The sequence below is a fragment of the Curcuma longa genome, unplaced genomic scaffold (genome assembly GCF_044706935.1).
Source record: "Curcuma longa cultivar G26 ecotype Majalengka, Jawa Barat unplaced genomic scaffold, ITB_CL_G26_1.1 contig_20270, whole genome shotgun sequence".
In the NCBI taxonomy this organism is placed as follows: domain Eukaryota; kingdom Viridiplantae; phylum Streptophyta; class Magnoliopsida; order Zingiberales; family Zingiberaceae; genus Curcuma; species Curcuma longa.
In genome coordinates, this window is record NW_027431326.1 from 1 (window position 1) to 67766 (window position 67766).

The 67766-nt window shown below is 35.4% G+C and overlaps 2 protein-coding genes and 4 pseudogenes across 2 annotated transcripts; 2 read left to right on the plus strand and 4 right to left on the minus strand.

Moving 5' to 3' along the window:
* Nucleotides 1-1307: 1307 nt before the first annotated feature.
* LOC141817384 (5S ribosomal RNA) lies at nt 1308-1425 on the minus strand (annotated as a pseudogene).
* A 288-nt stretch (nt 1426-1713) lies between these two features.
* LOC141817382 (5S ribosomal RNA) lies at nt 1714-1831 on the minus strand (annotated as a pseudogene).
* Nucleotides 1832-2105: 274 nt separating this feature from the next.
* Nucleotides 2106-2224, minus strand: LOC141817383 (5S ribosomal RNA; annotated as a pseudogene).
* Nucleotides 2225-4210: 1986 nt separating this feature from the next.
* LOC141817379 (uncharacterized) lies at nt 4211-4915 on the plus strand (annotated as a pseudogene).
* A 5848-nt stretch (nt 4916-10763) lies between these two features.
* On the plus strand, nt 10764-30475 carry LOC141817380 (ankyrin repeat domain-containing protein 2A-like). The gene is made up of 8 exons (XM_074705043.1): nt 10764-10874; nt 11610-11770; nt 12505-12714; nt 12787-12935; nt 13001-13172; nt 19877-19969; nt 29946-30085; nt 30150-30475. Exons 1-8 carry the CDS (start codon nt 10856-10858, stop codon nt 30247-30249), a joined length of 1044 nt encoding a protein of 347 aa, XP_074561144.1. The 5' UTR covers nt 10764-10855; the 3' UTR covers nt 30250-30475.
* A 19410-nt stretch (nt 30476-49885) lies between these two features.
* Nucleotides 49886-59998, minus strand: LOC141817381 (putative E3 ubiquitin-protein ligase LIN-1; the record flags this gene model as incomplete). The annotated part of the gene is given in 11 exon segments (XM_074705045.1): nt 49886-50164; nt 50236-50352; nt 50437-50550; nt 50611-50757; nt 50838-50948; nt 51032-51154; nt 51244-51375; nt 57996-58115; nt 58465-58586; nt 58983-59277; nt 59753-59998. Coding segments are annotated over 11 exon segments (1545 nt in total), but the record flags the coding sequence as incomplete, so codon positions are not given.
* Nucleotides 59999-67766: the final 7768 nt, after the last annotated feature.

The following is a 67766-nucleotide window of genomic DNA, read 5'->3' on the forward strand; positions in this document are numbered from 1 at the left end:
TGTGCAATACTTTATTAACAATAATACAAACAATCATAATACAACTAACCAATACAATTATTAAAAATGTAACCAATATAGTATACAACTTACACAAGACTGTTGTAACCATAGCTCTTTGCTGTATCATTTAAAATGTATAAAAAAATATTTAACCAATATAGTTATACAAGTCATATAAATACACAAATTTAGGTTTACAATCCCTATTCAAGTATTTTTTACATTTACAGTAAGATGGATAATTAAATTGACAATTAGAGAATCTGCCTGAGACATCTATTCTAAAGTTGATCATGTCAATTTGTTTGAAGTTGATCTTCATATCATATAGTAGACATCTAACATATTGTATCACAAAGAAACCACACTTATTAATGTAAATAACATGAACAGTTTAATATTTCGAATTTGACAAAATTGCACATTCATAATGTTTTTCTTTTACTTATCTAGCTTCTTGTTAGGGACAATCAACTATAATAGAGACTCAATTATCAATGGGGTGGTAATCTTCTAAATAAGGATGACTAAGTTTTTCATGACAATATTTTTTTAATTCAGATACCTATAAACATAAAATTGAAAAACTAACAGAAATATTAATTTATATTTACAAATAATGCATTATTAATATTTCAAAATATTGTATACTCATCACTGTTTCAAAATTGAATATTGGTTTACCATCATATACAAAAGAGTGGTAATGATTGAAAGTCATTGTTTGTGTTAATCGACAACTAGTGAAAATGCATTTTATCACTAGTAATAGATATAAAAATATATCTAACCCCCCTTTTTCCAGATCCGTTTGCAGTCTTCTATAAACATTTCGATGCTAACTGCAATTGTGCAAAAAGAGACATAATTAACAAATTAATATAATATATTTAATCATCATATGAGATAATTTTAATTCCTAACAATAAACTCAAATGAGCAATATATAGACTTGTTCTATGACCTATCCGACGAGGAGGTCCCCTAAAAAGAATCAAATAATACATATTAATTAACTCCCTAATTGTAAAAAACAATACCAATTATATTGGAGAAGTACGCCAAAGGTAAAGAAAAAGGCCCTTCCTCCCAAACAAAACTTGTAATAGGCTTGCCAAACGACGACGAAATAATTGGAGGAAAAGAGAATTGAAAATATGCACTCGTACCTAAAAAAGAATTCCAAGAAAATACACACATGCACTCACGGACCTCTCTCAGAATTGCTCGTTGCGACGTGAACACGAGGTTGGAGATGAGAAGGAAGGCAGTCGCCCACCAAAAAAATAAAATAAAATAAAAAATAAATGAACACAAGGACTTCCCAAGGGGTCATCCATTCTTGTACTTCTCTTGCCCAATCTCGTTTAAATTCGGAGTTCTGATGGGATTCGGTGCATTAGTGTTAGTATGACCACACCCATTCTTTCAACCACGCGCTTCCTATTTATCTCACAAATGGCCCTCGAAAATCAACCTTCATCGTGTTGTGTGAATCTTAAATCCCTCCGCGGTTTCCCAACCAAATGTTGACAAAATAATTGGAGGAAAAGAGACAATCGGAAATATGCATTCGTTCCTAAAAAAAAATTCCAAGAAAATACACAAGTACGCATGAACCTCTCTCGGAATTGCTTGTTGCGACGCGAACACGTGGTTAGAGACGAGAAGGAAGGCAACCGTCTGCCAAGAAACTAAAACAAAATAAAATAGGTGCAACACGAGAACTTCCCAAGGGGGCATCCATTTTAGTATTGCTCTCACCCAAGCACGCTTAACTTTGGAGTTCAGATGGATCTGGTGCATTAATGCTAATATGATCACATCCTTTTTTCAACCACGTACTCCCTATTTATCCTGCAAATGGTCCTCGAAAATCAACCTTTGCCACGCCATGTAGTACCCTAAAATCTCTCTGCGATTTCTCAACCAAACAACGATGAAATAATTGGAGAAAAGAGACAATTGAAAAATATGCACGTGTAACTCAAAAAAATTCCAAGAAAATACACGTATTCACGGATCTCTCTTGGAATTGCACGTCAGGCTAGAGACGAGAAGGAAGGTAGCCGCCCGCCAAAAATATAAAAGAAAATAAAAAATAGATACAACACAAGGATTTCCCAAGGGGTCACTCATCTTAGTACTTTTCTCGTTTAAGCACGCTTAACTTCGGAGTTCTGATGGGATCTGATGCATTAGTGTTGGTATAATGGCACTCATTCTTTCAACCACGCGTTCCATATTTATCCATCAAATGGTCCTTGAAAATCAACCTTCGCACCTTTGGAGATGATCAAGAGGTTGAACCATATTCTTGCACTCTTCTACAATGGGAGTCCAGTTTACAAGACTAGATTAACGATCTTTGAAATTAAGTGAGCTGCAAAAGGAGAGGAGGGAGATTAGCCAGCGTCGGGACACAGGATGAGAAGGCCAAACTTGATGAGCGATTATTAGAGTTTCGGCATAAACCCTAAACTCGAATAGGAGAGGGAAAGATGATGAACTGGGGAGTTTCAGCGAAAACCCTAAAACCAAATGACAGAGAGAAATAAGATGACTTGTGTGTAGGATTTTGGCTTTTCGAGGATTTCACTTCCCGCAAGCTGAGAGAGTGAAGATATGTTGAGGTTACGTGCATCCAAATCAAAAAAATACCTTGTTTTCAAAATGTGGCTCGGATGCTTAGGAAAGTGTAAAGCTATTGGCAGGAATTCAATGCGCTCTTTGATAAAAAGTAAACTATGGTGTGCCCTTTGGAATTTCAGAACCTTGAGTGCGCCCTTTGATAAAAAACTGAATTTTCTTCACCATGAAAACTAGCTTTTCTTATAATTTTCATAGATTACCCTTTGTAAAGCTTGCAACATGCTGTAGGATATACCTCCATGCTTGATGATTTTGTTGGAAAACTCCTTTATCAAGCATGCTTAAGCTTAATAGTGATGTGGTTTAGGTCCTTTTAGTGTAGTTGGATCGGGAGGCATCTCTAGTGATCACAATCACAATGATACCTTTATTGATGGATTTATGATGTGTACTAGCACAACAATCATTCTTGATGTTGATTTCTTGTCCATTATAGTTGGCCTTGATAAGGATTGGCAGATGGTCATTAGGCACTCAGTTGTTGAAAGAGAATCACAGTGGGTTTCTAGTATATCATTAATCACATAGTGATGCCCATTTTTTTTTAATAAAGAATGTATGCTAGATATAGGAGATTGGTAATTGTGAAGTTTGACATTACGAATCTTTAATGCCCCCTGAGCGCAATTATTATGCTGTTTGGATGACAAAAGAACATTCTTTGTTCTTGAATACCTGATCATCAATGTTGATTGCAAGCTGAGGGTTGTACAGGTGCATTCTTTTATAATGCTAATTAGCTTCATGAATAAAAGTTTTGGTTCAATTTGAGATCATTGTTGACAAAAAAGGGATAAATAAATATATAAAACTAAGAAAATCCTTTGGAAACTTGTTGATTTAGTCATTTGTCTCATGTTGTGCCTGCTAGTAAGTTTTGTGTTAAATTTAAAATATATTTAGTAAATGTGTTAGCTGATCCCAAATACTCACCTGTTAATGATGCTCAGTATTATCTATCTAATGTGTTTTTTTTATTATTGAGTATCAACTCAGCTATGCTTCACGTAAAACTTGTGATCTTACAACTGTTTATCTTCTGCAGGAATTTTCAATGTTTCCATCCATCTTACTTGCTTTTAAGATTTATCTAATGTGTTGAAGAATTGATTTATGAAGATAATAAGTACTCTTTATTCTACAAATTCAACAAGAAAATCTTGATTTGGCCTGTAAACTTCTGTTTGATATACAATTTTCTTGCACTTTACCTTTATTAGTTGCTATTAACTTTATGAAAAGAAAAGACCTGCAAACTATAGAACTGTGTACAAACTTCCAACCAATGTATCAGAAAGGACTTATTTAGAGGTACTATTTGTATAACTCTATTAGAACTCAGTCATAATGAACCAAGAGACATGGTTGTCTTATATCATTGGTAACTGAATTCCAAAAAACTTGTTAGAATTAGAAAGTGGCTTTTTTTCAAGATGTTTTCATAACTTTTGCACCTTGAATATCATTACTGATGTTTCTGTCCTATGCTGCATAGACATACTGCCTTAGATTAATCCTTTGATTAATGTTTTCATAATCTTACCTGCTTGTTTAGTGTTTGATGCAACACCACAAAACTGCAATTGAGTATTTCAATAAGAGATGAGTTTTTGCAATATTTCTTTTCAGAAGAAACCTACTACACCGTTTAGTTTCAATACTTGCAAATACCCATGATAGGAATGTGAAACAACTAAATGGGACTCATAAACCTCATGTGCTTTCTGAGGATGAGGTATCCTGTTATTGTTTTTTTGTCCTACTTGAGAAATGTGTGCACCATAAAACCCTGAGATCACCAACTCAGATAATCATATCGACCCTTATTACTTTCATAATATGCAGGCTGATATACTTGCAAAATATAAGCCCACAATAAATGAAACATCATTGATTGCTGAACTACAGCGGGCGGATAAATTGGGTACTGATTCTTTGGACTATTTCAAGAGCTCCCATCACGTTCTCGTATACTATGAGGATCTTGTCAACAACAGGACTGTAAGTTCTCTATTACCTTACCTTGTAAAAACACCATTTATTATGGTGCGAACTAGCTTGGCTTTAACCGTCATTGGTTATGCAGAAGCTGATGGATGTTTTAGATTTCTTAAAGTTACCTAAGCAGAAGCTTCTCCGCCGCCATGTGAAAATCCACAAGAAGCCATTATCTGATCAGATTGAGAACTAGGGTTGTGTTTACACTGCACTGAAGGGAACACAGTAGGAGGTTTTCCTAAAGACTGACTACCAATTGTAGTAAGGGATTATTACCAAATTTGTATATAAGTTTTCTTGTTATTTTTCTTTCATTTTAACACAAGCAGTGTTCACATCCAGCAATCTGTCGGCAACTTTTGATCCTCCGATTCTAACAGATTCCTAGAGTTATGTGATTCATTCATCTGGATATGGTTCTAACTTATGCACAAATTTGCTACATCTGATCAATGATTTCATTCCAGAAGGCTACCAAGACATCCATCGAGTTTGGGTGCAATGTACTTCCGGAGCATAGTTGAGTTGGTCACGACGAAGTAGAATTGCTGAAGTGGGCAAGGGTCGAATCTCGACGTAAGCTGAGACAATGTTTTCTTCCGTCGTGGTAAATTGTAGATTTATCTCTTTACAGATGATCGTAGGTCGATTGTGTGAATCGTTGGGATGACGGATTTTACTTTTTGTTGAAGAATTTAGGTGCAATGTGTTTGTAGACAGGGGAAAAAAATGAAAAGGGTACTTTTTATCAAATCATCAAAAGTGAAGACGCCTCACTCCCCTTTTCTATCCAAATGTATCCCTCTAAATTCAGTTAAATTATTGCAACCTCATTTTCTTGCTCCATAGTACTAGATCAAAAAGCTCAACTCTAAGATCGTCTACCGTACTCATTATTGTCCATTCTTGACAATCACTTTCACTCATTGCTTAGTTCTAGTTTGCTAGTTATATTTCTTTGATATTTGTTGTTGACCTGTTGTAGTGTCGCTCGATGAGATTCTCTCATAATCTTGAGAAAACTAAGTTGCAAGCAATACGGTGAGTAGTCCTTCAGAAGTTAGTGGCAAATTTGATGTTTTTATTTTTTAGAGTTTTAGTATTTTATGTTGTTTTGAGTTCTATGTTTTATCTATCCTCAGCTCTATTAAGTTTTATTGTTCTATGTTATTTGAAATTCATGTTGTTTTATTGTTCTATCTTTTACTATTATTGTATGCTATTTTGGCAAATGGATAAACAATCTAAACCCCAAATCTGAATCTATTGTTGTGATCCTTGGTTCCTTTGGTCTCGGCTAATGCATATTTTTTTCTTCTAAAATGCATATAGAAAATGAATAGCGATGTAAAAGAATAATATCGTGTGTGCATATTAGAAAGAGACATGATAATTATAACAATCAATTCATGAAATATAAACATGTATATAGTAGAAAATAAATCATGTGAAATTATTGTGGATTTTTAAATAATATATCAAATATACAATTTGATATATTTTATTTGATTTTTTTGAATGTGTCGATCTAATTTTAACACACTTTTATTCTTAATTTGTGATAGTTTTTGAATAAAATTTTATGATATTTTTTGAATAAAATTTTATGTGTTTGTTTCATAGTAGAATGATATTTGATTATATATTGGCATAAGTATTTCGGGTTTATTTTCGTATCTTTATCAAACTTAGATTTATAACTCAAATCTAAATTTTGTATTTTAAATTAATTTATAAAATTTTTAATGATCATTCTTAAATTAAAAAATTTTTGTTTAAAAAAATTATTTTCTTTTTTTAACTTTTTAATTTTAAAAATTTTTATATTTTGAATTTCTAAAATTTTAAAATTATTTTTTTATTTTTGAAATTTAAAGCTGAATTTATAGAATTTAAAAAATGTTTTTTGAATTTAAAAACTAATTTTTCAGACTTTTGAAATTTAATTTTAAATTTCTAAAATTTAAAAATTGATTATTAGATTTTTTTTAGATTTCTAAAATTATTTTTCTATTTTTTGAATTTTTAAAATTATATTATATTTTTTGGATTTTAAATAATTTTGATTATTTAAATTAATTAAATTGTGATTATTTTGATTAATCAATCTGATTATTCTAACGTTTAATCTAATTATTCTGATTAATCTTTTTTTTAATTTCTGATTATTTTTGAATTATTATGATTAATTTATTTAATCTAATTTTGATGAATTAAATTTCAATTATTTGAATTTAATTGTGAATTTTTAAGATTTAACTTATCATCCACGTCTATGAGATCTAAATTTCTATATTAGCTTGAAATTAAACTAGGAAAGTCATAATTAACTAAATTATCATAAATATTAATATGCATTTCATCAAATTCAAAAATAAAATTTTCACAAATAATAAAATTATTTACCTTGGAAACTCCAATATTAATATTACATTGATTTTTATAGTGATATATCACTCTTTCTCATTTTTAAATTTTGAATAATGACATCTCCTTCTTCACGGGGTTGTATAATAATATTTTTAAAAATAGGATATTTATTCTTATAGTACTTTCAAAATAAATTGTATGATATTTAAATTTAAATTATTATCATGGAGGTAAATAAGAAACTGTAGTTAGTCACGACATTTTGAAGAAGGATGTATTGCTCGATTCTATTCTCTTTTGTAAGTTTATAAATTATATAATATTTAAACTAAATTTATGCCAATCGAAGATAACTTTTCCCCTCAAACTCTAGTCATGTGGATTCTTATTCAACTTGGTCTTAGGGTTATTTACCTTCAGTTTGTCTTATAGCCTCGAGGGATTTTCGTAGAGCTTGATTAATCACATCTAGAGGTCATACATGTTTTTGCACCAATCTATTTTGCACGTGATGTTATTAGACATAATACCAATTAATAAATTTATTATCTTTACATTTGCTTCTGATTTTCTAATTTGTCTTTGGTCCATTTGTCTTCGGAGCCTCAAACCCTTCCTTCAAGATGACACAATTGTTAAAATCATCCACTATGATGAAGTTCTTCATTATTGGTTTCCAAATACTCAAAATTCTTGATCTCGAATGGTGGTGGGTTGTTGATGTTACGATAGAGATTTTATTCGAAGTCCATTTACTTATTTTTTTTATAGCAAAAAGGAAGAAAATAATCTAAAATAAAATCAAAATTTTGAAACCAACCCTCCTTGCTCCGTACAGTGGTGGCTTGTCTAACTCTGATACTAATTATAAGATCGGATGCATTAGAGAGGATGAATAATGTTTATTTTTACAAATCATGTTTATCTATAGAGTTAGTTCGCATCATAATATGCCCAATAACAAGAGTAAAACATAAGAACAAAAACTAATGACACTTAGATTTACATGGTTCAACAACCATCTAAGGTTCCTACTCCACAGGTTATACCTCGATCATGAGCCACTAACTATTTCTCTTTTTTGGACACTTTTCGAAAGATAGAGATCACCTCTAGAAGTCTTGAATGCAGCTGCACCTGTTTTGATGCTTTCTGGATCAACTAAATCACAACACGAGCACTTTGAGAACTCTGAGCGTATGGAAGAGAATGTGTGTAGACGAATTGATATTCTGAACTTGAGCTCTTGGCATCCTTTTAGAGAAATCTATCAAGTTGCTGACGTGACATCTTTTTCATCACCTAAAATAACTCTAGTTGTTCAGACTCTGCTGACTCAGCTATTTCGGGTCACTTAGAACCTTTAATAACAATTCTTCTCTGATTGCCCAGTTGACTTAGGTTAGCTTCCTGTAACATAGAATGAGTCCAAATACAATATGCCTAGTATATGGTCTACTTGATCTATTAGGCTTCTGTTATTTAATCTTCCTAACTTATCGGGACTTCTCTCTTATTCCTTGAAGTTTATTCTGTTTCAAACTTTTTTGGAGTTTACTCTTTCAAGATTTTTTTGGAGTTTACTCTTTCAAGACTCTCCTTTACCTAGAATTCACTCTTCTCTAGGATCTTCCCTTTGTTTGAAGTTCACTCCTCCCAATTTTCTCTTCACCTAGAGTTCACTTTTCTAAAATTTTTCTCTATTTATAGTTCACTTTTATAGGGGTTTTTCCTTATTTGGAGTTTACTTCTCTAAGATTTCTCTCTATCTAAAGTTCACTCCTTTATGTGTTTTTTTCTCTTGCCAAGCATTTGATCCTACTTGGACTTTCCCCTTGTCAAATATCATATCATCCTTATCTTGTTTAAACTTCTACTTACTTAGAGTTTACTCTTCTAGGGTTTCCAACCTTGCCACGCATCCGGTGCTCTTTTGACATGCTTAGATTTTCACTTGTCTAACATCCGATCACTCTTAACCTGTTAGGACTTTTATCAACTTTCAAATATCAGTAATGATTACTGTTGACATGTTTGGACTTTATACTAACTTGGTTAACTTTGACTAGACTTACACAAGCTAATAATATTGATTGAACATATTAATTAAATTTCAAAATCTTAAAGTTAATTGCACTAATGCAGTGCACTCACTTTGGGAACTTCCTCATAGTAAATTACACATTTTGGGAACATTTCCGATCGAGAACATTTCCCGTAATAGTGCACTCACTTTGGGAACATCCTTGACCGAGGAACATTTTGATGGTAGATTACACATTTTGAGAATATCTCGATTGGAAACATCCTTGCAAAGTCATACTTCTTGGAAACATGAAAAAGCCATATCTTCAATCATCCCTAATAGCTGTGACCCTAACAGCTTCGACTGATAGCTAGACCATCAGAAATTGCCACTGAGCAAGTGACAGTAATGGGACTCATGGTGAAGTTCCAAATTGTGTCGAATGTACGACGCTAGAGCCTTCTTTGTTGGCACCCGACACAACCCTATCGGCTGAGGTAACATCCCACGTGGATAGTGATGGGTATAAAAATGGTAGGTGAAGGTGAAAAAAATAACTCTCTCGTATGCAAGGATTCACTTTTTTTTTTTTCCAATTTTCTTCTTAGACTGGTACAGACTTGACCATTAGAGGGTCACATCGATCATCATTAGTGCTACCGATGAGTGTTGCCATGTAGATATATGAAGCTAAACTGTTAAACTGGTCAATCCATGATGGGACAGACTAACCTATGATGGGCCTATTATATAGCAGGACGAGACGAGCCAACCCATCAACTTGACGGATTGGAAAATCTTCAATCCAACCCATCTCAAGGTGGATCGCGGGTTAGGTGGACCAACCTACGGATTTGTTAAAAAATAAAAAAATATTAAAAATTTTAAGTTTGAATTATAATTTAAATTGATTAAATTGAAAGTTTTAAATTTAAATTATAATTTTTAAATTTGAATTATAATTTAAATAGATCAAACCTACTCATTCATTAAGTTTTATATTTTCATTTTAAAATTTAAAATAAATAAATAAACTTTTTCAATCCGCGGGCCAACCCACACGGGTTACGGGTCAACCCACACGGGTCGCGGACCTAAGCAAACCAATCCATCTCAATCCATCTTAAAATGGGTTGATAAAATTTCAATTCATTCCGCCTAAATTCCTTGATAGGGCAGACCAACTCGATAGACTAATCCAATTTGACAGCTATAATAGGAGCAACTTAGATGGGGAAAGAGTAAAGACTTTACCCACGGGGAGGAGCTGCAACAACTCTAAAATATAATATTTATAATAAAAATTATATGTAAAATAATTAATATAGAGTGATCCATTTATAAGTCAGGTAAAATATTTACTAAATGTATTTATGCTAATGCAACATAATTAATTTACCACTGTTCCAGTAACTGGGGTTATTTGTTAACCTTGATGTTTCTAATCCTGAACTGGGCCCCAACAACAGCGCGGATTCTCAACCATCCAAAACAGCCACGCTGGCACAAAATCCACGGTCAAGCCTTGCCAGCCAATCCTCGCCTCTCGCCTCATCTTATCTTATCTGGTGGCTGGTACCGGGCACCATTGCCGCTGTCTGCTGGCTCTAGACTTCTTCGTTCCTCTTGTTACGCTGGGAGATCCAGCTGTTCCCTGTCTCTCACAACGCACCAAATCCTGGAAACGGTTTTTATTGGCTTCGCTATTTTTATTTTCCATCTTCACCGCCGGATAGACGACGAGGAGCCGAGGGTTTGGTCGAGTGTGTGCGCCGCAGGACCACTCCCCGATCTGTGTCGTCCGCCATGGCTTCCGGCAATCAAGGTAACTCTCTTTCTCTCTATTCGTCTCCTTGATTTTCTCCTTTTCCATGTCGGGTACCTCGACCAATTTCTCCGAGGCAGAATGGACTTGATTGGGGGTTTGTTATTTTCTGATACAAGATAACATATTTGTCATTGAATTTGGTTCTTTGAAATTGAAGTAGACATAGAGAAGTGACGTTGGATTTTTGGGGGAGGACTCTATGCTCCAGTCTGAAATTGAATGAGTTATGGAGTGGTTATACTTCTAATTTATTTATCTGAAACTTTCAATTTAGCTTCTGGGATACGGCACTTTCAACGTCTGAAATATTGAGCCTGGTTTGCTAGCTAGCTCTTCGGCTCAATCAGTTCCAGTGCTCTTGTTTGGCAACCTTTACTAGTGTACAGTGGAGAATTGTAAAGAAACTGTATAGGCATCTAGGCTTTGATGGGTGAATTATGATTAACGTGGGCTTACGTATTTTGGTTCTGGGGTTCACACCTATCAAACATGCGGGTTAGTTTTCTTATTGACCATGGCTGACGCTTCTTTCAGTTTATGGTTTAGAACGTTATGTAATGCAATCATGAGGAGCAAACATAATATATTTCAGTAGTTTTCCTAAGGAAGTATTTCACTTGTTAATCTGAAATATATGCATAAATTACCTCTTTGATTGGTAAAGCTATTGAAAAATTCAAATACTCTCCTATGAGGGATGACCTTTTGAACCTTTTTTTTCATTTGTTACAGACAACAAATCTAATTCAGTTGAAAACAAAAGCTCGACATCTGAAGCATTACATACTGACTCCACCCAACAACAAACCGGATACCGGAGGACCTCTTCAGCCCCAGCTACTGGGTTTCCGATGAACCCTTTTGATTTTTCTTCTATTCAAAACCTGCTTAATGTAATTGCTCCCCTTTTGCTTTTAACAAATGATTTCTGAAGCTTAACTGGCACCTAATGATTTAGCACTTTAAGTGGTATTTTGAAACTAGTTATTCTTGTTAATTAAGTTGTAATTACTAGCTGTGGTTAGTGTTATTATTTCAATCAAGCTAGTGCTACATTGGTTGGAGTTGCCTGATTAAATTTCACAAATATGGATGCTTATGTTGATTTGATGTTCTTGGGAACAATCTTCATAGGAGTACCAAGGGCATCTGAATGTTGTTGTCTATTGCTTTAGTTTCCTTTGTGCATGTTTTTTCTCTCTGCTAGTCTGCTTCACTTTAGTTTGTGGCTAAAAATAAATTGTCTACTTCTCTTTGTAAAGTCAAAATAATATCATTATTTTCTATGTTTTATGGTGGTTGGTTCAAAATAAAATTCTATCTAGATACAGGAAACATTATTTTGTAAATAATTTAGAGTCTTAAATTCAATGGAAAACATGGACCAAGGTTGCTGATAGCGATGATGGGTTGAACTAATGGCCAAGTAAAAACTGTATAGCCTTTGACATATTCACTTGAGGAACATTTAGACGATGTGTGTGACATGAAAAAACTGATCTTAGCACAAAAATCTTATTGTACCTATTTAAATTGGGTATTGATAGTACATGAACTAACATTTTTAAAATTTAGTATTTATGTTAAACTAACATATAAAGTCTTCCAAATGTACTTATGGGCACAGGATCCTACGATTAAAGACATGGCTGAGCAAATTGCCAAAGATCCTGTATTTAGTCAAATGGCTGAGCAACTTCAAAAGAGTGTCCATAGTACAGGACAAGATAGTGTTCCCCCATTGGATCCTCAGCAGTACATTTCAACCATGCAGCAAGTCATGGAAAATCCTCAGTTTATGAAAATGGCTGAACGCCTTGGAAATGCTATTATGCAGGTTGCCAATTTTTTAAGGTGATTTTTGTCCTTGATCAGTCATACTTATTTTTATTTTTTATTTGTTATTTAGGATCCTGGTATGTCTTCGGTGCTTGAAAATTTATCAAATCCTGCTCAGAAAGAGCAGATTGAGGAACGAATGGCCCGCATGAAGGAGGATCCGGCCTTGAAGGGAATTCTTGAAGAGATAGAAACAGGAGGTCCTTCTTCAATGATGAAGTAATATATTTCAATGATTTTCCATAAATATATCCATTTCCATGTTTAAACCCCTTTTTGTTTAGATACTGGAATGATTCTGATGTTCTCCAAAAGCTTGGTCAAGCTATGGGAGTTGGGCCTTCAGGTGATGGTGCTTCCACTACTGATCTTTCAGCAACTGAAGAAGCAGAAGAAGAAGGCGGATATGAGGATGAATCTATTGTTCATCAAACTGCTAGTATTGGTGATGTTGAGGTATTATACCAGTTTCCATTTTGTATATATATGGTTTGAAGTTATTTGACGTATGGTTTCAACTTTCAAGTTGTGAATTGGTATTTGTAGGCATTGCTGAATTGTGTCCATTTGGATTGCCAACCAATGCCAATACTATGTCTATACGGCTAAATATCACTTTGTGACCCATGCTAATACAATTTTGGTGGTACGATCCGAGACATAGCTCATCTCAAATATAAATTAGTCTCTGTCAGTATTGTTCAAAAAGAGACAGGAAGGTTCTCTACTCTTGTCTTATCCATCAATTTCATTTCGGCATGAATAGGGGCATGTGTAGGAGATGAAGCACTAAAAGGAAGGGGGAGAGGAAGAGCAGAAACATCAATGGACAAAACCTAGTGAAAGACGAAGATTCTTGTTCCATCATTCATCCGTTGATACATTAGCTAAAGCACAAACATTAGGAATCGGATTTGTATTATGCATTTTTATCCTGTTTTATCGTTGCTAACCAAGTCTTTTTTGGTGTTCATTTAATGTGTGTATTTGTCATAGTTTCACATTGTCTAACTAGAGTGTTTATTGATTGTCTAAGTATATATTAGTACCATCTTAAACGTATCTCCAAAAGTTTTCCCTCGATAGGTATAACCTCGATTTTCTCTTTAATGTTCTCATTTTTTATTCTGTCCATCCTCGTATGCCCGCTATCCACTTTAACATCTTCATCTCTATGACTTATCTTTTTCTCATATGCTCGAGTTATAGCCTAATATTTAGTTCATATAACATAGCAAATTTAACTGTTATTTTATAGAATTTCTCTTTAAATTTTAGAGATACTTTACGATCACAAAAACACCTGATGCTCTCTTCCATTTTAACCATTTTGCTTGTATTTTATTTAAGACATCTTTTTCAATCTTTGCATCCTATTGCAAAAATGGTCCTAAATATTTAAAACTCTCAGTTACAAATAACTTATCATCTCCTATTTTAATAATTATTTCATTGCGTCTAATATTGCTAAACTTAAATTATATATATTCTGTCTTTACTCTACTAAGTTTAAAACATTTCACTTTCAGTATTTTCTGTCAAAATTCGAGTATAACTTTTACTCCTTCACGTGTTTCATACATCATGGTAACATGTCTTAGACGTGTTTAGTGGGCTTATCCCATAATTAGTATAAAAAGATAGGGACTTAGAGTGAATCCTTAATGTAACTCTATTTTTATAGGAAATACTTCGGTTAATTCACTCTTGTTTTTACATCTTTATACATGTCCTTAATTAGTTCAATATACGCTATTCTAATACCTCTCCTTAGGACTCTATAATAAACTTTTTTAGGTCGACGAATACTATATGTAAGTCTTGCTTCGGTTCCCGATACTTTTTAATTAGTTGCATAGCTTCTATTATCGACTTACCAGACATAAATCCAAATTAATTTTCAGTCACCATAGTCTCTTTCCTTTTTTTTTTCTATTTCTTTCCTAAAGGTTGATGGTATTACTTATTAATTTAATATCCCTATAATTTATATAATTTTGTACATCTTCTTTGTTCTTATATAAGGGAAGTAGAGTACTTGTCCTCTATTAATTAGATATTTTTTTTCATTTTTAATATCAGATTGAATAATTTTGTAAGTCATTCAATACTTTACTTTTGTAGGCACTTTATACCTCTATCTAAAGCTTGAATAATTTTTGAAGTTTGAATTCTACGATAAAAATTTAAATTTATTTACTCCTCTGACCTACTTAAATTATCTAAATTAAGTTGGTCACCTAAACTTTTATTAAAAAGTTGATGAAAATATTTTTTTCATCCCTCTTTTATTTTATTATTATTCACTAGTCCCATATTGCATTCATCTTTAATATATCGTATTTGGATAAAAGATCTTTTGTCTTCCTTTCTCTCACTTTAGCTATTCTATAAATACCTCGTTTTCTCTTTTTTTATTTAGTTGTTGATACAAGTGTTCAAAAGTTTTATTCTTAACTTCACCTATCACTTTTCTTGGCTATTGTATACTTTTTAAAATTTTCTTCATTTTTACAAGCCAACTTAATAAGCTGTTTGTTTTTTCTTCACTTTCTCTCGTATTTTCTTATTCCATGACCAAGATTCTTTATTTGGTGGTGCACGCCCTTTAATGTCATTTTATCCTATGTCGTGTTTGAGTTGCCATATATTTCTCCTAATACTTGTACTCTACTTCTCCTTAAATGTGCTTTGTTTTCCATCCTTTAACTTCCACCACTTAACTCTAGAAGTCATGCATGTTTTCCTTCTATTGATATTATGTTCGAGGTGCATATCCAATACTACTAACTTATATTAGGTAGTTAAGTTTTCTCTAGGAATAACCTTGTAATCTTTATAAATTTTCTATCATTCTTCTTAACTATAAGAAAGTCAATTTGTGACTTATTATTTTCACTTTTGAAAGTAATCAAGTGTTCTTCTCTTTTTTTGAAAAATGTATTAGCTATTAAACGTTCATATGTTATTGCAAAATTCAATATATTTTTCCTTCTTCATTTCTTGTTCCAAAACCATGACTCCCATGCACCCTATCATATTCCTTAATGGTGTAGCAGTAAGACATTTGGTAGATTAACCAAGCACCCATGGTTCGATTTTCAGCTAGACTCATTGCAAGATATTTTCCTCTAATGGGATAAACAATCTAGGACGTTAGCTGCTGAGTGAGGAGCGACGTTTGCTTCCGGATTTACCCTAGTGGTTGGTGGGAGTTTTCCGTGGGGTTAGGCCGATCACCTGTATGACTCATTTCTTGCTCCTACATGCCCATTTAGATATTTTTCTATTAAAAATCATTTCGTTTGACGTAATTTTTTATATTACCTCATCTAGGTCTTTTCAAAACTTGTATTTGATGTCTTCATCTAATCTTATTTGAGGTGTATATATGTTAATTATATTAATAGTTTCTTTTGCCATTATTATCTTAAGAGTTATAATCCTATTTCTCTTTTTAGCTACTTCTATTTTATCCTTTAATAAATTATGTACAATAATACATATTTCATTTCTTATTGTATTCTTTCCTATGTATCATAATTTAAAATTCAAGTTCTTTGACATCTTTGTCTTCTGTCTATCTATTTTATCTCTTGTAAATATAAAATATTAGTTTTTCTCCTAATCATCATATCTACTACTTCCATTACTTTACCAAGTGAGCATTTTTATGTTTCATGCGTTGGGATACAATCAAAGTCCCACATTAGAAATACACGGAACAGTTTATGTGTTTATAAGATGGAAGATATCTCTATTGGTATGATGCTTTTAAAATAAAGTTCAAAAATAAAATAATGAGGGCTTAGGTTCAAAGTAAACAATATCGTACTATTGTGAAGATATGTTGATTCCATCGATCCTAACAATTGGTATCAGAGTCATGGTCTATGTGGAGCCATGTTGGGAATTTCAAGAAAAAACAAAGGAGGTAGGGGAGGCCTGGATCGTGGGGATAATGGTAGGGAGCTCCCGGTCAAGTCTATGTAAGCTCTTGAGGCAGGTGGTGCTCCAAGTAGTACACATAAGGCGTGCGACGTAGTGGAAATGAGTAGGTGGTGTTCCAGGTAGTACATGTAAGGCGTGCGACGCAGCGGAAAGGAGTGACCTTGATTGGAATATGGTGGTTCTTTGTTTGAGGGGAGGATCGTTGACATACAATTAAAGTCTCACATTAAAAATACATGGAATAGATTATGCGTTTATAAGATGGAAGATAACTCCATTGATTTGAGACCTTTTGGGTAAAGTTCAAAAATAAAATCCATGAGGGCTTAGGCCCAAAATAGACAATATCATATCATTATGGAGATATGTGGATTTCATCGGTTCTAACAATTGGTATCAGAGTCTCTCCAGAAAACAAAAGAGATAGAGGAGGTCCAAATCATGGGGATAATGGTAGGGGTCTCCTAGTGGTCCTTTTTTTAAAGGGAGGATTGTTAACATACAATCAAAGTCCCATATTGAAAATACATGAAAAAGATTATAGATTTATAAAGTGGAAGATATCTCCATTGGTATGAGGCATTTAGGGTAAAGTCCAAAAACAAAACCATGAGGGATTAGGTCCAAAATGGACAACATCATACCATTGTGAAAATATGTGGATTTCATCGGTTCTAATACCATGTTCCAAATCTAAGATAATCGGTATTCCTATAATGTTTATTCTTATCCAACTTATAGTGTGAGAACTCTTGCATATTTAATACTACACCTAAGTCCTCATGGAGATGTAGCGGTTTTTGTCGAGAAGTTACAGTTGGACCTTACAACGCGTTTCTTCCGGGGAATAATTTATCTTTAGCATAATAGTTGGATAGATCCATTCATAAAACATTTTGATGCTTGCTAACAGCCTAATGCAACCCTCCACCTTTTTCATCTGGGCGTGAGACCGATATCGACAATTTTATTAGATGCCCTAAAAACATTATGTAATATGAATTTTGAAAAACTATAAGATATTTCGGAATGATACTATAAAAAATGAATGTCTCATATGATGTACATCACAAATTTTGGTATTGGGATTTAATTGCCTTTATAATTGCTGTAAGCTTATATTTTGATAACGCTGTGAAATTAAATTATACAATTAAAATTCATTTGAAATAACCTTGCAATTATTTAAAGTGTGTCAAGTGTCACTACCATTTCGGCCGATGATTGGAACTTCAGAATCGAATGATAAAAGCTTGATTTGTTGCATCCTAATCATTGGCATTATTTCAAAACAATGAAATTTAAAATATATATAAAATAACTTGTTGGATACCACCATCTCAATTTAATTATTGGATGTTCTTTTGCAAAAGAAACCATCCAAATGGGAAATTTTAAAGCTTAATGAAATGGCTAAAATGCTTATTCCTTCATTATAAGTTTTATATTTTCTTGAAAAGGGAAGTAACAATAGTTTATCTATGTGGTCAAATATTGTGATTGTTCAACCTAATTTTAAGTTGCATTGTGGGTAAAAGAGTAATTGACAAATCTTTCAATATTGGATATTTTTTATTTTGTTGGAAGCACATTATTTTGTAAATTTTGAAGTTCAAAATTTTCACTATAAAATGTCATACGTGGCTGAATATGTTATGTGGACTTCAATGGACTGACTTTGTATTACTGATGCCAATTAAACTATTTCATGAATTGTATTTTAGTATGTTCTGACCTATATGTTTTAAGTTTGAACAAGATATTTGGTGTTTAAAATTTAAAACAACTATTAGTTGGATTTATTGTGTATCTCCGTTAGCATAAGTGTCTCAAAGAATTTATCTTGTCTAACTAATTATGTGACTGATAGTGCAATTGGGGCTAGACATAGGGACAGTGTTCTAAATGTTGCACTGACAATGTAGTTTGCTTTTGGCACTTTCTAGTTGATAAATGTAAGATGAGGAGAAGGATAGCATAAACAATACTAGTTATAATGTCCGACAATTGTTTTAATGCAAATACTATATCTAAAAGGTATCAACCTTAACTAAAGAAAACAACTATAATGTATAATTGATGATTTCATGTAAGAGGCTAAATTATAAAAATCATATTTTAAATACCTTTAGATAAGATGTTTATGCAGGCTTAGATTACATATCATCTGAACACAAGCATTTGAGCTCTAGTGAATGTTTGTTTCTCTAGATTTTGGCTGATTTTTGAGTGATTATTATTATTATATTTTTCTGCTAGTATATCGAGTTAATAGATGTCATACTCCAGTTGTAATTTTCTTGGTCCAATTTATTCTTGGAGTGTCTTGTGCTCTCAGACGAGGTCTCACTTTGCATCTAAAAATCCATGCACAAATGCTGCATTACCATTACTTCTTTTAGAAAGGAAGTATTGTAGGGCTGTGTTTCTCAAGGTTTTTCTGGATCTTTTGTTTTAAGAACCCTCTTGAATGAGTGGCCTATAGAAACAAATGCTTCCTTTCCTAACTAGTATTCAGTGTTTATCAAATATGCAGTACAGAAATTGTTAGCTATGTCACAGTGTGCTACTGGCTGCCTCTGTGGTATGTATGAATTTTGACGTGTTGGAAGGAGCTACATAACATGGTAGCAAGATCACTAGGGTCCTAAAGAAAAATGAGTTTTGATGGCCTGTGGATAAAGCTGTTTGTAAGTGAATGAAAAACTTGGACAAAGAAAAGTGAAGATCGTTTTCAGTAGTAACCAGTACTGTCAAACGGGGAAATTTAGCATCAGCATAACCTACTCTATGACTGGACATTTATGCTAGCTATCCAATTTTACTTGCCTTGTCATCATACTAGGGTACCAAGTTGCAGTGGTCAAGATTTAAAAATTTATGAGAATCTTACTTTAAGATTTCAAATGCTCTTAATGAAACCATATTGTACTCTCATATGTTTATGACATCTATGTATATACTCACATCAATAAAGAAAACAATGTGCCTGTTTAATAATATTTTGCTCTATCTGCTATATATATATTGATAATCTTGCAGTTTATTGAGATGCATTATGAGTGATGGTTAAATTGGATTGTGGGCCTTGGGTTTTTGCAATTCTTGTTTATGTATGTTTTGTTGCAATTATTTTGTTTTGAAATGGAGTTTTCTTTTTAATGTTATTTATTTTGTTTTTTGTACAATTTACTTTGATGATTATATAGGGTTTGAAGAAGGCTTTGGATTCTGGGGCCGACAAGGATGAAGAGGACTCGGAGGGAAGAAGAGCCTTGCATTTTGCCTGTGGTTATGGTGAGGTATGATTGAGTATACCTTTTTCTTGGTGCATCATGCATTATTTGTGGTATTAAGTTTGACTTTTCAAATGTTGTATTAAAATGAACAAGTAAATGGCACCTTCAACAATAGCTTTTCAGTGTCTGTTTTATAATTGAGAATCTGAGGTCATCGTAAGATCCTCTAGCCATATATTAGAATTTCATCACTTTGATCCCGTTGAGCTTGGTGATGTGAAGTGATTTAGATGCTTGAATAACTTGGAAAACAACCCTTTTAAGTCTATGACACATACCTTGGGTATATAAGCTTGTCTCCACTTAATTTGGAAGTTGAGGTTCTCTGTTAGGCTATGACTTTATCTGATATTATATTCTCTTCTGTGTTTTTTTTTGACAATATAGACAGTAAATCAGGTCAAATATGAAGTGCAGTAAATGCTGATTTCATTAATTTACTCAAGCAACAGTTGGCTGCTTTGGGACCTTGATTTTCATTTTGTTTATCAAGATGTTGGACTGATTCAGATGATTTTGCTGAACCTATTGGATGAGATGATCATATTATTCAAAGGAAATAAAGAACTATATTGCACCAATTTTTCTAGATTGTGTCGAGTTGGAAGATGGATTGAGTTTGATCCATGTAGTATGAACTCGAGTACATTCTTTGTTGGTTAACCTAGAAAGGTGATTTTAAAGGAGGATTGATGGCAATGATTGAAGAGGATGGTCTCTAAGACTTACATAATAATTTTTTGGGATATGACTGAAGAATTGAAGGTGATGATTGAGGAGGATGGTCTCTGATACTACAAAAAGATTTTTTTTTGGTATACGATTCTCTAAATGTCCAAGTTATATATGGTAAAATAGATAAGTTGACTCAAAAACAAGGCTAAGATTTCATTATTTAAGCATATTGTGCTTGTCACATAATATTTACAAACATCTTAAACTAAAACCAACATTTCACAACACCTACTGTGCATATATTCACATAGGTTATATAAATTGGTTTAATTTAGAAACAATATTTACGCTAAAATATATTAACATGATTGCTAATGTATGGGGTTACTAGAAAGTTAGACGACTTGAATCTATTAGTGGAAGATGCAAGGGTAGATACACTAAAGGAAATTTTAGTTACTGTAAAAGAACTTATTTAAGTGATATAACTTGCATAAAAGATTAGTGGAGATTGATTAATGGAGGGGTAGGTAACATGTATCTGATAAAAACAATTCAGATTCTTATTGTTCCAATTAGACTAAATTGGTTGTTTTTTCCTCATCTAATTAAGTTTGGTTGAATTAATAAATTAACTTGATGTAAGTAAATAGATTGAATATTAAGGCAATATGTGACTAGCGACTACATATGCGGTGTGGTGAAACATTGGATATGCCTAGCTGACGGATTCATAGAGAAACAAGTAAATACTAAATTCAATCAATTATAAAATAAAACTATAAAAAAAAATGGCAAGATGAATGTAAATTATAAATGGCCAAACCAAACATTGGAATATGGACAATGATAGGTAAAATATTAAATAAACAAAGAAATTATAAAATAAAATAATTAAAATAAAGAAATGACTTGAAATAAGTGTAAGTTTGTGTAGAAATGACTAGAAGAGCCATTAAAAATTGGTCTAAGGCACTAGGGAGCAGTTTGTCTAGGACCCTAAAACTTGAATAGGGAATATAGGCCCTCTCCTACTTAGCAGCTTCAACGGCCTTAAGATGAGGATAAGCGAGGAACAGAGTCCACTTGTTTGCTAGTCGAAGAGGGACAACTCAACCAAATATATGCCAGATTAGCAAATAGGAAAAGGGTCCAAGTGTTGGTGGTGTATAAACAGTAATGCAATACTCGACAATTCTTCTCGGAACTAGAGGGAATTCTCAGGAGAGATGATGCTGGGGGCAATTGGAGGCGCAGAACCTGTAAATGGAAATGTTGGATTTGAAATTTTCAGGGTAGAGGGCATCATGACTGCAATCAAAGTCAACACATAGGACTGTACATGCCAAGTTAGGTAGTTAGAGCAATGGTTGCCGAATCCTACACAAAAAAGGGATTCTGTGTGCTTCCAATAACACTTGAGCTGGGGCAACCATACAAAGCACACGCCCTAATAGTCATTGTCTGCCCCCGGGACATAGCTGAGTTGGTTACGACGAAGCAGACTTGCAGAAGAAGGCAAGGGTTCGAATCTCGGCGAAGCCGAGACAATACCCTCCTCTGTCGTGATCAACTGCAACTTCTCGATTTACCTCCTCACAGATGGTCGTGGGGCCGACCGTGTGGGGCCGCTAGGGTGACGGATTCCACCTAGTAGTCATTGTCTATAATGTTGGGCCATTGCCACCTAGATTTGCATAGCAATGGTGCAGGAGCAACCTAAAAGCCAAAAGAAGAAAAAGGATAAATTCTCAACATTACTGAGGACCACATTAGATTGTCCTTGAACCCTAGTGACCTAATGACCCACCCCAAGTCAAGAAGCACAATGTAAACAAACCAATCCAGCAATATAGATGGCTACATCAGCTGGATTAGAACTGCCTTAAGGACACCATGAGGCCGAACAAAATGCACAAGAGAATCACATCAAAAATGCTGGACAACTTGAATGACTGTAGGGCTCACTAGTGCTAAAAAAACTTGTTTGTTTAATAGTATAAAGTTTGCAGTACATATCTCTTTGGTCTTCATTTGGAGGGAGCATGTATTAGAAATTGGAGGGACTAAGTTCTTTGCAAGGTGGAAACTGTGCTGGAGAACCCTGGAACCAAATAGAGAAATATCATCCTCTGCGCTTCAACATCTTTACAGGTCCCAAAGGTAAGGAAGCCCTTAAATATGATTCATCTGGCTGCTATTCCTAGAGGAATGACTTGGCTGATTATATACTATATTAGTAATAGTAAAAGGGTACAAGTGACCAAGTGTAAATTTTTGAGACTGACAATGCAATTTACCTACACTCCATTAGCAATTCTTCATGGAACTGAAAGGGGTTCTCACGAGAAGCAAACAAGGGCAAGATCCGTAAGGCTGGAGGTATCATTATGAAAGGAAGGGTTTAAGGTCAGACAAAAGAGGGTACTCTAGATCGATGACTCTAGGGACTGTCCTGGCAATCAGGATTGTAGGACCTTGAAATGGAAATGTTGGATTTCAAATTTAGAGGGGAAGGGGACATTACAGATGTAATCATCATCGGCATGCCCATTTTGATTGGTCTCAGAGGGAAATGGGCTACTAGAAAAAGTTGATTTGGACAACCTTACCCAAACATTGCTAGAAGCTATTGTGAACTCCTAATATGACATCATAAGTGGAGGGTGCTCCGCATATTATTCTGGGATTATGTTTGGAGTCCAACAGATCATACTATAGCTCTTTAATCACTATTATAGCCACCATATGGTTCACAAAGTGTGCTTGCCCACAACTTGGAGGTTGATCTATTCTAGAATATCTTTGCAACTCAGAACATATACATTCAGATGTAGCTTTTGTAGTGCTCTAGCCTTTTGAAGTTTGTGTCAATGGTCATAGTGATGCTAATTGGGAGAATGTTACCCCCACTGTAGGTCTATTTGAAATGAGGGATGTCTCTAATGATAACATTTAGTATCGTGCTGGGTGGCATGAGCGGAATTTGCCATTTCGTCCGCCGACCGACATGTACTAGCATTGTTGCAACCCCCACACAGTCTTTGCGCAGCCGTGGAGGTAGCTGCGCTATCGTGGAGGTCGCCGTGCAGGTTGTGGCGACCTCCGAGGGGGCGGAGCACTTGCGATTGATTTTTTATTTTTATTTTTTAAATAGTATTTATTTTTCCTTATTAAATTTTTTCCTTTTTAATTTTTCCTCTTTCATTTATTTTTTTTCTCCATCAAAATAAACAATGAGAAATCTCTTAAGGTAAATTGAGGAAAAATAAAACCTCTTAACCTCTTTAAAGATAATTATCCTTTTCCCTTCTTAGATAAAAAATTAAATATAATATAATTTTTAACTTTATAAAATATATTATTATTAATAAACTAAATTATTTTATATATAAATTGGATTTAATTTTAAACTGATATAAATATATCTAAATTAAATATAGTTTAAACCTTCTTGATGGACTTCGGTTAATCTAAATTGACTTTTACTCAATAAGAATCATTTTACCAGATAATATTAAAATTTAAATTCAATATTCAATATCTCAAATATAACAAACAAACAACCAAGAGTTATTCCACTAGGTGAGGTCGGTTATATGAATCTTTCTATACCATTGGGCTCTATGACCAACTATATTTTATTTTATTGTTACTAATCAAGTTTTTTTTGTCTTCCTCTTCCTCGTTTGATGTGCACATTTGTCATAGTTTCTATCACTTAAATGGAGCATTTATTGGCCATCTATGTATATATCTGAATCATCTTAAACGTGTCTCTTGGAGTTTTCTCTTAATAAGTGTAATCTCGACTTTCTTTCTAATATTTTCTTTTCTTATCCTATCTATCTTTGTATGTCCGTAGATTTATCTTAGTATCCTCATTTTTGTAACTCTTATCTTTTGCTCATGTATTTGAATCAGAGCCCAACATTCAACTCTATATAATATAACATGTCTAACCGTTATTTTATAAATTTTTTTAAAGTTTTAGAGGTATTTTACGATCACAAGAACACCTGACACTCTTCTTCATTTTAATAATCTTGTTTGTATTCTATGTAATCTATGTAAGACATCTCTCAATCTCTCTATCCTTTTGTAAAAATGATCCTAAATATTTAAAAGTCTTAGTTATAGACAACTCATCATTTCCTATCTTAACAATTATCTTATTACGTCTAATATTACTAAACATAAATTTCATAGTTATCAAACATAAAATCTTTCACTTTTAGCGTTCCCGCTAAGATTCGAGTTTAGTATTTACTTTGTGTCTTGTCTATCAAAATAATATCTACAAATAACATGTACCACGGTATCGTATTTTGGATGTGTCCAGTAGTGAGTTCATCCATGATTAGTGTAAAAAGATAGAGATTTAAAGTTGATCTTTGATGTAATTCTATCCTTATGGGAAATACTTCAGTTAATTCGTTTGGATTCACTCTTGTCATTATATCCTCATACATATCCTTAATTAGTTTAATATACATTATGTTAACACATCTCTTTTCTAGTATTTCCCTTAGGATTCTATCATAAACTTTTTATAGGTCAACGAATACCATGTGTAAGTTTTGTTTTTGTTCCCGATACTTTTCAATTAATTGTCTCAGAAGATGTATAACTTCTATTGTCGACCTACCAGACATAAATTCAAATTGATTTTCGATCATTGTTGTCTCTTTCCTTAGTCTTTTTTCTATTACTCTTTCCTAAAGTTTTATGGTAGTACTCGTTTGTTCTTATATCACTGATGAGATATTTTTTATTTTTAATATAATTTTGTAAGCTATTCAATACCTTATTTTGGAATATTATCTAGTCCAGTCACTTTTCCATTTGAATTCCATATAAAATTTGTTCTATTTTTGAAGTTTGAATTCTATGATAAAAATTTAAATTTCTATTCTCGTTTGGCCTATTAAATTATCTAAGTTAAGTTAATCACTTAAACTTTTATTAAAAAGTTAATGAAAATACCTCTTTTATCGCTTTTTTATTTCTCATCATTTAATAATACACTATTGCATTCGTCTTTAATACATCTTTTTTTTGGATAAGATCTCATCTTCTTCTGTCTTATTTTAGTTATTCTGTAAATGCCTTTTTCTCCTTTTGTATCTAATTTTTGATATAAGTGTTCAAAAGTTTCATTCTTGGCTTCATCAATTAATTTTTTAGCTCTTTTTTGTTATATATTTTTTAAAATTTTTTTCTTACAAGTGTATAATATTTTATAAGTTGTTTGTTTTTTTTTTCATTTTCTCTTGTACTTTCTATTCCACCATCAAAATTCTTTACTTGGTAGTGCACGCCCCTTTGACTCGCCGAATACATTCTTGGTTACTATTTTAAATTTTGATACCATCTTATCCTATGTCGTATTCGAGTCGCCATGTATTTCTTCTAATATTTGAATTCCTACCCCTTTTAAAAATATATTTAGCTTTCTATCCTTTAACTTCCACTACTTAATTTTAGGAATTATGCACATTTTCTTTCTAATGATACAATGTTTGAGGCATTTATTCAACGCTAATAATCTGTATTGGCTAATTAAGTTTTCTTCAGAGATGACGTTGTATTTTTTACAAATCTTTCTATCCTATTTCCTAACCATAAAAAAGTTAATTTGTGACTTATTATTTCCACTTTCGAACGTAATTAACTATTTTTTCTTTTCTTGAAAAATATATTAGTTAGTATAAGATCATATGTTTTCGCAAAATCCAATATAATTTTTCCTTCTTTATTTTTTGTTCCAAACGCATAACCTGCACCCTATCATATTTCTTATTTTTCACTTCTATATACCCATTTAGATCTCTTCCTATTAAAATTATTTTCGTTGGTGGAATGTTTTGTAATACCTCATCTAGGTCGTCCAAAAATCTAAATTTGATGTGTTCATCTAATTCTATTTGAGGTGCATATATGTTTATTATATCAATAGTTTCTTTCGTCATTACTATCTTAAGGGTTATAGTCCTATCCTCTTTCTAAAACTTCTACTATTTCATCTTTTAGCGAACTATCTACAATAATACTTATTTCATTTCTTATTTTATTCCTTCTTGTGTACCATAACTTAAAACTTGAATTCTCTATCATGTTTGTCTTCTCTTAGACTCATTTTGTGTCTTGTACACATAAAATATTAATTTTTCTGCTAATTATCGTATTTCCCTACCTCCATTGCTTTACCAGTGAGTGTTCATAGGTTTCATGTTTTAAATCTTAGACAATTATTTTCCTATAATATTTGTTCTTATCCAACCTATGGTGTAAGAACTCTTGTATATTTAACACTATATCCAAGTTCTTATAGAGATGGTCCTTGTCGAAACGTTACAGTCGTGCCCTACAACGTGTTCCTTTAGGAGAACATTCTAGCATTAGCACAATAGTTTGATGGATCTATTCATTGAATATTTGCTTGAAAGTAATGCTGGCTAACAACCTAACTCACAATCCTCACCCTTTTCATCCAGGGTTGGGATCGACATTGATGAATTTTTAATATCTCAAATATAACTTAATAATAAATATCTATATCGATCAAATATTTTTAAAAATATTTTTAATTAATATATTTTATATTAAAAAAGTATCGAATTGTATCGGCACGGTACGATACGGTATCAAAATCATATTATTCGATCATATATCGAAACTCCGATATGGCTTGAAATTTTAAACCTTGAATGATAATACTTATAAACATCATGTGAGATTCCTCCACCATATGGAAATGATGCATCCTAGGATTGCAAATGTCTCACAAATTTCCCACGCACCAAGCATCACCAATGACTCTTCAGAGGCGAAACTCATTGACATGTCAGTTGGGGTTCCATTTTCCAGCAGCCCTCATGCATGCACATTAGTATAGGAAGAAAATAACTTTTGCGTGGGTCCAACTTCCATTGGAGAAACAGAGAATAGTTGACAGGTATAATTTATGATGCTTGACGAGAGAGAGAGAGAGAGAGAGAGGGATGAAGAGGAGGCCTTTGGTCCTTATGTGTTAGAGGAGACATGCAGAGGGTCGGTTGGTTAGTGGGGATGGGGCTGCTTGAGAGAGCTTTGTGTGTGTCGATCTCTGCATGGCCTTAAGTAGACTTTTTAGCTTCTCCTTAGTCAGATTGGCTCCCTACTAGTTGGATCATTGGAAGCCCGGGTGGTTTGCTACTCCACATCTCAAATGTGCCATTGAATGCAAAGTGAATTCAACCAATGACTAAAACTGTGGACATTCACGTTGAAAGATTCCATGACTGATTTTGGTGGACCACCACTAGAACAGTATTCATGGTGAATCAATCTCTTTGAAGATTTTGGTCAATGCAACCCATTTGATGCAATTAGTGCAACATGATTACTGGGTCCAAGATGTTCCAAGGATTGCTGAGCCGTATCGGCGATATGGGTGATATGTTGAAACGCCTCCGAAGGCGTGTGTAAAATTTGGTTGATCGTGCGGTCCCGATTTTTCTTTTTTTTTTGTTTTTAAAACTTAAGGTTTAATTTGTAGCTATAGTTCAAAATTGCAGGATAATTTAAATAGGTTTTATTAAAGCCTATAAAATTATCAAAAAATTTTATTTTTTATTTTAAATATTTAGATTAAATTTTTTATTTTAATTAATATATTTTATATTTTAAAAATATCGAAACTATACCGGGGTAATAGGGTTATTTCCGGAACCGAAACTCCGGCACGATTCGATATTTTAAACCTTGTTTGGCTCATCCTAGGGTGATATGTTGGTTGTGTGAAATTTGGTTGGTGGACCACAATGTCTCAATTGCAGAGGAAAAGTGCAAGGGTAATAGGGTTATTGCTGGGAAGTGGCATATTGGTTGCACTTTTCGAAGCTTCAACTATTGAGCGTTTCTGAAGCTTTGACTAATGAGCTTTTCTGATGCTTCAACTGATGAGCCGGGTCCATTCAATCACGAAGGATGGCTAGTGAACTCTTCTTCTGCTCAGATGCACCCCTCTTGTGGGAGGGGAGAGGGAGAGGGTAAATGTCATATACACTTCACGTGAAGTCAGCCATCTTCCTTTAACAGAACACCTTGTTTGTATATGTGAAAACCCATGTGGTTTAACTTAATTACATTTTTAGGTGTTTATGATATTATGCAGCTGATAGAAGAAGCCACATGTTTGCAATATCAATGTTGCTTTTGTCAGTGGTCATGGTGGTGATTAGAAGACATCCTTTTTCTTTCCCTTGGAATTCAAAACATGACTATATTCCCTCTATTCCTTGGCTTCTTTTCAGCCTCTTCTTTCTCTTCGCTCTAATTCACTTCGCTCTGTTTGGAGACCCTAACCCCTCCACATTTATCTCCTCTCTATTTTCTGTTGGTACTTTTGCACATTGTTCCCCCCCCCCCCCCCCCCCCCCCCCCCCCCCCCCTCAATATTCCTTCAATCTGAGTTTGTTGCTCATGGCCAACCATTTGCTTGGCAGCATTCTGAATGACGATCAGCTGAATTAGCTAAATCCTTCCAGAATCAGGCAAAAAAAAAAAAATTGAGATGAGGCATAATGTACACGTGGTCAAGAATTTATGCCAAGCTAATGCTAGTAAAGTAGCCTTATATGTCTTGAAACAGGATTTGAGCAATCAAGCTATTTGCTCTTTCTTTGATTTGCTTTTGGATGATGCTTCTTCAGCTAAGCATCAAATCCTTCTGAATGGTTTCAATCACTTCATTGGATTTGATAAGATTCTCATGCTAAAACCACTCGAAGACATGAGTGCTGATCATATCATATGAAGGACTTAATTGCAGCATTTTACATGCTGACATCTACCAGGTGAGGACCATTAGATATTTATATTGGTTTGGACTCTTTTGCTACTCACAACAGTGTGCTATTAGTTGCCAAATCACAAGTGGCAATTTACAAATTCATCATCAAACATGATTTGTGATGAATTTCTTGCAATTCCTTGTTCATTTTTGATTCAACTTATCTCCTCTGCAGCAGGATGATATAGACCATTTTGATCTAGCAATTTGTTTCTTAGCTTGAGGGTTTTAATCTGTTTCTTAATCCAGGTCATAGAACAAAAGCAGGACATGATACTAATCCCTCAATGTGAGAAGCCATGGCTTGTAACTTGAGTTTTATTTTTATATATATATATTTTTCTTCAAGTGGACATTCTAGCAAGTGCCATAAATTGCAACAAGGCTCGTTACTAAGATGCAGATTTTTTCTTATTGTTGTAGATTTGATCCCCAATTACTATTGAGTATGCTTGTTTTTGCTCACAGGTGGTATGTGTTAAGGTTCTTCTTGAAGCTGGCGCTACAGTGAATGCACTGGACAAAAATAAGAACACTCCCCTCCACTATGCTGCTGGTTACGGGCGCAAGGAATGTGTGGCATTGCTTTTGGAGCATGGTGCAGCTGTGTAAGTTAGCAAACCTAAATTCACCACAATCTTTCTACTTCATATCTGTGTTTTCTTGCTGCAGCACTCTGCAGAATTTGGATGGGAAAACACCAATCGACGTTGCCAAGCTGAACAATCAAGATGAAGTTTTGAAGTTACTTGAAAAAGATATCTTCCTCTAAACATCACTCATTCTTCTGCTGTTGGGTGAGGGAGTGAAGGTTGCTGTAGGAGGCAATTGTGGTAGTCTTTTCAACCTCACTGCTTTCAGTTTGCTGTGTTCTTTGTTGGTATCTGGTTGAAGTTTTTTTATTTCCTTCTATATACTCTTCCCTTTCCAGTTTCATTGAGATTGAATCTTTCTGCTGTGGGGTGGAGAACTCAATTAATTATAGTATTTCGGCATTATGTATCAGAATCAAAGCTTCCAAAAGTCTAAGTTGAGTATTTGGTTAAAATTAAATCGAACTGAATCAAATTAATTAAAATTAAATTGAATTAATTTTTTTTAATCAATCGAACTGATCAAATTTTTAAATAAAAATCAAACAAATTGAATCGATTAAATATCAAGTAATTTGATTTTCAACTTAATTAATTGAAATAATTAAAAATTTTAAATATTATAAAAAATTTATTAATTAGTTAGAGATTTATAAATTTATTAATATAAAAATTTATAAATTATTTTTTTAATTTAGATTAATTTAGTTTATTTGATTTATTTGGTTTAATCAAATAAAAAATTTTAAAATTGAAATGGAATTGAATTAATTAAATTAATTATTTTTTTTAAAAAAAATAAAATTTTGAAATAATCGGATTGAATTTTTAATCGGTTTATTTAGTTTAATTAAATTTTTGTTCGTACCTATGCATATGATAAAGTTTACATGTTCTGTCTTAATCACATTTACCTGTACAGACTTAACTAGTCTTTGCTTCACCAAACAAACTATATCCACCTTAGGTTGAGATGTCTAGAAAAAACTAAGAAGGTGCCCTACCACTGCAATGTAGCCTGAATACTTTAAATAGATCTTTCTTGATAACTATCTATTTGAATTTGATAACTAATATTAATTAATTATTAACACTCTATCATTAATAATTAACAATCAATTAACTAAAAAAATAATAATAATCTCAGTTAGTCGCATTGACTCAATCCCTGAGGGTGACCGGTCCGGTTCCATGGAAGTTTTCCACCGGTCACTACAATCCTAAACTCTAAACCCTAAATCCTAATCAATTAACTAAAGCACAGTGAAGAGAAAATCTAAAATTAATTAACATCTTAATTAATCTAAAAATATCCAATTCCTATTATTAGAGGTGGAGAGGGGGCTTCCGTTCCGGGGCATAACTGAGTTGGTTACGACGGAGCAGAGTTGTAGAAGAAGACAAGAGTTTGAATCTCGACGAAGTTGGGCAATACCCTCCTCCGTTGTGGTCAATTATAATTTCTCGATTTACTTCCTCACATATAGTCGTGGGACCGATCGTGTGGGACTGCTGGGGTGACGGATTTCACGATGTATGAATTTAAGTTCCAATTAATTGTAAAATTAATCAACGGTTGACTAATTATCAATTTATTAGTCTTGATGATATTCCACTATAAACACGAGATTGACCCTTAAATTCATAGAATAGGTTACGCAAAGAGAATAACCAGTCCATTAATATAATCATTATATGAAGTTTTGACCCTCCATACTTGATTCACAATAGGATCTAGTTGATTTAACTATTTTATCCCTCCGATTATATCATATTCTCCTTAAGTATGATTGATTCACTAGTAACCAATTAATTTATGTTATTTTGCATGTTTGTCTTATCGGAAGTTAGAGCTAGATGAAAACTTGGAAGATAAGAGCATGTCTGGACTGGACCAAGTTTGGGCAAGCTGAACTGGTCCAGGTGATCGAAACAGGTCTGATCGATCATAATATATTGATCTGATTAAGTTTGAACTTGACAATCAATGAATTAGGTTTGATCGAGATCCAGGTGATTGAAGGTGTTCTAGGCAATTGTTCCTGTTGAGATCGGCTTCCGGACGCGTCGCCGGACCAGTCAGCATGCAGGGGAAGAGAGGGAGTTGCATCCGCCAGAGAGGGCCACCACACCGAATAAGGAGAGAAGACCAGCTACCTGGAGGCCCTGAAACATCACCGGAGAAAGAGGTCATCCTGGCGCCGGGGAGACCCCGGACGGCCACTCCAACGCTCAAGTCAGCCCCAGTCAGGAGGAAGAAGAAGTACAGTAAAAAATACCGTAATGAAATGCTCAGCCCAAAAAAGATAAGAAGAGTGAGAGAGAGAGCGAGAGAGAGCCCGGAGCCCCCCTCTCTAGTTTTCCTCCTTCCTCCCCTTTTATACCTCAGGATCTTCTCTTTTTCATGATCGGAGAAGAGTCCTCCCTCCTCCAGGCCCTCCCTCTCCTTTATAATCTTGAGAAGATCTTGATAAGACCTTTGCTGACAAGGTATGATCCTTGAGGAGACCTTTGTTGACAAGTCATATCCACCATTAATGCCTGCCAAAGTTGACCATTAGAGAGAGAGAGAGAGCAATTATGACGGGTCAAATCCAAGTTGTCAAGAGAGCTTTTATGATAAGACATGGTCTTGGGAAGACCATTTCTGATGTCACATGGACTGAATAGGCTGAGTGGGAGCTAGACTGAGTGCCGAGTGGGCTTACTGAAACTGACAGAGCTGAGCTGCCGAACCAAAGGGAGGCTGGCCTGTGCCGAGCCAAATGGAGGCTGGCCTGCTAGGCCGAGCCGAATGGCAGTACTGAGCTGCTAGGCCGAGTGGGCAGGCTGTGCTGCCGAGCCGAGTGGGCAGGCTGTGCTGCCGAGCCGAGTGGGCAGGCTGTGCTGCCGAGCCGAGTGGGCAGGCTGTGCTGCCGAGCCGAGTGGGCAGGGTGAGCTGCCGAGCCGAGTGGGCAGGCTGTGCTGCCGAGCCGAGCCGAATGGGTAGAGTAGATCAAGTCCTAGATGACCGAATCCGTGAGGGGGAGGGGGGTTATAACATCCATAACACAAGCCTCCCCGCTAGTCTAGTCGAAGGAGCGGAAGGTCGACTGACTAGACCAAGTAGTAGCGGCAAATCGTATCTTATGTTCCTGGTGAGATAGTAAGGCGGGACGACGATCGAGGATTCATCCTAAGGAGTCAACTAAGGACTTTGCCTCGAGAAAACCACCTCTGATAGGTCTCATTCTAATTAATACTAGTCTGACAAAGGATGGTCTTGAGAGACTTTTTCTGACAAGTTATATCCAGACTATTGTTCTTTTTACGTGGAGAAAGGACAAATACTGTTGGGATGAAGGGATTGAGTTGATTTGAGTGGCTAAGAGTGATTTGGACGAGTAGCAGAGCTGAGCCGATAGCCCGGTCAGGATGCTATCCGCGAGTGCTCAGTTGAATCCCTATAGACCGAACCGGAATCCTATCCATCTGGAGAGCAATCCCGAGGTGGGGCCCACCTTTTGTATTCCCATTCGATTGAAGGGCGTGGAGCCGTGGATGAAAGGCACGGCGTTTGCAGTGAGGAATCGGGCCCGGGGACTTCGCAAAGGACTTGGTGACGAGTTGGAGACGACGGTTCGGCGGTATGAGCGTCGGTTTGCCTGCGTGGACGGCGGCGGGTACCGCCAGGCCCTCCAGCGACGGCTCCTCAGTGTGACCCGCCTAATTAGCATCTTGCTGGTGATAATGAAGCGCATCCGGCGACGACGACGCCGCTGCATGCTGGAAGTTGTGGACGCGGGGGGGGGGGGGGGGGGGGGGAGACTTCCCGGCATGGGTGCCGGCGAGAGACCGGCGGATACGGCAGGCTCCGATGACGACGACAATCCCCCCTGACCTGGCGGTGGCCAAAGGCGAGGGTGGGAACTCCACGTCGATAAGTGACGCGGTCACTGCGGTGCCGAATCGACATGGCGAGGAAGTTCGCGATCCATGTGAAGGCGGGGGCGTACTTCGAGGACGCTGAGGTGAGAAAGAACAAGATGAATCTTGATGATGATCGGCAACGGCGTCAGAAAGACGGTGGTGAAGGGGAGCCGCACGGATGGACCACCTTCCGATTGCGGGCACGGGTGCGTCGCCGAAGCGAAGGGCGAGGGCGAGGGACGCGGCGAAGGACGAAGGCTAGGGCCTAGCTCGTAGGCGAGGAGAGGTCTTGGTGCGGTAGTCATCGCGGCTTGCTGAATCGGCACAGACGGGGGAGAGAAGGGCCAGCGTGGCTTTGCTGAATCGGAAGGTGTGGCGGAGAAGGACAGCGCCGTTTTGCCGAATCGGAGCGCGTGGCGGCTCTGTGCGAGGCTTGAGGGCGAGGTTTGCTGCCATGACTCGGTCTGGGCAAGCAGTGGAAAAAGGGGGTCGCTGTCGCGGGCGATGCCGGGCCACGACGAAACTTCTCGTGCCGCGTCGAAGGAGATGGGAATGCGAAGCTTGCCGCAAAGGGCGAGGCTGCGGGCTCCGTCTGCCGCGAAGAGCGAGGTTGCGGGATGCGCCGAAGGAGATGGGCACTGCGGGCTCCGTCTGCCGCGAAGAGCGAGGTTGCGGGCTTGCCGCGAAGGGTGAGATGGCGGGCTTCGGCCCGCGTAGGCAACGGCGGCTCGCCGTCGCGACTCGGCTTGGGAAAACAACGGAAATAAGAGGTTGCAGCTGCGATTCGGCTCGGGCAGGCACCGACGAGTTTTCTGTCGCGACTTGCTTCGTGCGGGCAGCGGAGAAGGGGGCGGTTCGGCTGCCGCGGTTCAGTCTAGGCAACGACGAAGCTTCTCGGGCGAAGGTTCGAGGCCGGAGGCTTGAAGACTGGGCGAAGGTTCGAGGCCGGAGGTTCGAGGCCGGAGGTTCGAGGCCGGAGGCTCGAAGACTGGGCGAAGGTTCGAGGCTGGAGGCTCGAAGATGAAAGTTCGGGACGCCGGCGAAGGAAGGTGCGAGGGTTCGGACTTCGGCACTCGCAGGCGACGGAGAAGAAAGGGTTTCGCTATTTTGCTCGTGCTGGCCGCGGGGAGAAGAGGATTTGCTAAGTACTTCCGCCGCGCGGCAGACTTTCGGCTTGGTCAGCGTGTTTTGGCGTGTAGCTGCAAATTAACGTGCTGCAGCAGGCTTTTGATGAGGTGATGGCGATGTAACGCTGGAGTGGCGTGCAGCGATATTGGTGGCAGGCTTTTCCGTGGTTCCCCCTCCTTCACGGGGTGGTCACGTGCAGCGATGTTAACGCAGGATTGCTTGTGGGTGGGCTGCAGGCGGCCAAAGGAGTTGCAGTGGGGATGGAGTGCAGCCGCATGATGTTCTTATTGTGCAGTAGCGTGGAGGAGGGTGGCATGAGATGCTGATGTGGCAGATTTGCAGGGATACATGATGTACTGTCACGCTCGGTCGCCACACGGCATGTTGTCCGAGCTGGCGAGCTTATCCTTCGGTCCTTCTCAATCAATCGAGTAACCAATTATGTAATCGATTGAAGGGTGTTGTAATCGGCGGATTACACCATCTTCAATTAATTAAGGGTACTTTAATAGCTTAATTTCTCCATTCTGAGACCCATTTTGAGGTGGGGCCCATTTCCATATTAGCCTTCTATATTGTTTTGCCTCTACTGACCTCTGCCGTACAGGAGATCCATAAAGCGCCGTGTGTAGGGGCGGAAGAGAAAATGACGGTGCGCTGTGTGGGAGATCGTCACTATGGCGCATGGGAAACCAACGACGTGTCGCATGGGAGCGATTGCAGAACGCCAGGTGAAAGGTAGGCCAAGTTGTGCGTGGTGTGTGCACCAAGCTCAGTGACGAGCTCGGTACCCACGGATCAGTTTGAGGGTGGGGGACAACGCAGATGGGAGCCCGACAAAGGAGATCGGCAGCTCAGATCGGGAAGCTTGAGAAAGCAGTGGGCGCGCAGGAGGCAGTGCCTAGATATCTGCGTTGTGGTGGGGCCCATATTTGACTTTAGGCCAATCTTGATGGAGTGAAAGGAATTGGTTTGACGTAGAAATTATGGTGGACGTGGAAGAATGGCTGACCCACCCCAGGTAATAATAACTCCCCGCGTAAACTATGCAGTCGGTTGGTGTCGGGTCGGGAAACTAGTGGCTTCGAAGCCGGCAGATTGGGTGCCACGGACCGATATATGCCGGAATTAGCCAAAACTCTTGCTGATCTATGACTTAAGAGGGGGGCCAAGAGGCCAAAACTGAAGCAACTAACTGCATGAGACTCTGAACTGTAAAGGGCGCGAAAAACTGAGAGCTGCTGAACAAACTGACTGACTTAGATGTCAAAGTGTGTGAAGAGTAGAGTCAGTGAGAGTGTTGACCGAGTCGAACGAGTCAGAGAGAGTTCTGACTGAGCTGACGGAGTTGAGGGAGTCAGTGAGAGTTCTACTGGCTGAGCTGACTGAATCAGAGAGAGCGCTGAATGCTCATATTATGAGTGAGCCGTTGAGCACGAATACCGAGGAGAGAACTGATGAAAACTATTTAGAAAAGAACTGAGGGAGACTCCATACCTGTAGTAAGGTTCTGTTGTCGAAGGGAGTTCGACCCCGACTGCAGGAGCGCGGGGGAATTAAGCATGGAAAGATAGCGAGTGTTCCGAGATTTACCAGACTTTGCTGTGGCGGGCGCTAGTGGTCCGTGACCACCGGGAGTAAGCTCGACCCTCACTGGGAGGGGAGGTTGAGCCCTGAAAAGGACATTTGCTGATGGAGCTAGTGGTCCGAGACCACCAGAGTTTAGCTCGACCCCGGCTGCAGGAGCGCGGGGGAGGTTGAGCCATGTATAGTAGGACATTTGCCGATGGAGCTAGTGGTCCGAGACCACCAGAGTTTAGCTCGACCCCGGCTGCAGGAGCGCGGGGGAGGTTGAACCCTGAACAGGGCAATAGCTGGAGATGGGAGTGGCTGAGCCGCCTGGTTGCGCTAGATCCTGGTTGTTAAAGCGCGCAGGAGGTAGAAATAAGGTAGAAAAATAACTTGTAAAAGGAGCAGAGTATGACGCAACAAGTGTGGGGCTGGAGCGTGGGTTGCTTTTGCGAGGCAACGACAGCGGCAGCCATGAGGCGATAATATTCTTCTGGGGTTAAAGTGATGTGTGAGCAGGTCCGACGAGGTTGTCTCCCAGCACGTCTCAAGGCAGGGCAGTTCGATTCCCACAGACGGCGCCAAAATATGTTCCTGTTGAGATCGGCTTCCGGACGCGTCGCCGGACCAGTCAGCATGCAGGGGAAGAGAGGGAGTTGCATCCGCCGGAGAGGGCCACCACACCGAATAAGGAGAGAAGACCAGCTACCTGGAGGCCCTGAAACATCACCGGAGAAAGAGGTCATCCTGGCGCCGGGGAGACCCCGGACGGCCACTCCGACGCTCAAGTCAGCCTCAGTCAGGAGGAAGAAGAAGTACAGTAAAAAATACCGTAATGAAATGCTCAGCCCAAAAAAGATAAGAAGAGTGAGAGAGAGAGAGCGAGAGAGAGCCCGGAGCCCCCTCTCTAGTTTTCCTCCTTCCTCCCCTTTTATACCTCAGGATCTTCTCTTTTTCATGATCGGAGAAGAGTCCTCCCTCCTCCAGGCCCTCCCTCTCCTTTATAATCTTGAGAAGATCTTGATAAGACCTTTGCTGACAAGGTATGATCCTTGAGGAGACCTTTGTTGACAAGTCATATCCACCATTAATGCCTGCCAAAGTTGACCATTAGAGAGAGAGAGAGAGCAATTATGACGGGTCAAATCCAAGTTGTCAAGAGAGCTTTTATGATAAGACATGGTCTTGGGAAGACCATTTCTGATGTCACATGGACTGAATAGGCTGAGTGGGAGCTAGACTGAGTGCCGAGTGGGCTTACTGAAACTGACAGAGCTGAGCTACCGAACCAAAGGGAGGCTGGCCTGTGCCGAGCCAAATGGAGGCTGGCCTGCTAGGCCGAGTCGAATGGCAGTACTGAGCTGCTAGGCCGAGTGGGCAGGCTGTGCTGCCGAGCCGAGTGGGCAAGCTGTGCTGCTGAGCCGAGTGGGCAGGCTGTGCTGCCGAGCCGAGTGGGCAGGCTGAGCTGCCGAGCCGAGTGGGCAGGCTGTGCTGCCGAGCTGAGTGGGCAGGCTGTGCTGCCGAGCCGAGTGGGCAGGCTGTGCGGCCGAGCCGAGCCGAATGGGTAGTAGGACTAGAACCAAGGAGTAACCCTTATTCCCATCAATCACATACTATGCGGTGTTGTTGAACATGAATGGAGCCAAACTCGTGCAATTGGGGAAGCTCTAGGACGAGGGTGTGCTGCGCTTCAGGACTTCCAGATCGGTTATACGAGTGTTGTATTTAATTTCTTATTTAAGTTTTACTTTTGTATTTCAATATTACTATTATTGGACTATAAGACGAGTTTTTTCGCCTCGGAGAAAAGGAGTTCCAAAAAGGAGACCATTAGTGGGCAATGCCTTCTATGTGCATAGGCCTTGGACGTATTAACCCTAGGGGGTTAGGAACCAAGTAAAAATTTGTACGTGTCCTTGTCTTATTATTTAATATCGCTATAAGTTCTCTGTGTTAGTGAAAACAAATGAACGAACGCCAAACATACTATTCACCCTCTTTAGTGTGCGCACTAGTCCTACAATTGGTATCAAAGTAAACCTGCTCTTGATTGGACTAACTTCCACGGAAGCACGACGACAAAGATGGAGGGGGAGAAAGGTAATAATTGTAAAGTTTGTTTAAATTTTATATAATCCATTTTAAGTGTAGGGAGAGAGGACACTATAAAAATTAGTGCCCTACTCATAAGACTCGAACAACACCATCGGTGGTAAAGGAGCAACTAATAATAGGAGTCTGGCAATCCAAAAAGCACATTATGTGTTTCAAGTGACAGAAAGGCGAACACTACAAAAATTGGTGCTCAAAGAAGACGAAGATGGAGGCAAAATTGAAATTAGGGGATGCAATTTCAGTAAGTTTATTTATTTATAAAAATACTCCCTAGAATTTTGCATGCTAAATATACTTTTGTTGATAATTTAGATAATATTAATTTAATTAACAAAAATATTAATTTGAGTAGTTCAAAAAATATAAAATACCTAATTTGACAAATTCAAATAATTCAAAAAATTTATACATTATCTAATTTGAATAATTTAAATAATTTGATATAATTTAAATAATTTAGAAGATTCAAATAAATTAAAATTTTAAAAAAAAATAAATCTAAAATTTTAATTAATAAAAATGAATTAATTTATTTAAAAAATTCAACTAGAAAATTAAATTTAATTAATTTAAAAAATTTAACTATTAGAAAATTTAAATTCAATTAATTTAAAAAATTCAAACCTAAATTTTATCAAAAATAAAAATTTAGCTTAAAAATAAATTAATTAATTAATATAGATTAAATAATAATTTAACTAATTTAAATTTAACAAATTTAATCATTAATAATAAATTTAAAATTAATTAATCTAGATTTAATTCAAATTTATATGAAATTGGACTAATTCTTTAACATATTCAACCAAGATAATCCACAATTGATAAATTCAAATTTAACTAATTTAATAAATCTAAAATATTTAATAATTCAACCAACCAAGATAAAATTAATAATAATAAAGATAAATCTATTTTTAATAACTTTAAATTAAATAATCAAGAAAATTTAATAATAAAATAAATTAAAAAACTCACCAAGATAAATTTTAAAACTAATAATCTAATCAATAAAAATTTAAAATTAAATCTTAAAAACTCTTACAATAAATTTTTAAACTTTAAAAATACTAATTCAAATTTAAATATTAAAAATCAAAGTTTAAACAATAAAATTAATTAGAATCATGTATCATTTAATTATGAAAATATGAATAATTCTAAAAAATTAAAAAAATTTAAAAAATTTAAAATTAAATTCTAAAATTAAAGAAAATTATTTAAATTTAAAAAAACAAATGACAAAACTTAATAAAATTCAAAAAATATATCACAAACTTTAATTCAAATAATAAATTAATAATTTAAATAAAAAATTATTAACAAACTAATAATTCAAAAAACAAAAAGTAAAATTCATAAGTCTAATTATAATAAAATACTTATAATTATGAAGCTAATTAAAATATTATCTAACAAAATAAAAAACTTAATAAAATTTAAAATTGTGTCAAAGCGGATTGACACATTCACGGTTCGACATGAAATGTATCAAATCGTGAATTTGATACATTATTAGAAATCTAATATTGCTTGATTTGTTTAACTTATGCATACCTACTATGCACATGCATATGCTTTATTTTATATACACATAAATATCTTGTCATCATGTTTACTTACTACTTAACTTAGAATGTTTAGTTAATGATAAATGATTGCTTGACACTTGCCCAACATAGTACCAAGGGTGGGGTAAGATGATAGTACGTCAGGGAAGTTTAGTCTAGGTAGTGAAGTAGGGTAAGGAGTACCTTGCTGTGTTTACTTAGCTAAGTCAACCTAACTGATGATACCTCACCACATACTAGACTAGTTAGACTAGAGATTTCTCAAGAAGTTGATTAAGATCATAATTTTTTAAAAAGACTTTATCTAAGAAAGTATTGTTGTTCTGATAACCAAGAAGACCCCTGCCCGCCATGATCTAGAAGTCAATTTTTAAAATGTGTACTTAACTAATTGATGGTTAAACCTAAATCTAACACAAGGTCAAACACTCATTAGAGCTTAATCTAAATTAATAAAGATAAAATTGATAAATCATCTCACACAACTCATAAGGAAATCATTGTATGTCATGTACTGAGACATTTAGAATGAGTGAGATAATAAGGCCAATTAAATTATTAAGTTTTGAAAATATTTTTCAAGAAAAACTATAAAACTATTTTCTAAAAATTATTTTTGAAAATTTGATAATTATTTTCTAAATATTTTTAAGGAAATTAATATGTTTGCTATGTATAATTATACTATAATTTTTAAATATACTATATATTTGAAAATTGATTGATCAACACTTAGACATAAAACTTTTAGGTCAACACTATGATCTAAACCCTAAGACACATAGACAGAAATTCCTTATAGTTAACAAGGATGTCCTAAGAAAGTGTCTAGTTGAGGGGGAGGTATTCTTAAAAGATCTTATGTTCAAATGACTTTTTAAAATTAATTTTAAAAACCTAATTTTGAAAATATTTATTTTAAAAACTCAATGTTTTGAAAAATATTTTAAAATTATTCTTTTGACTTGAAATAACTCCTAAGACACATAGGGAGATTGCCTTATAGTTAACAAGGAGCCCTAAGGAAGTGTCAAATTTAGGGAGATATCCAAATTAAAAATTCAATTAAAATTATATTTTAAATTTTTTTTTGAAAAATCATAAGTTACTTGTTCTGTGACTTAGATTTGCCTCTTAGACATATAAGGAGTTTGCTTTGTAGTTAAAAAGGAACCCTAAAGAAGTGTTAGATTAAGGAGGAGATTTAAATCAAAAGAGCAAAACTATTTCAAAATTATACTTTATAAATACTTAAAAAATACTTAAAAAATCTTTAAAAAATGCATTTCAAAATGTGGTTCAAAATAATATAAAAATTATTATTTTTTATTTAGATCAAATCCTAAGACACATAGGGAGGTTGCTTTAAGGTTAACAAAGTGCCCTAAGGACGTGTCAGAAAAGGAAGAGATTCTTAGTTAACAGAATAATAAATAGTTTTTCAAAATCATCTACTTTATATCTAATTTTTTTTAAACACTTGAAAAACTATTTTGAAATATCTTCAAAACCCTTTTAAAAAATTCTTTTAAAAATTATTTTTTAAAATATTTTTGAAATCTATTATGGTCTTTCAAGAATTATCTAGACTAAGTTATAACCATAGGAAATACATTCATTGTTGGTGCAAAATAAAAATCTTTTTGATGAAAAGGGGGAGAAGGTTATTTAAGTTAAAAATCTAATTTTCTCCCAGATTAATAAAACCCTGACCTAATTTAATTTAAGAAATTATCAAACATCAAAAGAAAGAAATTGTTGGTGCAAGGAGCACCAGTCTACCTCCAAAGTTTCGATGTTTGACAATATACCTAAGTCTAGTCAGTTTGACCAAGGGTTGATCCAAATAGGACCTAATATTTGGATGTGAGTGAAATCTAGTCAGGTCAGTTTGATCAGAAGACTAGCGAAAATTCCTAATCAGTTGGATCGGACAAGGAAGTTCTAGTCTGTTGGGTCGGACAAGATAAAGTCCTAGTTAGAGGCTAGGCAGGAGAAGTCCTAGCTGGAAGCTAGGTAGGAGAAGTCCTAATTAGAGGTTAGGCAAGGAAGACCTGGTGAGTGAAGCTGGGTAGGAAGTCTTGGTGAGTGAAGTTGGACAAGGAATCCAAACTGGAGGTTAGGCAAGGGAAGTCCAAGCCAGATGTTTGGCAGGTAGGAAGTCTACCTATGAAAGTGACTAGTCCTAATAGGAGGTTAAACAAATAAAAGTTCAAACAAATCAAGGGTGATCGAATGTTTGGCAGGTGAGAAGTCTACCTATGGAAGTGACTAGTCTTAACTGAAAGTTAGGCATGGGTAAACCTAGTAGGTTAGACCTACAAGGTAAGACTTAAGTAAATCTAATAGTCAGATAGACTATAGTTAGGCTTAGGTTGCTTATTTATTTGTATGTTAATTTTGCAAGAATAAGGAATTGGAAGCAAGACTGAGGAAGCATAATAGGAGCAAATAGAAGCAGTCGAACCAAGCCAAAAGTCAACTCAGGTCAAATTTGATTGATTGGTTCTAGGTGCCTCTATTAGATCTAGATGTCTGGAACAGTCTAGGCAACCCAGTGAGGTCTAGGTGCCTGGACTAAGGTAAATTCAGACACTTAGATTTGATCCAGGCTCTCGGACGGTCCAGGCACCCTTATATGTTCTAGGCGCCCGAATCAGGTGGAATTAGCCCCGATAAAGATCGACGAAATTCGATCGGATTAGTTTGGGGCACTTGAAAAGGGATCCAAACACCAATATGTAACCCTAATTCCCATCAATCTTCATACTACCATGCTGCTGAACGCGAACAGAGCTAAACTCGTGCCATCAGGAAAAGTTCCAGGAAGGGTGTGCTGTGCTCGAGGACTCCCAGATCGGCTACATGGGTGTTATCTTAATTTCTTATTTAAGTCTTAATTTTGCATTTTATTATTATTATTATTTTGGACCATAATACAGATTTTTCTGCTTTTAAAAAAGTTCCAGAAAGGAGATCATTAGTGGACATGTGTCTTCTTATCCATAAGCCTTAGATGTACTAACTCTGGAGGTTAGGAACTAAGTAAAAATTCATGTATCCCTGTCTTATTATTTAATACTACTGCAAGTTCTTTGTGTTAGTGAAAATGAATGAATGAATGACATACGCACTATTCACCCCTTCTTTAGCCCGCGTATCGGTCCTACAGAGCTAGTTGAGCAGTGACACTTATCAGATTAGCACAATTATATTATAGAGTGGAACAATACTACTAGAGAATAGAGAAACACTATCGATGTGTATAGCCACACTACCAACATGAAGAGGAGCATCACTAGAGTGAGGAGGAGCATTTTCATTGGATGGAGGAATACCACAAGTAGATGGATGAGTTGTGCACTTGACACACATCACTAGGTAATCTCCCTAACTTCCCTCCTTTTCCACCACCTCCGTAGTAGATTTTTTAGTTTTTTTCACATTAAGGACAATGTTTAGTTTAACTTTGAGGATGTTTAATTAATTTTTCTTTATTCATCATGCATCATATTTGTTTCATGTTTATTTTTATTTCTCGCCTTATCATGTCTACCATAATTCATCATGCCATATGATTTGTTTGTTTCTTATAGCATAACCTTAGCATGTTAAAACTTAATGCCCTTATGATAGCATACTCATATCCTTAGTGATTCATATTTTCCTATTTATAATAATAGGATATGAGCATTGTTGAGTCAAATAATTTTACAGTAGGCCTATACGTTTAACATCTCCTTTCACTTATACATAAAACTTGCTTTCAAAAGTCGAAGTATAAAAAAAAGTTATGATTAATCTCATTGGACTAGTACTTTGGTATCTTTAGGTAACCCCCAAACACATTTTGGTTACTGAAGAAACACTCAAGTCAAAAAATCTACTTCATACAGATAAGGTGAATAAATAATGATTAGCTATTCATCTATTTGTTAATCTTGACATTGAGTGCTCCTTTGAGATCTTATGTGGACAATGCAAAGCATTGTCCAATCCTTGCATATGGCAGGTAAGTGCTTCTTGTGTGGGTAACTCTAGGAACACGATGGAATGATGAAATAACTTAGATTGAAAATTGATACTTGAATATTAAGTTACATTGTACTACGTACACAGAACTTCCAGGTTAGGTCTCAGTGAAATTATTCATGTGCCTTTGCTTATTAGTGATACTACTCAATAGTACTAGATGAACTTACTAGGGATGATGATGTATCATTCATATACATAGATTTTAACTGTAGATTTTTTACTTAAAGACAAGCAAAGTTTTAAGTCTTAGGGTATTTGATGTGTGTGATGAATACCCACATTTTCTATCTTATTTTGTATTTATTTCTGACATTACATTAACATATATGCATTTACTTCTAGTATTCTCATGCATTTTCATTCTTTTAGTTTGAGAGACTGCTTGTTTGCACTTTATATTGACACGACACGAAGATCTCGATAATTGGACTCATTTGGAGACAAAGAGTCTCATTTTAGCACCTTACATGGCCTACCCATGGCCCTTATTATGGTTGTGTACTATATTTGGAGGCAAAATATGCATCTGAGTACAAACAAGACGTCCAACACTGAACATAGCTCAGTTGTGTCAACTGACATGACCGTGTTAGGTCTTCCAACATCCATCACAACCAAGCCGTGGCGAGCCACGTCCCTTTGATTATTTGAAGATTCTATTAATTTTGTTAGCCTCCTTTACATTTTAGGAAATTTATTAAGGTTCTTCTACCTTTTAGGAAACCCTATCAAGGCTTTAAAACTATAAATAGAAGCAAGGGGTGGTGACTAGAGGGCATTGAGGATTGGACCCAAGGATCAAGGGTTCTCGAAAGAGAACTTGAGATCAAAGAATATGGGGGTTTGTGATAGAAATCCTCATTGGGAGAGCCATCTTGTGAGGAAGTGGAGATTGACTCGCCGTCGAGGAGTGATTGGAGTTCTTCCAAAGACATCATCAAATTCCTTCTAAACTTAACTCCTATTTCTTATTGTGAAAAGATGTCTTTGGTTTGTAACTCTATCGCCATGGAATGATTTGGGAGTAACTTGATATTTTGTTAAACGAATAAATGCATTGATCCTTGTTTTATTTATGACTCGTACAACTTGTGATTGGTTCTAGTTTGTATTTCTCTCCATCCATTATTGTTGCTAGATTTGACTTAGATAGTAACCTCATCAGGATAGACCGAGAGGTGAACCTTAGTCGTAATCATTGATATAAATATTTGATTGGATCAAAGGAGAATAGGGGATGTACTTATCGACAAATCCTAATCTCTAGTCTCTAGAACTAACTTGAGAGTTCATATCATGGAGTAAACGAAACATCTAGAGGTTCGTGAAGCTCTAATGACAGGAGTATCCCTAAAAGCCACCCTAGTAAACTACCACGAAAGTGGTTAACTCTCTCGAGGTTTTCATGATTTGTCATGGAGCTTAAAGAGTCTATCCTAATCCACTTTATAAGTTGTGATTAGGATAGACACATGGAATTTTCGTTCTTCTCTTCATCCCATAGACACATCCGATCACCTTGGGACAAATCCCTTCATAATCGTACGTCAAGATAAAATACATTGCATTCGTCAACATTCATCATAGGCAAACTGAAGCTCTAGAATTGCCTCTTGAACTAAGTTTTCTCACCATTTTCTCTCGATCACTTATGGTTCTTTAAACCAACATACCTTTACTTGACTTTCTAGATAATCGCCTTCGCGAGTATTTTGATACTCAACATACAATCTTAGAGGACATACATTTTTATTACTTGATGACACTGTGTACTTGTGGTACGATGACACACATTAAAACCCTCAGAAATAAATATAGCAAATCCTCCATGAAATCCTCTTTTATAGGGTTATTATTTGTGACTTGAATGTGTTGATCAATTGACAACTCCATGACCTCCAATTGATTGCTCTACTATAGATATCCAAAATCCAACCATTGTCAAAGCTTTATTAGTATTAGAAGTTCTTGTTTCGACATCAATTGATTGTCCTAGTCGACTGCACCAGTCAACTGAAAAACCTTCTGTTCTTTTTCTTTTGATTCTCCCATTATGTGCCCAAAACACTATCCCAATTAACTACTGCTATTCCTAGTCAAATGATATTGTTCTAATTGGAAATAATACTAGTCGAATGGTTGACTAAAACTAGGCTTTTTTCCTAACTTGAGTCCAGTTCTAAGTTGAACCCTTAGTTAACTGCAATCACCAATTTACTAATAACTATATAATTGATTGATGTTATAATTTCATCTTTTCTAAGACTTAAAATTTTCTCATGCCAAAAGACTCTGTCTTTGAGACTTCCTTATAAGCTAGTACAAGATGACCTCGACTTAACATGACTTCATCCTTGCATAATATCTAGTTGCTCTCAACCTACCAAGACTTCTCATGCTAGGAGGCTCCTCACCTCCCTACTTAACTTACAATGCTTAGAGATATTTCTTCAAGTTTTCATCCATTGCCTAGTATCTTGGCAACCTCGGTCTACTAGGACTTCCATTTCTATAGAGAGGGTGAATAGATACTTTGAATTTCTTTTGTTCTCATCTATAAATTTGAGTTAGCTTAGAAGAAATATAAAGAAAAAACAACTCAAAGAAAATAAAACACATGAACAAAATCTTTTACATGATTCAAGACTCTCAATTCCTATTTCATGACCTATGACTCATTAGGTGAGTCATTCCTTGAATCACCTCTACCTTTCTACTTCTTGGAATTCCTTTGGAGATGGAGAAATCTCTTACAAAGTTGTTAAAGCATAATAGTACAAGCAAATACAAATATAAAGAAAAATGTAATGCATGTTAGTAGTAGCCCTAGAGCCAATTATGTGATGATTGACTAGGGACTTTTGTATCATATTCTATTATTAATAAAGGTAAGATTTTTGGTTATTATACTTACTTTATGTTTGTGCCAAATAACTAAGTATAATAATGTCCTTGGGTAGCTAGTTCTAATCTACATCATATCGATTGTTTGAGTCGATAGTGAGATGATGTAGAGAACACTACTCTTAATCATTCCTAGTCAAGCATTAATATTCAGGGACGATATTAATGCGTTGAGACTAGCATGTAGGTCAACTGGATGACTTGATCTCACAAGTCATGGATATGAGATATCGAGTTGACACATGGGTATACATTAGAGAATGTATACTGAATTGACCCACCATGAGAAAGTTTCATGGATCGTTATATGAGTGTCATAAACTTTCTCATGTGACTATTGGTATGAATAGTCCTTAGACCTGAAGTCACTACGGTTCCCTACATAAGGAGTTATGTACTTTGGTGTCGTCAAACGTCACCCGTAACAGGGTGGACTATAAAGGCGATCACTGGGTATGTAACAAATTATGTGGAGGGATGTGAGTGATGTAGATGAGATCTATCCCTCCCATATGACGGGAGTGATATCTTGAGGCCTCTTGATAGAGTAGGACCACGAAATGCATGGTCATGCTCAAATGAGTCAATATGAGATATTGAGCTCATTTGCTTGAGTGAGTCTACTTGGGGATCAAGAAACACAAAGATTGATAAGAGGATGACACAGTCTATGCCTCATTGATCAATCTAGATATCGAGGATAGAAGGACATGGTCATACATTATCATAGTCACGAAGGTTATGTCAGATCTCGACATTCTTGTCACTTGGGTAGCAATGATGCATTGCTAGATGTCACTCATTGCTTATGTTTCTAAAATAGATTTTAGAGACATTGCCAACGTTACAAGAACCTATTGGGTCACACACAAATAACATTCTATTTTGGAGATGAGTTCATTTTAGTTTGACTAAAGGAACAATTAAGCTCATTGGATGACCAAGACTTGAGTTAGACTCAAGTTGGTTGAATTTGAGTTAGACTCAAATTAAACCAAGTTGATGAATGAAGTTTGATTCATCATGCATGATTAATGTGGATTAATCATGCATTGAAGAAGATGAAGTTAAATTCATCATGCATGATTAATAAGGATTAATCATGCATTGATGAGGGAATACCAAAAGCCTAAAAACCTTTGGTATTCATGGCTTGAGTATAAAAGAATTTTTTCTTCCCAAAAGTCATGTTGGATGTTCATCTTCTTGCCCCCTCTTCTTCTTGGCCGAACACACCACCAAAGGGTTGCTAGCACAACCAAAATTTTCTCCAAAAGTGAGTGTTCGTGTGGATACGCATAGAGGCACGGACACTTGAACGTGCAAGAGATCCGACAAACTTTGGACGAGCAGGATAAGCGAAGGGCACGCTCCAAAGGTATACCCTATTAGATAGGATTTTGTAGATCTAAACTTGTATGAGTTTTCTTTCGCATGGATCGCTCAAGGGATCCTTTTTCCGCTGTGATTTGTTGTTTATCGCATAGGATTCCCTAACATACCCCAAACCATAATTTTGTGTCTTCAGGTTCAGTAATTAATTGATACTCTTTTACCAATCAATTGACACTTTGATTCAAACCTTAGCTAAGTTGAATCTATGTCATGCTAAGAGACCTTATATCTCTGAGACTTACTCGTTTGCCTAGTGCTCATCGACTTTGATTCACTAGGACTTCACCTACTTAGATACTCTTAATTTCTAAGACTTCACTCATTTCCTAATATCCAACCAACCTCGGTCTACTACAACCTCCCATTGCACAACCAAAGGTCGACTTTCACTCAGCAAGACTTCCATTGCATGGAGACCTACACTCCAAGACTTCCCTTGCCTAGAGTTCATTCCACTAAGACTTCAACCTTGTATAACTTCGATCAACCTTGACCTACTAGGACTATTATTGTTAAACATCCACTCCTTGTTAACTTGCGTGGACAACTTCCATCACCTACCTAGCGTTTAGTCCCCATCAACTCACTGGGACATCCTCTACCAAATATTCAATTCTTACTGACCTACCTAGACCTCTTCTACATAACATCTAATCATTGACGACTTGCTAGGACTTTCCATCACTTGTTAGATATTCTATCCTCCCCAATTTGTTTGGACTTTCTCTATCAATATTTGTTGAACTGAACTTTCATCATCTGCTAGATATCTAGTCTACATTGACCTATATGGACTTCTCCTGCCTAACACATTGAATTTCTTTAGTGCCAAGTTCAAGTATATCTAATCCACCTAGACTTTGTCAATAGTCAAGTATTTAATCAAACTTTACCTATGACATAATCAACAAACATATGGTTCAAACATCAAAACACAACCATGAGTTGATTGTATCAATAATTTTCTTTTTTGATGTTAGATAATATATTTAAATTTGGACCATCTATCAATCCAAACTTCATCTTCTATGACCAAACTTAGGTGAATGTTTCCTAACTTAAACACCTCACCTCTTCATATTAACTCTTTTGTTTCCATTTCTTCTTCTATAAAAGTTGGAGGCTTTGGACTATTAGCGTATCATCTACCACTATTTAGTAAGGATGTGCTTATGTTTCTCATCTAAGATTATACAAAAATAATTACATTAACATATTGTCTTTTGTCCAAGAAACTCCTATGTGGCTATGTCAATACACAATGTTGAAAGATTCTCTTACATTAACATACTAACTTTTGTACGAGACACTTCTATGCCAATATGCAGTTTTCAAAGATTCTCTCTCAGCATAACAAATCTGGTTGGGGGTGTTGATGCATAATCCTTTAGCTGGTTGGGGGTGTTGATGGCAGGTAGAATACACAATATTGGATTTCAGTTTAGTTGTTTCAGAGAGGTATCCAACCCTGCAATTTAATGTTTATATCAGAATACGAATAAGAACCAAATGGTAACTTCCTTGAATTTGGTGACAAACCTTGATAAAGCCATTTTCAGTGCCACAAAAGATGATATCATTTGCCGACAGAAGGCTCGTTACCTTGCATCCTGCTGCTAACCTTCCTACTTTCTGCTGTTGTCCTCTAAGCCAGATCTATGCAAGACTTCCAGGTTTCAGATGAAATGACAGATATTGAGTGGGTTCTTTGAGAATTAGGAATGATAAAGGCAAGTCTACCTGCACTGTACTTCTCGATGAGCTGCCATTCAAATATATGAAATCTTCCACTACTTCCATTGCTTGGACTGTCGTATGTATGGATATTTGAGGTTGCCAGTGCTTTTTCCAGTTCTGTGATATCTGAAAATTAGAAAAAGTTGATAAAGAGTAAAGACATATGACAGTCGATACCTTCATACAAGATCCTTCAACAACAGCACCTGAACTATATACCCAGTCCTTGTAGAGCTTTATTGCATTTATAGGTTTCTCGTGAATCCTCCAGCTATTCGCTGGTGGTCTAATGACAGTCTTTTTTCCATCAGACAAGTCTATTTCCTAACACAATTTTCATTTTTCAGATAATATTAGTTACATGCTCAGCATGATTATTTATAGATGTTTGATATCCAACAAACCAGTATGCTTGAATCCGAGCATCCAAGGTAAACTTTCTCTCGAGCCACGAGAACACATTTAATTTGTTTACTCTTGCATAAAGTTTGGAAACTTCTGGATGCATTACACACCTAGAAAAAAATCGATTGGATTGAAATCAGAAGAATAATTGTCTAGAATTTAAGTTGACTTTCTATAGCAACCAACAACAGACCTTAAGCCCACGGCTACATGTTACAATGAGTATTGTGTCGCCATATGTTTCTAATTTTTGAATTGGCTCTTTCATCTCTATCACTTCGATGCACTCCAATTTCTTCTGCTCCATTTTCCATAGCTGTCAAGAAAATCATTAGCATTTGATTTGTTAACATTTTTTCTAATCAAATCCAATCCTTCATCAAATAGAATGATTCCATCACTTACTCTTATGGTTTTATCTGAGGATCCACTTAAAATGCTATCCCCTGATTCAGAAAGGACAAAGCAAGTAACAGCCTTTTTATGTTCTTTGGCCTCCCATAGAAGCATTGATTTTTGGCAATTGATATCCCAAACCTGTTTCACGATATCACCTCAGGTGAACTTTGGAAGCTCAAACTAAAAAGAAGTAATTTTCTAGGCTAACTAGGTTTCCTAGATGCATTAAGAGGCTAATGCAAACAAGGAAACAAATATCATAAAAAAGAAAATAATTTTGAAGAAAATACATTGAAGATAAATTTCAAATTGGTTCATCCACAATAAAAGGAAAGAAATAAAAAATTTAAGAATATAAAATATTCAAAATTGATGCATTACAATAAATCATAGATTTTTTTATTTGGTAATTGATATTTTCTATTTTCGTAATAAATATGCAATAATTATAATCTCGATTAGATTGACCTTTTTTTATTTAAAATATTTATTTTTATATTTACTATTGGGTCGAATCTATAAAAGGAGTCTTGAGTCCTCTTTTTTAATCATTTTTGAATTAATACAATTTTCAATTTGACTTATTTGCATAAAAGTTTTCCTTAGTTGCTCCATCAATTTTGTTCCTAGTTCTTGGGTAATTCCATAGTTCGAATTTAGTGTTGCGTCAATTAATATTAGAGCCGAAGCTTGGTAGTTCGGTTTCGGTACTAGTTATCTTTATTATCCATCATCCTCAAACTTCATCTCTGCTATTATCCACAACTCATTTACAATTCAACACCTCATGTGTTTCTTTATATCTTTCTTTAGTCATTACTCTTTATTGTGATTTCACTTTCTTATCATCACACATTGTTATCTCTATTGCATCTTTCACATATCTATTTTTATCTTCATCTTTCATATTTCTATTCCCCCATTATTATAACTTTTCTATTGTCATCTGTTTTCAAGTTCTAACTAGATTTTTGTGCCCTCTCGTCATCTTTGTGGACCGTCAACTTTATTATCATCAGCTTTTCCATTCCCAAAAAAATAATTACTGTTACTGTAGCTGCAATGGTACAAGCATAGTTTGTAAATCGCAATCAGGATTGTAGGATCGCACGATCTTATGATCCGGAAGTATCAAATCACTCTTGGATCGTTTGGAAACGTCTGTCGTGGTGAAGTCGGAGCAGAATTGGTGGGATCACTTCAAATCGGTAGAATCGATACGATCCTACATTATAAATGATTCTACACATTTTTTGACTAGGGCTGCTTTGTTGGCCTTAAACTGAGTCATCTTGATTGAATGTGTATTTATATAGATTATTTTTGATCTATTGATTGAATGTATATTTATATGAATTATTTTTATGTTGAACGGTTGATTGGCGTTGAGCCTTATTAATTGATTGTTAAAAAGTTTATGATATTTGATTTTGTGAACCAAGGAAACATTCTTGAGATTGAATGCGATTATTGTTATTATGCTAGTAGAAATTTTATAGTATTTCATTTTGTGATATGAAAATATAAATATTTTTAAGTGTTATTGTACTATAATGGTAATTAAATTACTAGCTAATTTAAACTTATATAGGTAATAATGTCATCTGTAGTGTCGAGTATCGACGGTTACATGCATATGTAAAATTATTAATCTATTATATGCAAATACCCTTCTTAGTCATTTTTTCTAATTATTAATCATGTACAATTACAATATTATTTAATCATAAAATTTTAAGGGTTTTTGATAGGATTGTATGATTCTATGATCTGATCCTACCGATCCGATCTTGTGACCCCAAATTGATCCTGCATAGGATCATGATTCTATAAATTATGGGTACAAGCATAAAAAAGTGAGAAAAAAAAAGAGGGAAAGAGTGAGAAAAAAAAGGAGAATAAGCAAAGAAAAAAGAGAGAGAAAAGGGGAAATTTAAGGGAAAAGAAAAAAAAAAGTGAGAAAGAGAGAGAGAGAGAAATAAAAGAGTGGATAAAAAAATAGAAAAAGGAAAAAAATATTGCTGGTAAAAAGAAGAAAAAAAATTATACTTGTTCCAATTGCATTGCCACGATGAACACTTATGGAAACAATATGAAGATTTTGTCGCCTCCATCTTGTTGATTTTAATCAAATGACCCCTCCAATGAATCATCATCACTAGCTCATCACAATAGTAACAACCATCGTGCAGCAACTTCCTCAATTTTTGCATTAGCTTCCTCAATTGCAAACAACACATTGACACAATCAAGAACCGATAGAATTCCTAGAAAGATTTAATTGTCCTTTCACATTTTAGTTTGCAAGAAAATTGTTATCTCTTATATTCAACAAAGAACATATTAAGCATCTTTATCCATTGGTCCGGTTTAAACTTGAGCAACTTTAACATCAACAAATCTTGCATCATCGTATAAACGTAGTTCCTCTTTTTAAAATTGCATTTTGTTTATTTAGTTGGTAATTTTAAATTGCTTGCATTTAATTAGTCTTTTTTCACAAACTCATGCATACAGCATCTTATTCATAAAAATCAAAATTTCATCATATTTTCTAATTTAGTTTAGACATCAATAATAAAAAATATATTTCCCTTTTAGTTTAATCATTATCCATCAAAAAATATATATCCTACTTAGTTTAGTTATCTTCCATCAAATAAAATATTTCCTATTTTATTTAATCATCATCCATCATATAAAATATTTCTTATTTTGTTTAATCATCATGCATCAAAAATAATATCATCATCAATTTAGTTACTCTACTTGCATGTTAGCATATCATATTCTCTTGCATCTCATTTAATCTATCACATTGTTTTATTTTATAATCATCATTACTTGTCAATATTTGAATTAACTTAATGAGAGAAAACACTACACTTACTGCTAAACATACCTGAGATTTAGATTTTAGGAACATGCCCCATATGAATGATAAACTTGAGTATTGGACAATCGACTTCGGATCAAGATTGAACTAGCTCAAATTGAGTTTCGATATTTGATCAATAATGTTTATTGGTTGAGTGAGATATCAAATAGGTCAAGGTTGATCGATACTTGAAAGTAGAGAAGTCCAAAACTGAACACTTGGAAGTTGGAAGTCTAATGAGGAAGTTGGCAAGGATAAAGTCCAAGTTGGTTATGGTTGATAGGACACTTGGTTAGTTGAAGTCCAATAAGGAGTTGGCAAAGATGAAGTCCAAATAGGTCAAAGTTGACTAGACACTTGGCAATGGTGAAAGCCTTAATAGGTTATGGAAGACGGAACGTTCGGTGTGTGAAAAATTCCTAACAGGTCAAGGAGCATCAGATGTTAGATGTGTGGATGAAATCCTAACAAGTCATGGAGGACCTAATGCTAGGTATGAGATCGAAAGTCCAAACAGGTTAAGGACTAGATGTTTAGCAATGGTGAAGTATTTGGCAGGTCAAGATTGACATGATGTTAGATATAAGATAAAAAGTCCAAACAGATCAAGGAAAATAGAATGTTTGACAATGGAGAAGTCTCAGTCAATATTAACCAGATGCTAGGAAAAGAAAAAGTCATGGTAGTTTGGAGTCAACTGGATTTTAAGCAAAGTGAGAGTTTAGCCTTAGTAAGGCTGAAACAAATGTATCAGTCAACTGATATAAATTGACCTGAAATCATAAATTCAAAGTTTAAGGGGGGGGGGGGGGGGGGGGGGGGTTTAGACACTGTTGTGGTGTGAGCAGTCGACTGATGCATTAGTTGAGTGGTGCACTCAACTGATGGCACATTGCAGTGAATAAAAAAAATTTTAGTCAATCTAGGAACTCGACCAATGATGCAACGGTCGACTGTTGTCCTCGATGTTGTGTTGGATGGACCTGTTTGACAAAGTAACATTCGAATTCTTACAAAGTAATCGACTAAGAGGTGCTAGCAGTAGATTGTTGAGCGGAATGCAGTTATGACAACAACCCTACAAAATAGGGTTTTATGGAGGAATTTGTCATGCTAGTTCTCGGAGGTTTTATGGGTAGTGTTGTTGCATTCTAGAGGAGACGATCTAAGACAACTACAACGTGAGTAAAGAAAAGATTTCCTGTGTAAATTATTTATTTACATTGTATTCATTTTCATCTCTATCTTTGTGTATTTTGCTTGCATTTGCTTGTAAGAAGAAGTGTTGTAAGAAGTTTCTCCACCTTTAGAAGGTATCTGATAAAGAGAAAGAATAGTGGTGTTACTGCTAGGATGCTAGGCCATAGAGTAAGAACTGGAGATTCCGAACTATATAAAAATCATGGTGTTCCTGTGCTTATTTTATTTTGTATTTGTTTCTTTTATTTTTCATTGTGCATTAACATTAAACGAAGTAAATCGATATTCACCCTCCTTTAGCGACGTCACCGATCCTAACATTGAGGACTGTAATGGTTATTCTTCATATGCTACTAAATTTAGGAATGACATGTATAAGGCCACAATCACATCATCCCATGCTTAAAGAAGAACCTCATTATTTTGTGAACTACATGTTAGGAAAGATGCCCCTACATTTGATGGAACTACATACCCTCCTAATGTATTTCTTGATTGGTTAGCCAATATTGGAAATTATTTTGAGCAAGTAATTTTACCTTGAATAAGTAAGATTTGTCAAATTCACACTTGTGGACTGGCTAAAATTTATTGGCAATGTGCTTAAAGCAATTAGAGACCAAGACAGACAAAAACCCATCACACATTAGCATGAAATGAAAAAAACAATTAATGAAAAGATATGTCCCACCAAACTTTAGTAGATGATTGCCTAACAAGCATGTGATAATAAGTCAATTTTTTGAAACCATTACCTAAAGACATTAGTTCTATTACAATCCATGAGCTTGCCACTAAAATAAAAGAAATGTGTTCAAATAAACTTATTTGTAACCCAACCTTAGAGAAATCCTCTCAAAATATTTTAGAAGAGTCCTCCAATAATACTTTGGACAAGCCCTTTAATGATGTGATATTAGAAATACTTCTTATTGACTTGACTTCTTTAGAGTCTAATCTGCCCGATACTAAGTCACATAATAAAATGCATTCATGTTACTCAGAGAAGCCAAAAGAAACTAAATACAACAAGCATCATGATTTAGTAATGCAAGATCACAGTTTAAAAATTTGCAAATCACTTAGTATGATTCATTCCATATTTACATATATCTTTGATGTTTGTCAACCAATTGAATTAAATATCTTATTTTCTTCTATATACCAAACCAAGAACACCATTTTGCATATTAGAAATATATTTGCCAATACAATGATGAAAATTGTACTATATAATGATTATTGTAATTAATGGTATGGTAAATTTTCATATTGCATTTATTAATTTAAATTTCTTCATCACATCTACATTAGATGCATTCATATCATGCATATCTTTTTTATTTGGTTATATTGTGAGAAAGATTGATTATAATGCTTGTTTATTTAACTTTCCAACTTATTTGAATGCAAGTTCATTTTTTAAATTGAAGGATATACTAATTTGGTTGGAGAAGTTTGAGCATTCGTCTTCGCATGTTGATTTTGTTATAGGTTTTGCAAAATCATCATCATCATTATTGTCTTTGCATCACATGATTTCGATGAAGGCATAGATATTATTCTCGCCATACAATAAACTTAGATATTCTCATACTCATTGGAAAGGACGACCAAAAAGGAATATTTCAAAGTCAAAGTGCATCGAGAGAAACAAAGTGCATCAATTTCTCTCTTATCGAAAAGGACGTCCAAAGAAGAAAAATAATGAAAAAACATTGCTAAATAGAGTTATTGAAGCAATTTTTTCTTATGCTTGGAAACGAAGATCTAAGAAGAGAAGTTGACAACTCATCATGAGTCGAGTTTTCTTCAGTGGGGGAGAATAATGCAAACAAGGAAACAAATATTGTAGAAAAGAAGATAACTTTGAAGAAAATAAATTAAAGATAGATTCCATAACTTTGAAGAAAACAAATATTGTACAATGGATCCTTTCCCTAGACCCCGCATGGCGGGAGCTTCGTGCACCGGGCTGCCCATAGATTCCATATTGATTCATCCACAATCAAAGGAAAGAAATCGAAAATCTTCAAGAACAAAAAATATTCAAGATTGATGCATCTACAATAAATCAGAGATTTAATTTTTATTATTTGGTGATTGATATTTTCTATTTTGGTAATAAATAGGGAATAATTATAATCCCTATTATATTAGACTATTTTGTTTATTTAAAATATTTGTTTCCATATTTACTATTGAGTTGAGTCTATATAAGGAGTCCTGAGTCCTATATCTGAATTATCTTTGAATTAATACAATTTCTAATTTGACTTCTCTTTGTGAGTTTTTACTCTATGTGAGGTTATTTCCTTAGTTGCTTCATCAATTTCGTTCTTAGTTCCTAGGAGGTTCTATACTTTGAATTTAGTGTTGCATCAGAGGCTTAAGTTATAGCTAAATGATTACGTTTAAATTTATTCCAAAAAAAAAAAGAGGCCCATGATGGTATTTCATCTCCTTGATTCTTGAATGCATAACTTGGGTCACTTTTTCAGATTATTTGAGAAAAATATATCCAGTGCCTGTCCAACACCATGAAGCTATATTCATATGACACAATATCAAAGAGTTTGGTGTCCTTTTTACCTTGGGTTGACTGGGAAAAGTGAGTGTAAAACACCAAATCTAAGGCAAAAGACAGTAGCTTAACATTTTTAGTCCAGATAATGCTTACCCTTATTGAGCCATCGCAATGACCAACACAAAGCTGTCCTTTGAAGAAGATCAGAGCAGTTGCAGCTCCCATGCTCACCTGGCCCACCTCTACAATTTGAGTATGCACACAGGAAACACGCTGCAGTTGCTACAGTATTAGATGGGCGGGCACATTATAGTATTAAGGCTACCCTGTCTTGAAGAATTGAGTAGGAAACAAGCTAGATAATGCAATCAATTTTAGATATTTATGTTCCTAATCATATAAAGAAAGATTTAGCATATAATACTTGTGTAATAACAATTAAAATGATGGTCCTTGTATAATCATGTTTAAAGACTATAGTCGCTATCATTTGGATGTTTAAGTTCATCCAAATAAATTTATTAATAAGCATGCTGCCAAGGAATAGCGATTTTATTTCCATTTCTATTATCTGAATAATCCTTTCTTTCTCAAAAGAAAAGAGTATTTTAATAAAACTAACCGGTTTGGTGGGAAGAAAATAGTCTGTTACTCTAACTAATTCTTCAGCCATCCATGTGAAACTTGATAGACGTCTCAGAGACTCTCGTATGCCTTCTGTGAAGTTCATAAGCTTCTGCTTTCCTATGAATTAGAAAATGTGGATGGTTATTACAGTTTAGAGCCTATAAAATTGCACAGAAATAAAATAGCTGCAGCAGGTAGTGAATATAATGGTGCTTCATTGGACAAAACTGATCCAATTGTGTTGCACGCTGGTAAGACTTTTTAACTCAATATGAAAATACATGTGCATTGATGATTTTTAAATTTTTGTTTAAATCATATCTTTTTTGAAGGAGATATTCAATGTCGACAAGGTACTGATAAGTTATCAATTTGAGATTCTACTCTTTGTAGCTCTTATACTGCATTATACTCATCCCTGACCAGAGTAGACATTTTGGAGCAAAGAACATTGTCGTTTCCACTTCAACTTTCTTCCAAAATGATAATATTATGGCTGTTATTGTTTTTTACCTTTCCCAGAAGTGTAATTGTACACACAAATGCATGATAAAACTCTGTCGTCAAGATCTGAGCCCGGGTAAAGAAACTGAGCTATTTCAGTTAACAAAGTTTCAAGGGAATATTTTGCATTAGTTGAACCCATAATTGCAATTTCACTCCCAAGCCATGCAAGAAATACTAAACAGTCATGTGAAACAATCTTGGTTTTGCTTTGAATCCCTTTTTCCAGAGCATCAAACAATAGATCGCCCATTTTAATAATGCTTTTTGCAGCTTTTGAACTCCATGCATTTATTTCAATATCCTGCACAAATGCATTCTAGTTTCATCAGTCTCTTTCATTTGAAGTTTTTTTTTCTTCAATTTTAATACATAGAAAAGTATGTTACAAGAAAGAACTTGGGTAACCAAGAGCAACTCACGTAGTGTTAGAGAAACAAATGTAGGCAAATAGCTGATCTCTTTAGAATCCTACCATGTATGAACTCGATTGGTGGTTTATGTTATTGCAGAATAAGTTAGTTCAGTGAACCAAAAAAACACTGATAAACCAGTGACACATGGGTGACTTTGTTTTCTTGAAGGTCAACCAAAGGTTCTATGAGTTTCCCCAAATATATTTGTTTTTCTCAGTCTAAATAAGTCTAAATCAGTATGAAACATATTCTCATCTTGAAGAGAGTATGAAGAATGCCCCCTAAACGTGAATATTAACAAAAGGTCTCTACTTGGCTTGCATATGTGTGCCACATACAATGATGAATGATCTTGACTATTACCTGCAAGCATGGATCAAGCCAGTCTATGTTTTTTATCATATTCCTACTACAAGTAGATGTTAAACCAGCTCTTTTTAACAGCCATGGAGTAGTGTATGGTTCTCCTGTCCAAGAATAAGTTCCTCCAATGTTTGAGAGTATATTTGCAGCTAATATCTGGATCTTGCTACTCTTTCCTTGGGCAATTGCTTCCAGCAAAACTTCCATTGCTTCCTCTTTGAAAACACTCGTACCACTTGATTGTTCCTGCATGTAAAAATATGCATATGGTCAATAGTTCCTTGTTCAGTTCTTCCCTGTATCAGATTGGAATTGATCAACATTTTAACTTCGAAAAGAAAAATATGCAGTTACTAAGCTTTTATCTCAATTAAATGATCTCTTAGTCACATGCACACAAGACAAAATATCTTCTATGCTTATTTTTATATTAAGAAGGATGTTTGATTTGTGATTTGAAATCTCATACCATAATAAGCAGCACAGTTGATATCAGTTCGGTTACTTACCTAAACTAGTAATTGGCATAAATAATGTCTCCTGTGTTGCCAATGGTGATCATGTTGATGCATATCATGCCAAAATCTGATGCTTTTTGGCATGCTATGCCACATAAAAAATAAATTGGAGTAATGTTTATAATTTTTTTAATTTGTGTCCACATACTGAATTTGTACCACTTTCGACGCGACAAAAAATGTGGCATGAAATGTTATTTTAAATTCTCATGGGTATATAATTCTTTTCTCTTCTTTTTCTTTATCTCCTTCATCCTTTCACCTCCAATTCACCATCAGCAACATGCATCCACATGTTGGCACAATATCAAAACCATGTCATTCATATCAAAGATCAAAATCCACACAACTCAACATTTTGATACTTATTTGGATTTGGGAACTTCAGCCTATTTCTTTTGTCCATACAACTTAACCTGTGTACTTTTTTGAGAAATAAGTGGAAGGGTTGGGTACTTACATTTGTATTGTCAAATATATCCTCAAGCATAAGTTGCGGCCTTTAAATTGGGGCAAAAGATTAATCTAGAACATAAGGAAAGCTAATCATCATAAAGAAAAAGATACAGAGGATAATACATGGATTTAGATGGTTCTGGTCACTGGGTTACAACCAGAAGTCAAGAGGAAATAAGAGAAATTTAATATGGTAGTGCAAAGGTATAATTGATGTGGTAAGACTCATAATGTTAAAAACGTAGTGTATGCCATTCTATATTTCACACTAGTAGCGCACATGAAAATAGTCACAGAATCTATTTCAAGGATTGATATCCTAATGCTTACTAGCTATCAATAAGATGGTAAGAAGAGTCATTGAATTGATCGCATCATCCTTAGAGCGTTAATAGTGTCTCCATGAATATGCAAATTAAGCCTTATGTTTTCACAAAATTTAATGCCCAAGATTTTTGAATAAAATAATTTTCACAATATGATACTTAGGAGAAAATGATTTTCAAATATATAGAAATTGATAGAACTAATTTTCAAATATATAGAAAATGATAGAACTCTTTAAGAAAATTATATTTCTCCCTCTTGACCTCTATTGTTGATTAAACTTTTCGATAGAGAAAAAGATCCATTTAATGGGTAAAGAGAGGACCAACTTTCCAATCTTTCATTTTATATCCCATTAATGTGGCACTTAATTGTCTCTTTATTTTCAATTAAATCTTTCATTCTCGCAATCCATGAATATGAGCAATGTCTGTTTTTTTGACCAATATGAATAAAACAACTAATCATAATAAAGTTAAATAATGTGCCAATTTAATAGGAAAATAAATCATAATAAAGTCAAACAGTGTGGGTCATATGATAGGGAAATAAATCATAATAAAGTTAAATAATGTGAAACATTTAATCATAATAAAGTCAAATAATATGGGCAATTAATAAAAAATAAAATTATTTTTAACATTCTCCAACTTGGCCCATATGACATTCTTTACTTTAAACATATTGTGCAAAGTGTAATCTAAATTCTTTCTTAAATTGGTCAATCATAAATCATTATTAAGCAAAAACTAATAAGGATCATGATGGTTACATCTATGATCGACATAGTTGCTTCTGCGTATCATAATATTAGTTTTATACTTAACATGAATTGAAATAAACGTAAACATAATGGTTCATCAATAATATTTTTTTTATCAGAGTCAAATCCTATTAATAATTGCATAGCTTATTTATGTATATATACTAACATAAAAAACCAACATGCATTAATGTATCAGAAACAATATTTAAAGCGCTCAAAGAGTCAATTACTTAAAGAGCATCAAACCCAAGTATAAGGTCATTAACAATTTTTCATAATGTCCATTCATTTGGCATGTTCATTAAATGTCTTTGGTGGCAATTCTTTATTTAATAGATCCACAATCATAAGATTAATGCTAAAGTGCTCAATTAACAGCTCTTTGTTTTTGAATTTTTTTAATGGCAAAGTATTTCAATTCCATATGTCTAGCACCTTTTAAATTTCGTGTCGTTTTGAGGAAAGAAAACTACTGCAATATTATTACAATAATTTTTCAACAGTTTGGCAATACCATGAATAGTGGCCTCAAAGCACAACCACAACTTCTATTGTAGATGCAACAATGACAAACTCTTTCACACTTTTTCATGAAATTACTACTCCAGCTAAGGGGAACAAATAGCCAAATGTGGATTTTCTATAATTTGAGCATCCAACAAAATTTGAATCTGAGTATCCTATCATCTCAATATGATCAAATCTCCTATAAGTGAGCATCTAATCTTTCATTCCTTACAAATATTGCAAAACTTTCTTTGCATTTTTCTAGTGATCCAATCCTGGATTCCTTTTATACCCATCCAACACTCCAATCTGGTTTGGTACAAGTCTGAGAGTACATTAAGTCTCCCAACAATAGATGCATGAGGAATTTGCATTATTTCTTTGGGTTCTAATTCATTCTTTTAGCATTGCATAAGACTTATTTTATCTCCTTTTTGAATTGAAACAATGCTTGCAGAATATTTTTCCATCCTAAATCTCTCTAGAACTTTGTTAATATATGATTTTCGAGACAACCCTAACACTTCTTGTGATCTGTCATGACATATTTCAGTTCCTATCATATATAATGCCTCATCCATATCTTTGAAGAAATGACTTGGTCTCATGTAATAAATCAAGATTATTGTTAACAAGTAAGATATCATCAACATACAAAATTAGAAAAATAAACTTTCTCCCACTAACCTTTAGATATGTGTTTTCCTTGAATCCAAAAGAAATCATAGCATTATTAAATTTAAGATATCATTGTCGAGAAACTTATTTAAGTTAAACTTTTTAAGTTTACACACTATGTTCCTTTCTTTCAACTAAAAAGCCCACAAGTTGATCCATATAATTTTTTCCATCTAAATTTTTCAAAAAGGTCGCTTTCACATCCATTTAATGTAACTCTAACTCATAATGAGACACCATTTCCATAATAATTTTTAGTGAGTCCTTTTTTTAGACAAGAAAAAAGATATATTTGTAGTCAACTACATCCTTCCGAGTGAAACCTGTGGCAATAAGTATAGCCTTATATCATTCAATATTATCATTGATTGAAGAGGACTTCCAAGATGCTTAGAATTTTTTCATATGACAGGCTCCTTAAACAATGGAATCATAACATTATAATGTTAGTTCCAAAGTCAACACATGCAACAAAAGTGGCGGACTACATGCTCATTATGTGTTGTGCGGTCTTTTACAAGATGATCTCCAAAATATTGACACGTAGATTAGTAGAAGTAGTGGGGGTCATACTACACCCAACACAACCAGCTTTTGTTAAAGAAAGATCCATAGCTGATAATATTTACCTAGCCCAAAAGTTGCTCAGTAAGTACATAAGAGGGCATCCCCAAATATATACTAAAGAAAGATCCCTAGAAAGCATTTGACTTAGCCAATTAGTCCTTCTTTCAGGATAATCAACTTGGCTTAGGTTGCCCACAACAACTAGTGGCATGGATCATGAAATGTGTTACCTCTACTGCCTTCTCAATAGCTATAAATGGAGGTTTTGTATGGGTACTTCAAGGGTGCTAGAGGACTGAGGCAGGAGAACCTACTATCACCATACCTCTTTGGGAAATATCTAGAGATGTTCTCACGGTTGTTATAAAGGGGCACATCAGATCAGAGCTTTCACTATCATCCCAAATGTGTTGCACAAGAGATCACACATCTTGCATATGCAAACGATTTGTTGCTCTTTGCTAGAGGGGATACATCATCAATATACTGGTCACTTGCATGGAGCAATTTAGGAGCATAGCAAGCTTGCACACTAATCGAATGAAGTTAAAGATCTATTTGGCTGGAGTGGATGAGCGCGCCAAAGCAAGCCTACTAAAGTTATCTAGATTTTAGGAGGGAGCTTTCCCGTTCAGATAATTTGGCATCCCACATCAAAGAAGCTCAGGATCTCAAACTACAACACATTGGTAGACACCATCATCGGTAGGCTCAACTCCTGTGTTAGGAAGTATACTGAAAAGACTTGTCTTTTGTATAAACATTTTGAAATAAAGAAATCATGTTTTGGTCAAATGATTGCAATAGGTAAATTTGCAATAAAGTCCTCTTAGTTCACACTGTAGATAACTTGGTGTCTGTGAGACACAGAAGACCATGATTATCAGTCCCCTGTGAATTATAAACTAAGGCTCACAACCAAGATGGTGTTGGACAACCCATCGGGAACGGTTGTAGTGTAATTCGGTTACTGTCTGTCTTGACTGTAGAATTACACTAGTGCACTTTGTGTGCATTGAGTAGGACCATTGAGGTTGTTCAATTTACTCTGACTCACAAATTGAACAAGACCTCTGTTATTAGGAATTATGCACTCTTAATCCCGATGTAATAAATGGGCACCTATAGGTAGTAATTATTGCTTTGATTTACCAAAGGGTGAGATCTTTGCGTCAGATCAATTATTCCCGGTAAGTTGGGTGATGTTGCTATCTATACGGTGTGCCATTAATTACAGAAGGAATCCGTGTCCCAGTAGGGTTGATGATGTCCCCTTGGATAGCTCATAAGGATTGTCAAGTCAAAATCTTGCAAGTGGACTTGGTCCGACTGACAATGAAGTTGAGTGGTACTATTCAAGGTCCTAGATGTCGATTATTGAGTTGTCAGTGAACTCAGATAATTGACGGACATACGATATCTTAAACACGGGGAGCAATGCATAATATAATAAGAAGGAACCCAAAATGTAAATTGGGGATTAGATTGGTAGTGCAATAATGATCCTCTAGTGGAATGGATCGTTATTGATGGATGTAGGTGTGTATTCGGGGATGAATACGGGATCCGAAACCCATCAGAAGGCCAGATCTAATACCTCCTCGAGGTCCCCGCTGTAGCCTAAAGACATCTTCAAAAGGATGCAATCAATCGGATGAGATTAGTTCTCAGCCGTCGGATGAGATTGAATCTCGGCCGTTGGATGAGATTGGTTCTCAACCGTAGGATGAGTTAATGGATGAGATCAACTTGTATCCGTGGGATTAGATCAAGTTGCATCCATTGGATCGAAATAAATAAAGAGGAATAAAAGAGAATAGATTAGAACCGTTGGATGAGATTAAGTCGTCTCCGATGGACGAGATCTATCCGGTTCGGTTTTAATTCTCTTTGGAAGGAAGAACCGGTTCACGAGGTGAACCAGAGATGGTTCATGTGAACCACACGCCCAAGGGATTAATCATGGCCATTGGATTGATGTGATCAAGTTATATTAAATAAGATTATATCGTAACCGTTAGATGAGATTAAGTTGCATCCTATGGATGAGATCTCTTCGGTTCAAGTTTATTTTCTTTTTAATTTAATTAAATCATGGAAATAAATCCTATTATGGCCGGCCACTATTTAGATAAGGTTGGAAATAATTATTTTAATTATTTCCATAAAGATCTAACGGCTAGAAACCAAGCAAGCTAATCTAGAGGCCTAGATTTAAGAAATTTTTATAATTGGAAATAATTCATGGAATTAATTCTAATTTAAATTATTTCTTAATGGCTAAGAAAGGGGTGCTTGGTCTTGGGCACAAAGCTATAAAAGGAGGGCATGTAAGGGGTGGGCGGCAACTAACAAAAAAGAGAGGAGCCGGAGCTAGGGTTCCGAAAACCCTAGCCTCCTTGTCTTGCCGCCCCCCCTCCCTCTCCTTCTTCCTCCTCTTTATTTTCCCTTCTCCACCGCCCCTTCTCCTTCTTCCCAAGAGGTGGCCGAACCTCTCTTCTCAAGGTGGTGGCCGGTCCTAGCAAAGGGGAAAAGACAAGGCGAAGTTGCTGCGAGAAGAAGAGAAGGAGATCCAGTTAATCATCCTGAAGTGTTGCAGTTCCTTAGTTCCTGGAGGAGCGTTGTCCACCCAACGTCCAGGAAGAAGACAGGAATACAGCGGAAGGCAGCGAGGTCGACAAGGTTCTGGTAAATTATTTTAATTTCCGCAAGTTTTAATTTACTAGAATAATATTTAGTAAACCGTAGATAATAATTAGGAATCGGCGATCCTGAAAGGATCAATTGACATTGTCTTCCTTATAGACTTTGTCAATTGATCCAAGGCGGGGATTTTTTTTGTTCTGTGGGGTTCTATGCTCTTCGGGGCGGATAGAATCCGGATCGCAGAACGGAGATCCAGATCGCCAACATCCTTGGCATTATGTATCAAGCACAAATGCCATGTTTTCCATTAATTTAGCAAATACACTAGACATTGTCCAAATTTATAATGCTCCATAATCTTCACCACCTCTATCAGACTTGATAATCTTCATCTTTTAATCTAATTGTCTTTTAACGTCATTGGGAAACACCTCTAAGGTATCTATTGATTGAAATTTTTCGTGCAACAAATAAATATAATCATAACATAAATAGTCATTAATAAAGGTAATGAAATATTTTTCTCCGCCAAGAAATGGAACATCAAAAGCTCCACATGTTTGTTTGCACAATTTCTAGAAGTTGTATGTTTCTTATAGCTATTTTCTTAATTGTATGTTTTTTTATGTTTTCCCTTAGTACAATCCACACAAATATCAAAATGAGTAAAATCTAAATCATGAATAATTTCATTCTTTACTAATTTATGCGACCTTTCCTTGGATATATGACATAAACCTTTACTAAGCTATGTGCCACAAGTAAGCTAAGCCTCTCATTCATAAAATCACATTTAGAATTATGATGCTAGGTTAATAGAGTCTCAGCAAATAAATTATTAAACTTTAATTTATATAGACCATCACAAAGAACACCAAAACCAATAAAACGTCATGCCTAAACAAACTGAAATATTCTTTTTCAAACTTAAAAAAGCATCCAAATATATCAAGACCATGTTTTGCTAAAAAATAAATTTCTACTAACAAAAGTAAAATAAAAGCTTTGAAAAAATCTAAATGATATATGCAGTATCTAAAATCAAATGATACATTCCAATGGCTTCAATTGGAGCCACGACTCAGTTTCCTATAAATACAAACTTTTCATTTGACTTAATGGTTTGGTTCCTAAGGAATTTCAGTATTGTATTTGAATTTTGAAACATGAATGGTGCAACTAGAATCAATCCACCATGTATTATGAAGAACATTTCCAAATTTGATTCAAAACATACAAAAGAACTAGGCTTACCTTTTTTAGAACCAAACCTTTTATTTTTTGACAACCTTTTTGATAGTGTCCAAGCTTGTGATGAAAAAGACACTTGTCATCCTTTTATCCCTTCTTTTGGATTTGGACAGATACACATTTAACATTAGGTGTCCTTGCTGAGTTAATAAAGTCTGGTCTACCTTCTCGAAACAGATTTAGTAGAGTTGCATAGAACAAAAGTTTGTAGAACTGCTTAATCTTTGCTCTATATAACGAATTGAGATTGCAAGATCAGTGTACTTCTTAAAGAAGACTTTAAGAAGTATATGAAAAC

Coding starts and splice junctions, on each gene's coding strand:
- LOC141817380 (XM_074705043.1), top strand. Junction 12,936..13,000: donor GGTCCTTCTTCAATGATGAA/GTAATATATTTC, acceptor CTTTTTGTTTAG/ATACTGGAATGATTCTGATG. Junction 19,970..29,945: donor TTGCCTGTGGTTATGGTGAG/GTATGATTGAGT, acceptor TTTTGCTCACAG/GTGGTATGTGTTAAGGTTCT.